General features: G+C 41.2%; 1 protein-coding gene across 3 annotated transcripts; it reads left to right on the top strand.

Annotated features, from left to right (window-relative positions):
- Window positions 1-37,623: 37,623 nt before the first annotated feature.
- On the top strand, window positions 37,624-57,629 carry LOC122527891 (homeobox protein cut-like). Of its 3 annotated transcripts, none has more exons than XM_043652465.1 (6): window positions 37,624-37,824; window positions 39,694-40,950; window positions 52,384-52,729; window positions 53,627-54,350; window positions 54,751-55,024; window positions 55,562-57,629. In XM_043652465.1, exons 1-6 carry the CDS (start codon window positions 37,758-37,760, stop codon window positions 57,256-57,258), a joined length of 4,365 nt encoding a protein of 1,454 aa, XP_043508400.1. In that variant the 5' UTR covers window positions 37,624-37,757; the 3' UTR covers window positions 57,259-57,629. The 3 variants fall into 3 exon arrangements, with proteins under 3 accessions (XP_043508400.1, XP_043508402.1, XP_043508401.1); XM_043652467.1 differs by having other exon boundaries at window positions 52,372-52,729; window positions 53,651-54,350; XM_043652466.1 differs by having other exon boundaries at window positions 52,372-52,729; window positions 54,751-55,009.
- The last annotated feature ends 14,460 nt before the right edge of the window (window positions 57,630-72,089 follow it).

The raw sequence follows: 72,089 nt of genomic DNA, 5'->3' as shown, positions 1-72,089 counted from the left end.
ACTTGCGAAATTCCGTAGGTACCGGTGGTACGTTGAACTTCTAACTCGTAAATTGCCGTTCCGACGATTCATTCGCGAGATCGTGGAAGATTTGAAGGCTGCACTTGGTTCTCAAAGTGGGGTAGTTATTTTAACTGGCGTGGTTTACTTGCTGATCTCTTTGATGATACGAACCTTTGTACTAATCACTGTGTACAAGATATTCGAGACATTCAAGTTCCTGAAAAATTTAAGCTCTTCACGAAATTCTAGCCGGCGTGGCATTAAGAAAACGTATTTCATTAAAAGCTGTCTGCGATGATCGACGAATTTTTTCCACTTACGGCGAAATTGCGCGATGTTCAATCAATGCTCGAAATCCATTAGATATTAAAAATTTTTATGAAATTGGCCATTGTTAACCATTTGCATTCCACTGGAAATGCTTGCTCGACATTTATACTGGATTAATTGTAAGTTATAAATATTGAAAATTTTCAGAATCGCAGCTCCACTATTATGCCACGGAAATTTATTTATTCATGACGTATTAATTTATTCATGACAAATTAATTTATTCATGGCACGTTAGTTGCTCTTCAATTTTTAATCAAAGTAAATGCCTTTTCTGCCCGGAGTGGTCAAGATTTTGGCTAGAGGGGATTGAAAAGCGGCTAGAGGGGATTAAAAATTTTTTAAAAATTCATATCAGAGATACAAGTATCTGGGAAAGAAGTACGGACGAATCACAACGATTTGAAAATCGTATGAAACGTAACACGCGGCCCATTCATCGCAGCCCTCTCTAAGAAGCTGCTTCATCACGGTGAACCTTCCTCTCATTTCTCCTTCCCTTTTTTTTTGGTTTCACGAGCCCAAAAGGTCGGTCGGCCGTTACCGGCTGTCTGAATGCAAAGCACAGAAATATGCATGCGGACTGAAGGAGACCATCCCTTACCATTGTGCGCGTTCTTTCTTTCCATCTTTCTTTCTTTCCTTCTTTTCCTTTTTCTTCCTTTTTTTTTTTCCACCGACTTCAGTCACAGATTACTGAATCTTTTCATGGGTAGAACTCTGTCACATTCCGGATTGTTGTGGAGCTTCTATATCCTTTTGTACGTAGAATAAACTCAATTTCACGCTGGAAGTTACTCCGGCGGTTGTTTTTGTATTCTCCGTTTTATACGAAAGATCACGCCAAATCTGTCTATTTATACGAATTTCCTTTTTGAACGTGTGTATTTGTACGGATGCGTTTAATGACATGTTTCTTTCTCAACGTAAAAATTTCAAGAAGATTACTGCAGAAAGGAGGAGTCGCTAAGAGGATTTCACAACACTGTTCCGTCTCTCGTGTTTAAGAAAATCCCACTGATCTGAGTCAAATTATACTTCAATCTCATTTCCATTCCGTCGCCGATATTTGATCAATTTTATTGGACCGTTCCTATAAACCCTATTATCGGATGATTTCTCAATCAATTACAGCGCAGAGCATAACTGAGCCAATAACCAATAGATTTCTGCCATTAACATTAAGGCGCGTTTTGCACAATTAAAATATTTTGCCAGTAAAAATAATTTTTTTTTTAGAGTGATACTTTTTATTTTTGTTTCCTCTGAGGGGAGACCGTTATATTTCAACATGTTTGAGATTCCGAAAGTAAAAGGCGTACAAAGTCAAACTCGGAATGTAGTTTGTTCCAAGTCCGTGATTATCCTCGAGAATTTCAAAATTTCTAACCATAAGAAATGTTTCACGTTGGTTTTTAATTTCACAGAGTTCCTCCTATCTTATAATCAGAATGAATTTTTGCGAAACCCACTAGTTTGACTAGTTCGATTATATTCTCCGCTGTACATCTTTCCAATTCCAGCTGTTTGCACGTGTATCCCGTTTTCAAGTTTGAAGCGTTCCCCGCTTGAAATTCATCACGTCCGAACGATTTCGCGATCCCCCTGATTCTTCCGTTTCTTCATCTTTCGCGTGTTTAAACTTCTCGCCGAAAGTTTCGCTGTTTCTCGCTTCGTTACCCTCGGCGCCGAGGCAAAAACAGATTTAAGTCTTTGTAGTTCTCGCGGTTTCCTTTCCAAGAAACTTTTTAACCCTCCATTCCAGTTTTCGTTCGCTTCTTGCCAGTCGTTCGTCGTCGTTCTCGTCGTCGTCGATCGGGCCTCTTTCCCATAGATTCGTCGACGAATGAATGAAAACACGAAGAATAGAACCGATTTACGATTCCTCGAACGCGCGCGCCTCGTCCAAGTTTTAACCGCGCAAAAATCGCCGTTTTATTGTTACGGTGAACGAGCTGCCGTACCGTTGGCATGGTAGTCTTCATGCGATATGGATTGAAACGATTTGAAACGATGTTTTTCAACCTTTATAGTACCATGTTCGTTAGCTGTGTAGTGTCACCTCATGCCCGAGAGCAAGTGAAGCGCGAGATGCTTTTGTGTAACAGGTATTTTGTTGTAAAGTGCGCCATGGACGCGCGCCTATACAAAAGAAACAATTTTTAGAAGAAAACCAAGAAGAAAACCCCCAAAAATTAGAAATTCTGTGCACTCCAATACAGTGTTTTAATACACGAGAGGAAAATAATTTTTAGAGCAGCAATTAGAAATTGAAAATTATCAATTCCGTTATCAATTATATTAAACGAGCGTTTAATTACAGGAATTAATTTTTAATATACGAGAAAGAAATCATTTTACAGCTCGATTGGAAATTAAAAATTACATCATTAATTCTGTTAATGATTATGTCAAACAAGTGTCTAATTACAGAAATTAATTATATCACGTGATAATGTATCGTCTACACATGTACAACGTGAAGATGCAGTTTTTAAAGTTCGATCTTATTATAGATTCATCTGTAATAAACTGACGAATACATATCAAGGAGGTTAATGCAATATCAAATAAACCCTGCTCTTTTATTTATCCTATGATGTATCGTTTTTTTGTAATATTCGTATTACCTATCGATGATTTCTCTTCTCAAAACGGCTTTCTGTTTAAACGGCTCTTCGATATATTAATGAATTGAAAATTGATTATTTCCGTCGTCAATTGTCGGTTTGCTCGTCAGAGTAAATGGATGGGAGAAAAAAGGGAAAGAAAAAAACGAGAACCCCAGTTTCGCATAAGTCTCGATGACAAAAGTTCTTTCGTGCTTGTTCGTACAGCCAGTTCGATTGTTTGCCTGATAAAATCCGACTCGTTTCCAAGTTATTCCACAAAGGTAGACCCTTGATTTCTCGTCAAGCTCTCGCCCCCTCCCCCGTCCCTCCATTGACATTATCCGATATTTGGTTGCTGCACAATCAATATTAACACTGTTCTCGACACTGTAATGAAAACGAAACACGGCTTCCGGTTACGCTCCCGTTTATACACAGCCGCGAGTTTCCGCGTTATCTTTGCGTACGTTCAACAACCCTGTCAAGTATTTGCTATCGGTTGCGAAACGACTGTAGACTCTACAGATTTTTTTTTTCCTCCCCCTCTCTACCCTCTTGTTGCACACACGCGTCATTTACGTTGTTCAGATATCGCCGCGAAGTCACGTATCAGCGGTGGGCTTTTCGCGCGCGTAAATTTCACCTTTCGTTCAGATTTACCATTCATTTCGCTACGTCAGATTCACCGGTGAATATACTACTTGTTCACTATTTCGCCGAATACGCGAAAATTTTTTTCTTCGAATCTGCAATTGCGAATTAAGGATAAATTCTAATATTGCTGAGTCTTTTGTATCAGAACTAATAGAGAGACAAAGCGGGTGGAAGTGAAATTTTCATAGGATAATAAAAACAACCACTTTTCGAACCATTGTAGTTCCATTTGTAATATTAAATTAATGGTTGTATTGTGTTGAAAATTTATGTTCCATCTTCTAATCAAACTTCAATTGATTTGACCCCTCGCGCTGGCAACTGGTTTCGCGGACCGTAACGAGTGACCGAGCCGTATACAATAATTGGTCGCTTTCTTTTTCTTTTCAACTCGTCCGTATGATATCACTGGACAGAAACTATCGAGTAGTCAATCAACTTGTCATTTGTTTTGCCTGGGTTACATTTAAATATACATAAAACTGAGAGAACGTTGCAATTTGGGACAAAAAATTCTCGACGTGCGTCATTCTAGCGCCAGAGGTTAATATTGATAGTCCGTTTAATAGGTTATCCCGGGGAATTTCACAAGTTTACGATGGCGCGTCCTTTGAATTTCGTTTTTTTGTTGCTCTGATGAAAAAATGTTAAAGCACGCTCGTCGATAGCTGCGGCGTTAACAGTCTGGAAACGAGAAGGGATCAATAACGCCAAGAGAATAGGTTATTATAAATTCGCAACAATTGCTCGAAGATCGATCGGTTGAAGGAGTTGTACGAAAAATAACTTGGTGGTTGTTGTACGAGGAAGAAGCTCCATTTAACTGATAGGATTATCGCGAGGACGCGTGAGCTCGAGTGGAGAAGGTGGAAATAAATGGAAAAAGTTGGTCGCTCGTCTATTAGCCAATAACCTACATACGAAGGAAGTTCAACGTCACGGCTCTGCTGGGAAGTTGGCGGTATAAATTAAAAGGGGTTTAATCGCGCGTTCGCCCGCCGTTCCTCAGACACCAAGGGGAATAATCTCGAGCGCTTCTTAATTTTGTATACAAGCTGCGAAACGTTTGCTACGTAAATCTTCCCGGCCCTTTCTGACGACGGGATCCCCCGGCGACAAAATTATTCATGGCCTCGCCGCGGTGAAATGTAATTTGAACATTTTGATAAATTTGTCGCACAATCTGTAATTATTTACTTGCACGATCTTTTTTACAGCTCGATCACAGTTTTAATAACGTGTTAATTACAGTAGTACTGTAAGGTTGAAAAAAATACTCGGATAGTATGAGTTGACCACGGTGATCAATAATTTCAGAATTTTGATGAATTTGTCTGAACAATCTGTAATTAGATTGTGTATAAAGTTAGAAAAATGCGTACAGTATGTAGGCAGACGAAAGAAAATTTAAACTTGGCATTTGTCTATTGATTTGTCTTGTCTATTGATTATCGATGTTACGCTAGACGTTCTTTCATCAACATTAGTAGATTACAATCGTCTATTCTGGGATATACTTGCATTATATCTATTTATTGCTTCTGTTAAATATAATTCCAGTTTATAAAATTATAGATTATCTTGGGTTACTTATCTTTCAAACTTTCCTCTGTCTGACGCTACAAGTTTACTAAAGTAGAATATACATTTCGAAATTTTGGTTAAATTTGTTAAATCGTATATAATTGTTCGTTGAAACGAGAAAGTCAAAATACTCTTTGCCAAGATAAACAACAAGACTACTTATAGAGCTAGAAAAATACATGAACGAAAGATACGTCGTGATAGAACGAAATTTCAAAATTTTCATAAATTTATCGAACGATTTAAAATTTATCGATATGGTACACATTATTTCGATTTTCTCGAGTGATGATTGAAACGAGAAAATTAAAGTGTTCCCTGTTAAGCTAGAAAAATACGCCGAGAGCATTGGACGAGGAGCAGTATCGTTTTTTCATCGTCGGACTGATCATTATCGTGAACGAGCAATTTCAATTCGACTCGCGTTGCGATACGGCCGAATATTGCAGTTCTGAGTGAAAGAAATGAATAACTAATTCGCCCGTCGCGTTTCCGTAATGATATTTTCGCGTGCCAGTGACCGGCATATCAGTTAAACGAATCGGAATGCGATTAATCCCAGTATCGATTTTATGACGTAGAACAGCGAACTCTGACTCGGTGGGCAGGTAACCAGCATTTCTGTAAAATGTACCATCAGACTTGCTATTGAACTTACGTGTTATCCTGATGTTATTCTGATTTTCATCGCAAAGTTCGGACTTCAATATACATACACACTAAACAATATTAAGTTTGGATCGATAACTTTGACGAGTTAATAACTTTTCAAGTTAACAAGTGTTGAATTAAAATTGATAAAACTAAAACATAAGGAGATAGCTACACTTTCGAGTAATTTTACCAAACTAGCGAAAGAGAAATTGAAAATCAAGTACAAGTTCCGAATGCGCTATAAATTTACGATGAACTAATATTCGTGTTGGTGAATTTTCATGTAGCGTATTATTTAGTAGGCTCCTTTTTACATCAAATTGAAAATTACATTTTTTTAAATGACGCTTTTTCTTAATGTTGTAATATTTTTAACATCGCAGTTATAAAATGAGATCCCTAGAGTTCGTTCAATATATTTTTCCATCGCTATACCTTCCACTTACAGCCTACAATTCTACAAATTAAGAGCAATGCAGGTATTTTTGTCGTTATGATATGTGGTAATCCCTAATGGATTAAATAACTCATATATGGACAGTCGTAATTTTTTTTACTGCTTTATTTTACGACATTAAAATACGTGGTTTTAAGGTGCACATGAAATGCAAGTTCGAGGTTCGTAACGCTGTTTCGCGTGACACGCTGTCATTGTCCCCGCTTTATCCCCTTTTGGTTTTCTGCACGCAAAGCCATAAATACGCGCATAATGGTGAGCATACTTTGCCAGGGGTCGTAATCCAATCATGTATTTTCGAGAGCTTCCATCGGATTTGTCAAACGTGAAATTAAAATATGCATAACTTTTTTTTTTTAAGTCGTTCTTCTTGTTTTATTAAAAAAATTCATAGAATGTCTTTAAACTTTTCACATAGAATTATGTTGGAGATTTCGACAAAAATTTTGTTAAAACAGAAATTCAGTACATAAAGAGTTATTTAATTAACAAACCCGTTTTCTTTTGGAATTCGGAGCGAAATTACAAATGATTCATTTATAATTTACTGTTTATTGATATTTTTGCAAAGCTTTGTCGTTATCGATTATCCAATATCGGTAAAAGCATCGTCGGTAAACGATTCCGTTAGTTTGGACTGGTGGTAAGTTCTGTGGAGCTTGCAATAGCTTTTACCGACATTATCGACTGCCAAAAAGCTTGCAGTTCTCGAGTATGCTTGCAAGCTCGATGGGAGTTCAAGAAGCGTGACTGAGGCTTCGTTGGTAAAGTAGAGAGTTTTGTTGAAGTCGTTTTCATTTGTTGTTAATGCCGATTTCTGTGTTGTAAATTTGATAGAAAGCTCTGCATACCTTTTGTCACTGCAGCTTTTTTATTAGTCGATATATTTAACTTTCATCTGATACCGAATACTTGTGTCACGTTTCAAATCTATGCCTTCCTACGTTTCTTAGTCATTAAACTTTTCTGTAAAATAATACGCTGGCATGCAAAATTAAAGAATCGCTTAATTTTAAATAAAAAATTGTTAGAGGAATTAAATGAGCACTTAATTTCCAGTCAAAAATTTATCATATTTAAACTTTTATAGGTCTCGTGAAAAAAAAGAAAAAGAAATTATAACATTCTGCTTATTTCAAATGGTGAAGTTTGTACTTTTACAATTCAGAAGTCATCTTTTCCTATGATGATACAATAATATATAATAATATATAATGAAACATTTCGTTGGCGTGCTTCTTTTCTACGTAACCAGCGTCTAATAATTTATCTATCTCCTTTCTCGGTATTCTCATACATGGTATCGAGTAGAGACATTTATTTCTAATCAAACTTTCAAAACTCCCAAACATTACGCGAAATCAACGATGCACCGATACTATTGTATAATGAATGGTGATGATATCAGTTGTAATCTAATTATTTGTTTCATAACTGATGCCCACATCGTTTAATTAATAACCAAATAGAAGCATTAATACGAGATTATGAATGAAGTTTCTGTTCATTAAGATATTTATATTAGTTACTGCGTTCGCTTCAACGTGTCGTTCTCACCGACAGGAATAATTTACAATTCGCTTCGTTATTAACTTGAGCAAAATTATAATAACGATGATTAATCACGAAACGCTGTTCTCATTTCGTCAATAATCAACGAGATGTTGTTAAAAAATTACGTGGGCAAATTTCACGAATTTCGAAGATCCGTTTGCCGAGTACGCCAGCGCTGGTGTTGGTATTCTCATCGAACGTGCAAGGGCGTTCAACCCTCCGTGAAGGAAAATTTAAGACGCGTATGGCGCTGATCCAAGTACTAGGTTTTTCTGCCTTGGACATCGGCATATTTATCGTCGTATGAAATAACGTCGGCAATGAAATCAACGAGCTTCCTACTAACAGCTTGACGTAAATCTCAAATTTTTAAATTTATTTAACTCGCTGGGAAAACAGTGTCTTCGCCCTTTTCCATTCTGTCGTCTTCAAAACGATCGAAATATTCGCAACTTTTGATTTGATACAGTCAAAGAGGAAGCATAGAAGTTACAAAGTTAGAATAACTGTTTATAATGCCGGTTTCAAAATTCGTATAATGTTAGCTGATTGCTTATTTCAAGATGCATTATTCTTGATCGCGATATTAATCGTTCAATGTGAGCAATTGGAAGAGCATGAATATTTCCCTAGGTCCACTCATTTTATTTACGGAACGGAATACTTAATTTTTATTAAATAATAATCTACATCATAATAGAAGTACGTTTCAATTTTACAGCATTGCTTAATTATTCCCACCATTTAATATTATCAATCGCTCTAAAATATTTGTGAAATGAAAATACTGATCACCGGTTGACGTTCAGTGTGTCGCAATACTTGAAAAAGTGATATAATTTATACTAAATTACGTACGTACTGGAGCCCATTACTCGATCCTCTTTCGCCATAGAACAAGGAAAGGGACATCAATTCCTTGCCGTAATCGACAACCTCGCCGCGTTATACGGCAAAAAAAAAGAGCCATGCAGTACAGAAATTGTTTTCTCACTCTCATCTTGGTGTCAATAGGTGTCGTCGGCAGCGTGATAGAAAATAGAATGAAAGTTCGATGTCGTGTCGCCTGACGATAACAAAAGACGATTCGTCCTAGCGTGTAACATAAATCCGACCAGAGAGAGAGAGAGAGAGAGAGAGAGAGAGAGAGTGGCTGATCACTTTCGCGTGTCGTCCAGCTTTTTTTTCTCCGATGTTTCTGGGTGTCGGCCGGCCGGAGGTCTATCAATTCCCTCAAACTCCGTTGATCGAACGGGGCGCAAGAGCTCGATATGGCGCACAGCGGGGGAGGGGGGAGGGAGGGGGGAGGGAGGGTGGTTGGCCGGGGCTGGAGATTGGCCGGAAAATGAACCGGTCGAAGGGAAGGGGTTGGAAGCAGTGTCCGGAGGGTGTCCATCGCGGGGATGGAACCGAGCATCAGCCGGCGGAATGGACCGGGGGGGGATAGACGCGCAGAAAGGGCGACGGTTAAAAGCCAGGCTTGAATTCCCATCGATCCTAAGTGGCGGAAAATTTTCGTGTTCGCTGTGGCACGGCGATTTTCGGGCCGGTGAATATCGCGGTCAGAGCTACGACTATAAAGAAATTCGTTGCACGACACGTATGTACGTACGTACGTACGTACGCCGCCCGACAGCTTGACCTCCCCCGGGGGGTTGGTAATCTTGCCGCGATTTATGCGTCCCGCTAGATAATGCGACGCGATGTAAAAGCCTGGCGAGAGGAAAAAATTACCTCGTCTGACGCGCCTCGGCTGGGGCCTGGACTGATGAATGGAGAACACTTGGTAATTAATAACTGGCGGGGGAAATGTCGGTGTTTGCAGGCATGAAGCACAGTGCCTTCTTTGCGCTGTTTCTTCCTCGCCCGTTTGAAAGTCGGAGATCTTTTGTTACGACTATTACGGTGTAGCGCGTAATGGAAACGAGCGAAGGGAGATCTGATGAACTGCGACGCTAGTGATTTGAAACCTAGCTCGATGTTCAATCGTCATCCTGGTAGTAGAACACATTTGAGAGTTGGAAGATCTTGTTATTACTCTGCAAGTGATTAGGTAAAAGTATCTTTGAGGTCTTTTGAAGAACTTTTGTTCGAGTTTTTTTTTTTTCTTTTTACTCGTTTGCTTTGAAAGACAATCTTGAATTAAAAGTCAATATTTTCTGTAGAAGTCGACTTCTTTGGTCTTACCGACCATAGCGGACTTTTTCTACTTGAATCATTGGGGCGTAACACTATCTTCAACGTTTTTTTTTTTTTTTCAATCAATTTATTTTTACCTAATATTTAATGTTCAAAAGAAATCCCAATAGTTTGCTTAATATTTTAGTAATTTGAATGTATTGACAATAGTACAATAAATTCTTGTTTGTTACCCTTAATGAGTGAGCAGTTTCTAAATAGCGTAAAACTTTGTTCCTGTTAATCGAGACCCAATGGTTTATGTTCCAACAGGACGCAGTCGGTCTTTCAAAGATTAATGAAGAGTGAAACGGCCAAGAGACAGCCGTTACGCTGGAATAAAAACGCATACGCTGTTGACAGTCTGTTTTATAGGAGTACGGTTATGAGGAAGGAAACGGTCGTACACGTGCCCTATTAGTTTCATAAAATTTTCACGCGCGGCTCAGTGAATATCACGGACACTGCGCAATTATAATAAAATGCCTGCAGTCGGCTGAAGGAGCGCGACAACGAGAGTGGAACGATTTTCATCCGGGGATTCATTGAACCCATTAAAAAAAATTCCACCTTTTAAGAGTATGAGAGGGAGAGCTCCTCGAGCTCCTCTTAATGAGATATCAAATTTGCGAGCTCGAACGCATGTATAATTAGACAGAAATTTTCACAGAATACGTACGCGCGGAAAGTTTCTTTTCCCTCCTTCTCATTTATTTTTACCAGTGCGTCAATGATTGAAATATAAAATATCAAGCGACTGCTTCCCGCACGTTGAAAACCGCTATTGTAGTGGAATAAACTGTGATCGATGCAATTTGTATGATAATATCACGTTGTTGTCTTCCAGTCTTCAAACGGCAGCACTTTCTTCTCTCATTTGGTAGATTCTTTTCGATTTTCCAATACCGCGGCCATTTATAAACGAAGCTCTGTACTATGTTCAATCTCATAAATGTGCCCGTGTTTATAAGAAAAGTGAACCGATATTTCGTGATGTTTAAAGTTTTCCTATGTGTAATTTTTCATTTAGGATTTTCTCTTATGAGACAAGTATTTTCTATGATTGCAAAACTTGATGTGTAACACGCGGGGAGATGCATATTCTGAAACTTGAAACGTCTCAGATTTCTACCTACAAAATTGATAATATTTTTTAAAAGTGATTTGGAAGACTGAAATATAGGAATTTTATTTACAAAATATTTATTTATATTTTTTATTTGTTACTCATTTCTGGTTTTCGTTTTCTTCCTGGAACTACAATTTTCAATTTCTGATTTTCAAGTCGTTTCGATAAACTTCTAATATATCTGATACATTTTGATTTAGGCCTCTGTGAAAATGAGTAAAAATTGAATTGTTAATTTAACGATCCAGTCTTTTGTCATTTTGTAAAGATAGTTGCACGTTATTGTGATTTAAGTCAATATAGCACAAAACAAGTAGTAAAGTCAATCATTTCAGTCATTTTCTTAACTTGGACATTTATAATCGTGGATATAAATATGTTTCGATACAATTTCGCTGGAGGCAAATGTACAACGCATACGTTGGAACATTCTGTCGAATTTCTTTTCGCTTTCCTATTACAATTGGAAATTTATCGATCCTTAATGCGAGCGCAATTAGCTGGAATACGACGACGACTACGACGAAGGCAGAAAAGTAATCGATAATTTCCTCCGTCGAACTTTTTCCTCCTGTTTTCCTCACCTCCTTTCCCCATTGTTCGATTACCTTAATTACCTCTAATTTCTGTTCCATTCGACCGGATTAATTTTTTTCTCTCTTCTTTTTCCACCTTCTCATCTCTCTCCGTCTCTTTCCCGCTAACGTTGTAACGTCTTTGAATTGAAATAATCCCTCTTTTCTTTTTTTTGCCTGAAACCTCGATATATATTTCGAATCACTTACCGCAGATTTTCACGGTAATTCGCTCAGTTTCCGCTTCCCAACGAAAGAAAGGAAAAAAAAAACAGAGAAAAATTTTAAAAATAAGAAGGAAAAGGGAAGAAACAGACGAGTTGAAAGGAATTGAAAGTTTCGAGACAGTAGCCAATCCGTGTCAATTATACAAGCAGTGATCTCTGATTGAGAAAAGGAGAATAAATTAGAATTCTAACTAAGCTAAAGAAGCGGAAGAAGCAGACGAGAGTTGAAAAGAAGAACAAAAAGTTAGGACGCCTTGGACGAACGTAGCTCGAAGTCTCCTTGTTTCGAAATGGCATAGATATCCGTGTCAAGCAGCGATCGCAGTCTGTGAGAAAAAAGGGAAGAATAAATGCTTCCTCAGCGATTCCTCAACGAATACCACGAGTGGTGGCAAGTCAGATTTATTCGCCAGGCAATATAAAGGGTCGAGAGGGTGGTGGCTGGGTTGGGCGTACGAACACTGGCAATCCTCACTCTCAATCTTTATCCAAGTATAATGAAGACTCTCAATCTATTTACCTGTCCGCTTATCTCTGTTCCGATTATTTTCCCTTGTCGTCTTTGATTTACGATTCTCCGGGCTATATTGTGTTTCCGGTGGAATGCGGCCCTTCCCTCATGCATAATGCAGCGTCGGATCAAAGAGCGTTTGGTACAAGGCACCCGCGTACATGTCTACGCCCCTACACGCTCACCTGATGCCTGCCTGGTAAATCTGTATCTATCTATCCATCGTACGTGTCGAGGCGGAAAAACAGTAGCGGCTCGATCGTCTCTCGATTTTCCCGAAAATTTCACCGCGACCCGACGATCCTCTGAACATTGCCGTCTATTACGAGGATAACGAAACGTTGCCTGGGAAGTTTTTTGAGAAAACATGGCAGGTAATTCGCCGGCGTTACGTTGAGTTTCTCTTTGGTTAACGTTGCATGGATTGGGAAATTATGGACGAGAATTGCTCCACGTTTGTGTTTCATAATGAGAATAATTTTGAATTGAAGCGAAACGATGTGTTAAAATATGTTGTTGGAAATGTGTGGGAAACGGAGACGTGTTGAATAGATATAAAGTTTAAGTAAAATTTCCCTTCGCTGGTAGTTGTGGTAGTGATGAAACATTATAATAATGGAAGATTAGCACTGTTGGCAATAATGATGTATGTTATCTCTGTGCGGAATTGAAGAGTATTCGAAAATCACCCGAGGAAGCATTAAATTCTAAAAATATCAAATTCTTCGGTGTATATTGATACACGTATCTGTGTAATTCATTATATTTGAAATCAAGAAGAACGTAACTACCGATATTTGGAGAAAGGAGCTATAACAGCAGATTACTGTAGCGGCATAAAATATTATTTGTTTCAAATCTCATTTCTGATCATTCTCTGAATCTTCAAGCCATGAATCAGAAACTGATTCGTACAGTGATACTACAGTTACATCGACGTATCGTATATACGTTTAATTATAATGTAGCCAGTCATAGTAAGCTTCTAAATAGGCAATTTGAATTATTACCGCGGTAATTCCACGCCAAGATGCATAAGTACATGCTGCGTTTGATCGTTAATTCCTCCATTCGGATACTGTTCCTGCAAATCGATCAAAATATCTGAATCATTACAAAGGCTAGTACATGCACGCAGTTTACGTGTCAGAAACGGTAATGTACACGCGTGTCGTTTGAACTATCGCGCGTACCATTATATTAAGCTCAACGATGCCGAGAACGGTCGAAGTTTGGGAATATAGCCTAAAGGCCAATCTAATTTATAGGTGCTTCGAGAGGACGTAATGGGACCCGTCGAATTTACTATCGCCAACCGTTCCGAATTACTCTTTTTACCAAATTTACACACTTGGAAGTCCGTCGTTTTATAATGTCAAACACGGTGATTTGTGAAAACATTCGAACGCTCGTTCCTAAAGCTTCAAACATTTCAAACATGTTACGCTTGATCTTTCACGATATAAACTATATGTTTACGACTGTAAAAAGATACAACTAAAAGAGATTCGATATATAAAAGTATTCGAAGAAAATACGGTGATTTAAGAAGATATTCTTATAATTGATTTATGACGATTTCAATTTTTTTTCCTTCGATTGTTCGTTTTTTTGCAAACAACTTGACTCACCGAGTGATGTGCACAAAGTGATATATGGAATTATTTTCCCCGCGCGAGATGCGTTTCGCTTTTTCGTGAACGCAATACGACAAATTGAACAGAGGACCGCGAATTAATTTGTACATCTAATAACACAGCTGAAGGCTCATCGTTCGAAATGAAATTTCGTTTAAACGTTCCACTTTATTTTCGATTTCTATTAGCCGCGACGCACGACGCGAGAAACACAATTGCAGCCGGCCAGTTTCGTGTGATCGTGTTAAAAGTCCGCCGCTTTAAATTGAATTAATTGATCGGAACGAGGGAAAATTGAAATTTGATTGGACGTTACAAGTCGCGGATGAGAAAGAGCCGGCGTGGAGAGCGGGATTTATGGATCGAAAGTAACAACGACTCTTGGGAAATTCGTGTCGCTCGTTCATTTCGAAATTTTAGATGCATAGAATTTTTTAGAAGCTTGTAACTGCGAAACTTTCGCGCGACTTTGACGCCTCTGGTTGTATTGTTGCCGGTCGTTCGTTCGTGTTACGCCACTGGCTGTTACCCTTTGTCTCTTTTTTCTCGTCCCTCTTCATCTTCTCTTCGTGTGTCGTCGGACAACCGGGATATAGATCGAAATATCGTAAAATAGCTTGGAAACTCGCGAAAAATATCGAGTTTTAATCCTCAAAGAGATTGTAATGGTTGATCTAAGATCTTATCAAAGTTCGGGATATTTAATTTTATTTTGTGTCTCGTATAACGACAAGAAATCTTATTTTAATAAAATATACAAAACTAGGACTAGGTTTTTTTTTTATTCGTTACACACGTAGAGTGATACAAAATAATTAAAATTAAAAAATGATATTTTTCAGTTACAAGTGATTGTACTAATTTACGATAGATTGTTAAAATTTCGATTATTTAATTTTACTTTGTGTTTTACAGTCCTTATAGAGGTTTAGTAATAAGCTGAATTACTATAAAAATTTCGAAATCAACTAATGTAAAGATTATGAGGAGCAATCCGTCGGAAATTAGTCCCTAACTAAACTGATTAAAACAAAACTCTCTCAGTTATTTCATTTTTTTAAAGATGGATTTCAATCTCTTCAATACTCCAATATGCGGGACACTTTTCAACCCATTGTGCTCCGAATCAATTATCCTCGATTTATGTGCTAGTATGCTGGTAGTCTTTCTCTTCCACTTTCGTTTCGTCAATTTTAATGCCAGCCTACCAGCAGATTGGAAAACAGGGAATTTCGCGTGACTCGAACGATTCTAGAGCACGAGTCAATAATTGACTCAGTTAAATCGGAAGCGAAGAAATCCACGATGCCTGGCCGGCTCGTAAATTCGTGATAAATTCACTGGAAAACGTTGGCCGCGATTTTCCTCGAATAATGCATTGTTTGCGAAATCGTTGACAAAATTGTTGTCTCACGTCCGGCGATCGTTAAATTTCGATTGAATTTCTTCCATCTCCAATTGCTCGTTATTTTACTTGCAGATTAGCATTCTATTTGATTCCTACGTGGCTACGTGATCGTTTATATTTCGAAATTATTCGTTTTTCGTCGTTTGACGGACGCGTTTGAAAAAAAACATGAAAGGAAGAGCTGCAAGCAGGATTTAGAAATCGTTGGAAAATAAAAAGAAGGAAAAAAATCAATTACAAGAGAACCTCTGGGAAAATATTTTTCCAAAGGGATCGTCGTTTCGTTCTCATAATTATTCATATTTATTCAGTTTGTTTTATTTAGATCGCTAATTTTACACGCGTTTTATATTCTACAGGTAACTCGCGATAACGTTCGTGTTTTGAGAAAAATGCAGAATAACAAAAGATTAGGTGCTCGATCGTATATAACAAACGGGTTACAAATAAATTAAAAAATACTCCGTATTATATATAAAAGTTTGAGAAATTGTTTGTACAGTGAAACACAAAATACAAAACAGAACGAAAGAGTAATTTGTTTGAAGCAGCGTATGCTCCATCAAACAAACAAACGTGAGATTTATCCACCAAGTCAAATAAGTAATATTTAAATAATCAATTTCAAATATAATAATGGAACCAAATATCATCATCATATATAATCGTTTCTCAAATACGACGTGCGGATGTTAACGACGATTGTTTCAATCTCCATGAAGTTATAGTAAAAGAATAAAATTAAGTAAAGGAATAAAATGAAACCAAACAATTTCTAAACGAACTTTTCTACCTATTTTTCGTTCGCGCCTCGTATTTCAACGCGAATTGGACAGTTGATGTTGACGAGGATCGGAGAATAAGGATCGGAGGAGATTTACGGCGATTCTTCAATCACGAATCGCGTTCCTCGCAGATACGTTTCCCTGCCAGCTGTAAAGTTTATTCGAATTTCGAGATTAGGACATCCACTGTCCGAGCAGCAATGCGAGTCGTTCGTCACGGAAGCACGTGCCACTGTGGCCGATAAAATACACGCCATTACCATTCGGATTTTATGACCCTTTCATTGTAACGAGCCTTTAATTTTCTCGAAATTCTGACTGGATTACGTCGCGATCTGACTGTCTGAAATATCGTCGCCGCAAACAAGAAATTTATTATTCCGATTGCTAATTTTCTCGTGCAATCCCGATCACGCCGCAAGGGGGCGATTCCTGCTTCAACTATTGCGTTTACATCGAAACTTTACGGGGGATTAATTGCTGGGTAACGCTTTAGACTTCGCGGGCGTGGTGAAACATATTTCTGTGGAAATATTTTACGCTGGATTAAAGTACTTAACGTACACGTCGCTGTAGACATTTTCCTTATTTTATCCATTTATCTTGAGGAATTCAGGTTATTTAAAAAGATATTTATGGACGTATTTAATTAATTAATTTAATTATTATTATTACTTCATTAATTATCTTCTAATTACACAAAGCTTGATTATTTTATTTGTGAAAGGAAAAAATGTGCTCTTTGAGGAGTTGTTCTCGATATACCTGACAGATAGAATCGAATAGTAATCGTTATATAATAATAATGCAACGAAATAATAATTATAATAGCAATAATTTAATAGTTTCGTTGAATACAATGGATAGTTTGTGGATAATTTTGTTTATTTAATCGTTTAATGAAAATTATGATTCTTTTGCACGTATTGATGAAATTTCTCTTTCAAATCACCAGCTACAAGCTCCATAGAAAATTTATTACCGTTTATTAACAAAATGCGCAGATACCTATAAATCCAAGTGACTTGCCAACTTTTAATCCTCAAATTATTTTACGATAAATCTCAGAGGACTTATCTTTTGATAAATGCTAGATATACTGCGTGTCTTGTAATAATTTACAATAATTTCAAGTTTTTTATATTTCAGTGTTAATATCTTTGGCATATAATTATTCTAAATTATTACAAATCAATATTAATTCAGTAATATAATTATTGTAAATTGTCACATGTCAGATGAATCGATGTTAAAAATATTTGCCACGTCAAGTGAATCACTCTAATTGATTAGCCTCCAATTGTACCAATTTTATCCAGAAAGTCGTTGCATCGAGTCGATCATCTTGCAAACAGCTAGTGGTTTCTTTATTCCGTGCGTTGACATCGTTTTTCGACGTGGACGCTTTACGTTCGATCCGTGGTGTTACACAGATTCGTCTTACTCTCATGCAAATCATGAATGGAGTCACGAGTGTGCACTCTCAATGGGAAATCGTACATCATCGGTGTATACGTACGCGGAGTAGCAATAAGTCGTTCCTATTCTTTGTGGTTCATCCGAGAGTAACGTCGTGCAGCCGAAACTCCTCGAGTTACTTTTGTTATGGAGTCAGCCACTCCACAATGGCCGTGTGCAACGCGAATTGATCGCGGTGAATTCCTGTAACTCCGAGCCGGAAGCACCGTCGACTCTTCCACGATTTCGAGCATCCATCTTGCTTCCTCTCGTCGAGGAGACGAGAAACTCGCGTTGGAAATTCGCAAACGGTGAGATACATCCTTTTCGTCGCGTTGACTTAACGTTTCACCATCGGTCGGGTCGATTCGATCTTGAATTTGTTTAACGCGCATTCGTTATAATTAGATTAACGGATGTTCATGCAGATTTTTATCATCACAGTGATAAGATACTGGAACTTAAGCAAGAATTTGTTACATTTGGCGTAGAATTCTATATTATGGATATTTCGTGGAATTTTCAATATGTTTGGTGTATTCTGCATCTTTGATCTTTTTACAAATACGCGAACATCTGAATCTGGTAATTGACGAATTAAGAATCACAGTGATGTAAGTTTGGAGCACTCGGGTTTAGTCACGTACGTCAATTTTCAAAAGCGTAGCGTAATTATTGGATTTGCCAGAAAGTGATAATTAAATTGTCTTCCAGTTTTAAAGTATTAAATGTCTTTTTCACTTTTTCGTCATCGTGCACTGAATGATCTTTTCTTGATCTATGATCTGTGAGCTTTTCGTTTGTTTTCAAAAATAAAGATGCGTGAGTACGAAAATGCAACTAATTTCGTAGGAGGGGACTAACTCAAAAAGTGAGAAATAAATGACATATACAATAGTACATAAAATGACTGAAGAGTTAACTGGTGACTAATTCAGCAACGGATTACTATAACGTAGTGACGTAAATTAAAATCAGACCGTGGCACAGAATCCAATATTTAACGTCTCCAGTTTGGGAGAATTTATCGGGAAATCGTCTCTCGCTCGAGATAGTCGTTCGAATTTTCACGTTTCGAACCTCACGAATGGACTAATTAACGACTTTGCTGTAATTACGCGTTGACCAGTGCAAACAATAATCCACGTGCTCCAACTTTCCAGCGACCTCGTTTCTGTAGCGACGGCTCGTACGCTTGGAAATCACCGATTGATTCGCGTTGGAACGGAGACGGCATAATTTAATTAAGCTATAAAGCGTAACCGGGTGTTTCAGTTTGCGTGCGGTATAATCGCCGGGTATAATCACAAGACTGGAGTCCTGGTTAACCGGACTATTAATTCATCGATGCTTGAGTTCTCCGGTATTTGATCGAATTCGAACGTTCTCGATACGCCAATTAATCCGCAGATTGGCTGATAGAGGTTTTTGATAATTCATCTTACGATGCCACGGTGAAATATCTACGTACTTGTTCGTTGAAAGTGAAGTGAATCGAAATTTGTTAAAGCATTCTTCTACAAACAGGAAAGTCTGTAACACGAATCAACGTTTAATTGAAAATTGTTTATTCTTGTATCTAACGTAATACAAATTTTAAAGGAATTTCTACTAGGATTTCAAAGATTAAAATGTGAGATACTAATCCGATATAATTGTTCTCAAAAAATGATTAGAAATTTATTAAAAATAATATGAAAAGTGCAAGTTTATCTCGTGACATAATGTGAAGCACAAGCGAAACTTGGATACTGAAAATTGTTTATTTACTAAAAACTCTTTTATCTGGCTTATTCCGATTTTAAAAGTTAAATATGAAATATTCATTTAGTAAGGTTGATCTCAAAAATGACTGCAGACTTTCTTGATACTTTCTTTCTATAATGTCTCTGTTTGAAATCTATGTAGAGGTATATATAAAGATCGTAAAATTTCAGAGATTGTGACAAATTTTTACGTGCTCACGTTGCATGAACTCACCTTGCAATCTATCATACATGCTTCACAAAATTGTATTCTTCTAATACTTCTAACCATAAACGCACGTATCATTGCTGAGACATTATTGCGAACGCCAAAGCTCGAGGCCTCCTAAATAACTGATTAAACTGCTCGTAAAGACGAGGATTAAGGAAAGTGATTAAGGCTAAGCGACTTAGTAGCCAGTTTGAGCAAGAGATGCGTAGGTGTGCCAAGCGGAAGAGAATAATGCTATAGTATTACAAGAAAACTACTCGAAATTAAACAGGTTTCCTCTTTCATAAAATAATGCGTTTCATAATGCCTGTTTCTCGCGTAATTATTCACAATCTTCTCCATCTTCGAATACAAAAGCGTCGTTGACGCTTCTCGAAGACAAAAGATGTCGTTCCAACGAATGGAATCACTCAGCGTTCCGTCAAACGCATTTGAATAATCACCGGTTGCGAAAAAGCCACTAGTGCCATCGGGGAAACAATTTCATGAATTCTGTCTCTATTCCGTTTCTATATGCTGGCCGATAGTGCGTTTCTGCATCTTCTCCGAAGAGAAAATTGCCGGACGAATGGAAAACAAACGCGATCGAATGGAACCGCGTGGTTTATAACGACGTTTGAATACGAAAGTAACGAATTCTATTGTATTAGAGAGTGAGGATGAAAACGCGAATCGCACGGAAATCTGTCGATATTGCGGCAAGACGAGGGCTAATATCATTTAACCCTTTTCATCGTGGCGAATGTAATGTACTCTATAGTTGTCCAAGATAATATTCGAACGTGTTGTGTAAGCTATTTTGAAATTTCATTAACGCTGTAATGAAATTTCAAAATATTGATTATATCAGTTAAGCTTGGACAAAGTTAAAAATATACATAAAGATTGCAAGACATTGGCGTAATTGCTCGTTATATTGACTATTAGTAGTTCAGTACTTAAGCTAACTATTCGTGTTGAATATTCGGTTTTTACGAAATATATATATATATATATATATATATTTACTATAAACACATTTTCAGACTAGTTTCAAAATTTATTAACATGTTAATATACATAATTATAACAATCGTGTTTTATTTCATACAGTGTTAATGAAATTTCAAGTATATAATGTACTATTAATGAAATATTCAGATGAATGCATAGACTTTCGTGTGTTTTCTTGTGCTGAACATCCAATATATAGTATATTTAATTATTGAAATATACTGACAGTTTTTCTTACCTCCATTCAGATGTGTACAAATTAGTGTCGTTCCATTATTAAAAAATTCCATTAATTAACTTTGCCTTAGTTTGAACATGGGATAGTCTACTGTTATATTAATATGGAAATTATTCTATTGTTATCAATGTCAGCGTAAAGTTCCAAAGAAATAGAAACGGGAGCAGAGAAATTAATTTGAACATCCTCTGTTTCATCCGCGACGCTCTTCGTCCGCCACCGAACAATGCTCGGGGAAAATATATTTTTGGCCACAACGGACGTCTGTCGCGTTCGACAATCCTTTGGTTTCTCTCGTTCCGTGTTATCGTCGAGTTTCGAGTGGATGAGCCGTCTCGTGGAGCAGACTATCGTCAAATAGAGCCGACACGAGTGCCTCCTAACCAGCTTTCCAGCTTCGTTCCCGCGTCCTTCTCGGCGCCCCTTGACCCATGTGAACTCGAGTGACACAGCATAAATTACAAAAGCTTCTAGACTTTGTCACCGGGCACGAAGTTTAAGATAACCTCGCGAAAAATTTGAATGCACGAAAGCCTCGACTCCTCCTCGTCGATTATCGTTGTCGCTTGAAGAGCGATTTTTAGGAACAGCGTCGAGGACTTAATGAATCGTTTGCGCGTGTAAAAAATTTCCGTCTCGTGAACAGAAGGAAGAGAACGCAAGAGGGGGAGGGATAAATCGGAGAGATAAATCGTTCGGTAAAGAAGCTGCGATATTGTCTTACGTGAGCGTGATCTTTTCACTTGTTCTCTAACATGGCTGTGAATTAGGTTATGGTTATGGCGAATGCGGGCTCTGTCGAACTATTTTCGATTACGAAAGTCTATGTACATTTGTCAAATTCCAAACGCTTGCAACAGGGAAAGAAGGGTTTTTTGGTATTTCATAGATCGCAGAACTTTTTCATACAATTATCGTGGATGTAATAAATCGAATAAAACTTATTTAAGAAAAAAAATAATAATAATAAGACGTTCCTTACACTTTAAGTTCACTTATAATTTACAGTTTATATTTTTTAATTTTTCAATTCATATTTTTAATTTATTAATTTGTAATTTATTCTTTTTTTATTTTTTATATACGTATAATTTTGATAGTATTTAGTGATAGACTTCCTGATCTCTTTCGTAAATAAATTGGCGCTCACAAGATACTAAAAATTCTTATTTTCCCTGTAAATATTTGGAATTTGCGAGACATACGTGTCTACGCTTTCGTAACTGTATGCCAGGGCAATCAAATATGTACACACTTTGACGTTTCATTCGCCAGAACACGTCTCCGTTGCAATCGCATGGCACGAAATTATACATGATTCCATGAAATCGTTTACCATGAAAATATTCCCTCTACGAACCTATATTCTCTCTATCTCATTGTCAGACCATTTGATACATGATATTTCTCAGCGTCGAATGTATCGACCAGTCGATTCGACCGAAGGCGATTTGATTAAATTATAAGAGCGTGTAATTGGTGAATCAATATTGAGAGTGGGACAAAAGAACCAGGAAGAATTCATACAGGGTTCGACGATAGGAGGATTGCTTGGGTTGACCTGATGTGCTCGACGATAACGCAGATAACGTCGACGTTCGTAATGTATCGCGTCACATATCGGTGCCACGCATTGATAGAGCCGCGAACGACGATTATTGCCAAATTTGTGCACCATGAATATTCGTGTTCCAGTAAATCGGAACGAAAAATCTAGCGATCGTTCGCGCGAAATCAAACGCCGATTTTCATTTCTTGCGGCTCATTCAGCCCTGCACGGTAATTGGTATACACTGCGTTCCGCGAATTATCATTTTCAACAAATATACAACCGTGGAATCGTGCAGTTACAAAGGTCGGTTGATTCCGAATACGACGACAGGGGATTTATGTATCGAATAATTAAAATCCATCGACGCGGAATTTACGTTTAATTTACAGGAGTACAATATACCGCGGAGATGCGGAGTTTTTACTTCCGCGCGCGCGTATGTTCGTATTTTTCGATAAATGAAGGTATTGTAAAAACTCTGGTTACATTTATTTTCTACCCGCGAACAATCGAAGTTACGAAACTGCTTGTCGTTTAAACTGCGATAAATGGGCTTCGTATTAACGAATGCTTTTTAAATTTTAAACAACATAAATCCTCTTTCTCTTTCTCTCTCTCTCTCTCTCTCCCTCTCTCTTGCACACTTTGCCAAGTCGAAAGTAAATTCCACTTTCAGTTGTGTAATGAAATGCACTCTCAATCTGAGTCTTGTATTTGACACGATAATAGTCTACCTCGAGGTTATTCAATTGTCGTGATATTACGATGAAAACGTTCGTTTACTTCATTTGCTTCAACCTGGGTACACTTCCAAGAAAATAATACTAAATGCAATAATTAGTATTATTCTTCGTATTATATTACTATTATACACAATATATGTATTAATAATACTAGAAAATCTGGCAATCATTCGCTATTAATAATATTAGTATATATGTAATATACTAATAAATCATATAGCAATATTAGTACTTGTAATATTAGCATATAATATTTTATTAGTAAGTATTATTATAATACTTTCTAGTAAAATACGAATAAAAGTAATTTTATTTTCGAATTATTAAGCAGTCTATTCACACTGTCCAACATTCTTTGGAATATCACAATAATAAAATTTTTTTAGATATTTTCTTAAAATATATTAGAGAAAAATTGATACATTTTTGAGTACGTAATTTAGTCAACTGTTACTATCTAGAAAAGATCTAAGCAGTACTATATTTTCCAAGGTTAACTTATTAATATTAATTTAATTGTTATATATTTCATACAGTAATATTATATTTAATATTAACAATATTTTATTTAATATTTCCAACATTAATACTCTTTACCACTTTCTCTATTTCCCATAAAAAATAACAACGTTTTGCAAAATTCGAAGCACACGTGGGAATTAATATTCCGAAGTTCTTTTCGTACGAATCGAAGAATCGATTGATAAGAAAAAAAGAAACGGTTGTCGATCTATCGAGGGGATCGATCGTGATGTGAACGCGGCAGTGTAGACAGATAAGAGAGATTAAACGAACGTTTCGACAGGGCAGCTCTCCTCTTCTCGTACCTCGGGGTACGCTTTTTGCCGTGCAAGGACGTACAAACTTGTAGGATATTAATAAAGTTCTGGCCGCTGCTAAAACTAGACGGTATCCTTTTTCGTCCCTAAACCGGGGACTCTTAAAACTTGCACTCCAAGGAAATGAAATTCCCACGGATTCCAGTGGCTAAAAGCGACTAAGCATCGGTAGCCGAGGCAACTCGTTAATGGCGTATCTAAAAAAGTTTTGCGGCCATACGAACACCACGAGTAAGAAGCCCGGAACGAGCTAATAAAGTGTAGGCGAACGGCCAGCGCAGTGTTCGTGCGTATGACGTGGCCACAAACATTCTCTTTCTTCTTTTCGATGTGCACGATCTTGGAATACTTTCGTCGTGTAATCATGTACCTTTTTCTCCCGAAACTACGATTGCCGCACGTTGAGAGGAAAGCACGTTGGTACGAATGGTATAGTGAACTTTGCGAATTTTGTACATCGACGCTCGAAAGTTTGGGAGCATTTTGTATCTGTTGGACGAAAATGTTTTTCGTAGATTTTTCTGAGATGAGTATGGTGTTTTGGAATTGATCGGTGTTTCAGTACTATGAAAAGAAATTGGTATTGCTGGAGATGAAACGACGAAATCAGTAATATAAATTTCTTGAACAACTTTTGCGGTCCGTTGTCCTTAGCTTTCTTAATTTCTGAAAATCTGCATTAGCGTTGCAAACAACTTTTCCTTCATTAAGTCGTTGGTATTTCATTCCGATGCATGTGTAGCTTGCCTCTATTAAAAAAAAAATTGACAAAAGATCAAGTTGAATTTGAAAACACTTGAAAGCTGTGATAAATCGACGTTTGATAAATACACCTTTAGCCACGAAATTCCGCGCGATCTTACACGCTCGCGATTTAATTAACAAAATACTCATTTACTCGATGATATCGTCGTCTATTTTAAACCCTCGACGCAGCCGAAATTTCCAAACGTAACGGAGTGTACGTAAGGAATGATCGCGTCACGGAATCCCGCGTGATCATTTAAATAATCCGCTCGATATCGAGCCCGGTGAACGTATTCGCGGCCAAGTTGCCGTAAGTATCGTTCTTCGATCTATTGACTTCCAAAGTAAGCGTTATTCCGAGGCGGCTTATTCCCCTTAAGTCACGCTCAACGGCAACGTTCACCCCGTGTTCCAAGTTTCTCGCCTATAAATACGATCGTTTACTTTCGTCGGTAGGTAAGTTCGGATCACCTCGGTTGTTTTAACGCGCGATATCATCTTTCATTTCCGAATTTCCTCGCCGAGATGCCGAGCAGGGCGTGCAGAGGGCGACCGTTCTCGGTCGAACGGGCAGAATTAACAAGGACGCGGGGATTAGCGATGAATCCACGTAGAACGGTGGAACAGCAATCGGTCCGCTCGTCACAGGGAATGTAATGCCATAAGGGATGTTTGCGGACGATAGTTTGCGGGCATCGTGGCAATTACTGATTATGCGGCCAATCGGCACGAGACAGGGGAATACCGGCTACCGGGCATAGCCGAGCCACAGCTTGAGACGAGAGAATGATCGAGCGTGGCTTGCAGTTGCGTCCGTGCAACCAACACGCCGTTGCACCTGCCAACCGTTGCATCTATTGTTGTGTCCCTATGTCCGACAAATCTCGACGCTCCGGCCCCGGCTAATGCCGGGCCATTCGCGAAAATTACCCGGGCTCGATCTGATTTTGATGGAGATCGATGACGCGGCCGAATATCGTATCGCACCGTTCGATGGCCACCCGATGGAAAAGTTTCTGGTTTCTCATTTGCTGTTTGGTGTTTTTTGTAATATTTTTTTTTTTTTTTTTTTTTTTTCGTTTTTCATGACTAGGCTGACCTGACCAGCGAGCGAATGGACGTTGTTCGTATCACACGGGAAATTGATTATCACGGCTCTCTCTTCTCACGTCGAAATTTCATTTTTGACAAATTTCTCACCAAAAACGTCCTTCTTTCTACCTGTGGTTCGTGTCATTCAATAGTTGTCTCACAGGTTTCTTAATATCTACGTACGATTTAATATACTTTATAATTGTAATACGTTCGGTGTCGAATAGCTGTGAAATATTCTAAGTGGCCTGAACATTTCACCAAATGAACTAGTCAACAAGAAATTCAAGCTCGTCGTGTTCCTAATAGCGATACTATTTAAAAAAAAAAGATAACGACACCATTGAAAGATATATATGAGGAGCACGTAGAAATTAAGCACGTCTGAATTTCACCCTGCAACTCTGACGACCTCTCCCAATTTCTGCTTGTTGATTTACACTTCTTTAACACAGTCGGCATAAATTACAAATTGCAGCTAGGAGTCGCAATGGTGGCACGGCAGCGTTCGAAATTTGCTAGCTCGTTACGAGCCAATCGCGTCGGCTCGGTGTGCAAGGCAAACAATCACAGGCATCTGCAGAATTAGAAGGGCGGTCTGAGCTCACCCGGCAAACAATTATCGTGATTATTATGTTTGCGCGTCGAGGCGAAAACTGAACAGTGCTCCGACACGTCTTAATTGCCCCGGCGGAGCCCCCGCCTAACAACATTGTAATTGAAACAGCTGTTTCAACGTGCCGAATACCCGTTCGTCGCCATCCGTATTGTTCAAAACACTTCTTCCTTCGTACGTCACGTACGTATTGAAAAGTCAAATGTACGGTAAAATGGACAGTATTTTCTCTTCCCGCGAGCGTTATCGGGAACACGCTCGCGCGGAAGCGAATATCCGGTTGATTCGCTTAGTCGCTCCATTTGTTCGTTCGTTCGTCTCCTCGTCCGTGAGACGTACCACGACAGTGGAGGAATCGGATCGTTTCGATCCGAAAGAACGTCGTCGGTGAAACGACAATTTCGTTCGTTCTCGTTCGATCTCGACGATTATTAATATTTCAGAAGCAGATCGAGGCGGGGATGGATCGCACCGATGGGTTGGGAGGTAAATTCCGGCCGGTTGACCGCGGCTCGTAGACATCCATAATGACTTTGCCCGGAGACCGATTACTTGGCGGCGTCGAGTGGATGGGGGGGGGGGGGATGAATTAGAGATGGGGAAGATCCAGAAGGGAAGAATCGGCGGTAACTAAAAGAGGCCACGGGCCGGGCTGGAACGGGGTTGAGCAGCTAATTGAAAGTCCTGCAGGGGCTTGGGGAAAGTGCAGGCGCGCAAAGAGGCGTCGATGCCGGCACTGTAATTGGCCCGGCTATTATTAACGTCGTGGTGTGCCACTTATTTTAATGGACCTGCCGCTTGTAGGCGCGGGGTCCCGCAAATCTCAGCCTCTCTCTCTCTCTCTCTCTCTCTCTCAGCCTCTCCGTTTTCCGCGATTGCTCCAGCCACTCTATCAAGAGGATTCTGAGTCGATTGTCGCCTCGATACATTCATTTGCCTAAGTGGCCTTCGATGTTGCGCCTAGGTGCGTGTATTTGCTCTGTATGACACTGTGCGCGTGCACGACGAATCGGGCGACGTGGAGAGCCTAGATATGGCGATAATGAATTATAAGATTGATTGGCTGTAGGAAGACTTGTAACGTTCGTACGTAGGTTGAAAACTGAGGATTATCCATTGTAGTCGCTAGAGGTTACAATGAATGTATTCTTGTAGTTTCTATTATAATAAATATGAACGTGTCAGTGTGCCTGTTTATTTTGGCACACCGTGCGTTAAAGACCGAATGATATACACGTATAATACGAGATTTCCAATAATCATAGACTCTGGACGTAATCATCCGTTTTTTGGAGAATCACGCGGTAAATGTTTATGTGTGATAATGTGGCTAATTCATTAGAAGAGACTCTTGTTACAATTCCAAGTTTCTTTCGCCTGGCAATTCGCGCAATTCGTTCGATTCTTCGACCATTTCTAGACAAAGGTTCGACGAAGATCGGAATTTTGGCGAATCTTGAATTTGGCAGGCGTGTCCCTCTGCCGATGGCAGGAGAGAAATCAAGGCAATCGGAAGTTTGCTCATTTCGCGAAGTAGTCGAGGCCGTTGGTCGTGGCAGGTGCGCCCGGATGCCGATATCCTTCGAACGATTCCGCGCGACCGCAAGCGATCACGCTAAGTGTGCTCGGAATTCCACTCGGCGGTCGCATTCTGAACGTCGCACGGGAAAGTCCTCGGCTGCTTGCCTGTCACCTAAATCAATTAAATATCTCGCAGTGTTAGCCTTTCTCCGCGCTCTCCTGGCATAGTTCGCGTTTACACACGAAGACGGATGCCATCGCGTAACCCTTGCCGACGAGATAAATTAAAGTGGACCTCCGTACGTTCGCTGTAATGGCGAACCGACGATACGACGAACAGGATATTAATTATTTTCCTATCGATTTCACTTGCTCGATGATCTGTTTAAATACCGACGCGACCGATCATTACTCATCCATTCATTAGGTGGCGTTGATTATTTGCGGTGGTGGACGCCGAACGAAAACGCTGGACGAGAAAAAAGAAAAAAAAAAAAATAATCAATTTATAGGGAAACGCGCGTGATCTGCGTTTCCGCGCGATTCGAAATTTATAGACGACTCGCTGATTTCGCGAACGAACCATTGTCCGATAAATTGATTCAGCCTGCTTTTATCAGCTGACTCCTTTGTTTTGTCATTAACGTTCGACGGCTGTAGATTATGGTTAATATTCATTTGTTATTTTTAATGGGAAAAAAGGAAAATACCGCAACTCGTTTTTACAGCGTTTGTACATGTAGCATCGGATGAATGGGAAAATGTACGTATAGCTATATTCTGTTATTAGCGAAATTCTTGTGTTGTTCGAAATTTGATTGCCGTGTGATAAATCAGATTATCATCTAATCTGATATTAATTATACAGCTAGATATTACATATCTATGCTATTCATCAAAGGAGTGTTATCGTATATAATCCTAGAAACCACATATGACCAATATATTAATACGTTCAATAGTAAAATTGATCTTTCGAAACGTACCGTCTCTCATTGTGTGATATTAACGTTGATTGTCTGCACGGAACAAAAACGCTCGGTAAACCAAAGCGGTTTCCATTTCGCGACGGTCGCTGTATGACGATCGAAATGTATAGACAGCTCGTTGATTTCACGATCGGACGATTTGCACAGTACGCCGATCGAGTCTGTTTCTACCTGTCCGCTTCTTCTTTGTTCTCGTCTTCGACGTTCGTCGCTGTCGGCGATTAATATTCATTTACGCGTACCGATTGAAAGAGTACTACTGCTACTCGGCCCATAGTCGCACGGCCAGGGCCAATCGCTGTACGAAATTTCGACGAACGTATCCCGCCGTTATTCACCGCGGCAGTCTCTCCGGGCCGATTTCGAAAATTTTCCCTCGGCCTCGCCAATCTGCAGATACAAATCCGTGATTTATCGGTTTCGATACTTATCCGATCGCGGAGTTAAAATTTGACGATATGGTCCGCGCGCTTGCACGAGGGGGGGGGGGGGGGGGTGGGGGGGGGGGGGAGGGGGGGGGGGGGGGGGCGGTTGAGTCGGAGGGAAAGGGTTGAGCTCGAAGCCCGATCAGTCATTAGACAAGTGGGTATTCACATATATCGAGTTGTAAAATCGATAGGGGTGTCCGTTAGCCGTGTATCCTGTAAGGAGACGTTGGTGGGGATGAGATGCGAGCCGATAGGGCGGCGGAGGGTGGCCGGGGGGAGGGAGGGAGGGATGGGGGGGACACCAAGCAGGGAAACGACGAGGCTCTTCGCCTCGACATCAGACGGACGAAGACAGAAACGCAAACCCCTTTCCCTCTTCCCGCGCGCTTCCCCTTCGACCCCTTTTGTTGCTTCGCCATCCACCACCCCCTGCCACCGCACGTATCCAGTCCTTGCATATTAATCCTGCCCATAATTCCCACTTCCCAGTTTGGGCAACCCTTCGGCTCCGGCTGCCTCGCTACCCTCTCCCTCCCTCCCTCCCGCCCCCCTGGCCCCCGCCTTCCCCCGTCGAGAGAGCGAAAGGGAATCAGAATAAGCAAGGGAAAGAGGAACCGGTGCGGTGGTGGGCTGAGAAGGGAGGAAAAGGGATAGCCGCCTCCTATCGATTGGGCTTTCTTTCCAAGCCCGGCTTTTAATTGGCATTCTCCCGTGGCGAGAAAAGGAGAGAGCCTCCGGAGATCTCCTCCAACCCCACCGGCGTCGAGGGATACGCCGCTGCGTTACCTTACGAGGGTTGGCCAGCCCCGCGATCTTTTCTGCGCTATGTGAGAAATATCCGTATTCTGGATCGCGGTCCATTCCGATTCCTATTTCGGGTCAGAGCACGTTGCGGCACTTCGATACTTTAGACTGGGACATCCTTGGATTTCTAACCAAGCGGAGGAGACACCAAGAGAGAAAGGGAGAACGTTGCGAAGAAAAATCGTCGAAGCCCTTGGTCGAGGATGAACGAAAACGACGAAAACGAGAAGAGAGCGCAGAAAGACGAAACAAAGAAAGAAAGAAAGAAAGAAAGAAAGAATTCGGTTTTTCCATCGCTTGAAAACCCTCGTGTCGCAGCCGAGCCGATATCCATCCATGTATTCGAAAAGCTGGGAAAACAAAGAAGAGCGTCGTACGGTACGAGGCATCGGTCGAAACTCGCGTCATCCCCTCCTTCTCCTGGGAAGAAAGGAGAGAGATCCGGAAGCACGCTGGCTCCTGCGGCCATAACGATCCCCTTGTGGCGCATCATTGGTGGACAGGCAACGAAAATTAATACGCGAAGCAACCGGCCTCCTTGCGCACCCCCTGCGTGCCGTCGCGCACACGTACTCGTTTCCGCGGTCACGTGTGCGCACCCCCGCGGGCACATAAGTGCGAGGAGGGCTGCGGCCGTGTGCGTGAAGATTGATTATACCGCGGGAGAAAATGTGATCAATAGCTCGACAAACAAAGACCCCTCGGACGCCTGTGTATAATGCAAATAGCAAAAATCACGGCGCGCTGGGGCTGGCCGAGGCGCACAGAGGGTTGAAGGAGATGATCGACGGTCAAGAAACAATGGCAACGCGCGCCGGCCGGCTACTTGGAGCCTCGCTCGACTCGACACCGTCCCCTTTTCTCAAACACCCTCTCTCTTTCTCTTTCTCTCTCTTTACCTACCTACCCCTATCTCTCTCTCCTTGCTCTATCTTCAAGCTCTCACTCTTTCATTTTCTCTCTGTCGTGCGACTTCTCACCCCCGACACCTCCGGCTCCGCTTTAATTTGCATACGGCCGATCATGTCTTCCGGTTCGACTCACCTTCGTCCTGTCCTCAACCCCGCCACGCTTCGCGTCCATCGATCAAGCCTCGCTTGTTTTTACCCCCTTTCTAGCAACGTCGTCCCCCTTCCACCCGGACTGGTTCTCGTGGTCACCGGTCGTGCCATGCAACACGCTGATGATGCCCCTTCGGACCGAGATCCCGTTAACGAGAATTGTTCCTTCTATCGATGACGTTACAATACGAAGGTTTCTTTGGCTGGAGGGTGAGGGTCGTGTAGTTGCCGGAAGAAATAATGGGCGGGCGGTGTGACGTGATTATACGCGCGGCTCTGTCGAGGGAAACGATCGCTTCTACAAGATCGTTTCGAGGTTTTATTTTAGTTCAGTTTCTCTTCGGTTCGTTTCACGACGGAATAAACTGCAATTTCCCATTTTTTAACCAAAAAAAAAAAAAAGAAGACGCGTTCTCGTCGATAAAATGTAAAAGCCGAAAAAGTTCCTTCGGAGAGAAACAAAAGAGAAAGAGAGAGAGAAAGCATAGGAGATACCAAAGAAGAGGGAAGCAGGGAATCCGAACGATGAATCACAACGATTATAATCTCCTCCTCTCCGATAAAAATGAGAGAAGTTGTAAAAGGGTGAGAAACAGTAGGGGTGAGAAATCACTGTTTTCATATTCCAATCTATCCCCTTCCCTGTGAAACTAGCTTCCCTATACCCACGTCAACTTCGATCAACTCTTCGCGTCTGTTCGCTTAAAGTTTCTTCGAACGACTTCTTCGAACTGATCAGAATTCTTTTGCGAACTGTTCGAGAGGCAAGCACGCGCAAGGTTGCGTATCGCGAGTTCTATTTGCGTAAGTCGAACGGATCGAAACTTTACGACGTCAAACCTGGCCCCATTTTTATTCCCTTTTCTTTTCCCCCTCGGTTTTTCAAGCACGGTTCGAACGATACACAATTCCGGTTTTTATTCGCCCCAGGAACCGTATATCCGGCCAGTGATGCTGGTCAATCTTTCATTGCCGGCGGTATATATCGGCCAGACAGATTGAATGATTGAATGATTCAAAAGAGGGGCAAAAAAAGAAAAAAAAAGAAAATTTATGATCCCCTGTCCCGCGAAATATCCCTATTCAACGGCGGATGCCACAGGCTAACCTGAGATCTGGGGCAAGATCGAAATTCAATATATGGAAGCGCAACTCGCGCTCGCCCGGGCAATCGAGAAAGTCCGCGGATTTTACGAACGACTCGGAGACATTAAATTTAACGAATCCCGCGGACGAAACTCCCGACACCCTCTCCGGCTTCCAGGCAGTCGATGTTATCGATATGCGAGGCTGGTTCTGGGGCAAACCCGGTTTCAAACTGGCTCGAATTAACCGTCCGATGGCCGGATAATCTACTAATTCCTTAGCAGCACGCCCGGGGCTAATTGAATTTCTAGAAGTATATAAGACACAGTAAATTTCTAGCGGCAGCGTTCCGTCCGTTGGATTGAGTTTCTAGTAGCGTGACGATACTCGAGAGTCGAGTCTGTGGCCGACCCAGCCGAGCCCAATTGAGTATTTAACGGCGCCAAGTTGTTAGTAACGATTTACCGCTATTCACTTCTCCCGGCGTGACAGTTCCACTACATTTTGAACAGAACCGCTTTCGGTTCTCGATCGATTGTCCCGGCGCGTATCGCCGTTCGGTTAAAACTCGATTCTCACGGTGGATTGTTCCGTTTAACGAGCCGACCGATCGTCTTCTACTGTGCCAAACGAAACGCGTAAACAAAATACGAACGAAAATCGATTAAAACCTGTTGGAATTTTTTAATAAAAAAAAAAAAAAAATCACACTTTATACGACAGATTATTCAGAAATTAACTCTTGCTTTCTCCACGCAGTTAATCGACATACGCGCTGTGCTCGTAGCTTTACGCAACGTAACAATAATTTAATAAAAGCTTTTCCACCCGGGGGCAGGATCTTCCTCTCGTTCTCCGCGCGTTATCCGCGGGGTAAGAATCCCATTTCCGATTCCTCAGCAGGAGAAAAAGATTCGCTCGCTTGATTGTCGCATTCACAAGGGGGTAAGTTCGACATCGATATCGACACGCTGTTAATTCCAGCTGTCCTTCCTCTCAGCTTCGCCCGCAAAGCGATAACCTACCCCATTGCTAATGGCGGACATTATTACGAGCAACTTCGGGAACTTACCCCCCCCCCTCCCTCCTTCATCCTCTCCCCACCCTCACATCCGCCCAGCACCCTCTCCACGTGTATAGAACATCGATGCGTACTTATCTCTAACCTGAACGCTCTATCCCCTTTCGAAGTCGTCGTATGATCGAAACGCAGGCTAAAGTAAATTATAGCTGTAGGCGTGTGTATTGATTGCAGTTGAAGCAGAGGACAATTGACAGGTAGCTGCCCCTGATAAATAAACTAAACAGGCGAGAGTAACTAAGTACCGTGTATCGAAGACCTTCGATCTCGCATAGCCGCCAGAGTGTAGAGGTCAGTGGGAGAAATAGCGGAGGTTAGGCTTTTAAAAAATATTCCTTTAGAGTAGTGGGCGGTAGCAGTACATCGATTAGTATTAATTTCAGCTATCTGGTATCGCTCTGAGTTTGAATTTCTGTATTTTTATATATTTTTCAATTTTTCACAAGTGATTGTGATCGATCGACTTTTCCCAAATCTCAAAGATTAACATAATTACTTGAATTCGTATTCTCTCTCTCTCTCTCTCTCTCTCTCTCTCTCTCTCTCTAAATCCGCAATTACATTTCCTACGCCAGAGGAACGAGAAAGGCGTGGAGAAACGGGGGAAGAAAAACGGGGTGGCGTGTTTGTTTGTTAAACACCGTCGAAAACAAGAACAGCGAGGAAAAAGAAGGGAAGCGTTGGGGCAAAAAAAAAANAAAAAAAAGAGGAGGGTGGGGGAAAAAAAAAAAAAAAAAAAAAAACAAAAAAAAAAGGAAGGACGACGTTTTTCCTTTCTCTTTTTTTTCTTTCTTTTTTTTCTTCTTCCTTTTTTCGTTTTAAATCCGCAACTCATTCTATCGGCTAGACCTGTCGATGCATGCCGGAGGCGTGAATTCCGCGAAATTGAAGCTTTGCTCCTCAATTAACCCCCGGAAAAGGGATGATGCCTCACCGGGGAAAAACAATTGATACGATCTCGTTTGCATCGCCCGTTGCACCGTGCAAAACGCATTCAGGTTTAAAATCGTCCCCCTCTCGCCTGCTGCCGGCTCTTTCCAACCCCTGGCCCTCTACCCTTTGCACACCCTCGCAACAGATATTTTCGTCGAACCATAGCCGGTCGCGTAACACGTGGATGAGTCCCGATTCGAAAGTTCCGAGCGCTCCGCGATTCATCGCAATTGATCGCGCCACGACGTGATTGCCTCTACCCTCTTCCAGGCCCCCCTTGCCCCGCTCTTGCGCTGCGCCTCGTGTTTGCCCCGTTCATTCCAAGAACCACCCTCGTTGACATCCACCTTGGCAAGAAGCAGAAAATATTGCACTAATTGAAGATCACAGGGGAAAAAACACACACGCACACGCACAGATGAGCGCGTCTTTTTTCAGATTCTTTTTCCCCGATTTTTAACGTCACTTTACGATTAAACCGCGATGAATTTGAACGCGACGTAGTCGTGATGTAAAGTCGATAAAACTTCTGAAGGTCAAAGGTACTCGTTGTCTTTTTTTTTTTTTTCAGACAACGCATTAATTAATTTAATATTATCGCGACGAGCGATATTTTCGAATGGACCTTTGATATTTTTATCAGCGATGCGTGGTTCGTTCCTCAATTTTGACGCGTCGCGATTCAAGTTTCCGTGGTGTTCGCATAATTTCACGAGTCTCAAATTGCATGTTCCGCTTCGTCGGTCCTGCCCAGACGCAATAACGACAATTCCTGCGATTTGTCGTAAACTTCGACAGAGATATGTCGCGTAGTAGCAAGATTAACATATTGTGAAACATAAGAGCGTTTCAATTTCTTTTCTACGCAATCCCCGCCTGATATCTCGCGGCGGAAACTTTGAATTTGAAGTATTATATGTCGATCGATCGCCAACTTGATGATTGGTGAGAAGATTATGAATATCGAAAGTTTCCTACAACTTTTATCTAAAAAGACGACACGCATGCACGGAGGCATGAGAATGGCGTTTCGTGACGATAGACTGGCCGATGACAACCATCGTAAATTATTAGCGACGCAGGATCGATAATATAGCGATTCTGATGATTTCAATGTTCGTGTTACAACGATTCTATGTAAATTATTTTTTGTATAAATTCTATTTTTTATACAAATTCATCGTGTCTATTTAAGTCCTTCAGGGGCTTATAGTGTCTGTGCAATCTTTATCAGAACTTATTACAACGATAATAAATTTCATAATTCTGTATATAAAGGCAATCAACGCGTGACGAAATCACGTTCAAAGCTGCAAGGATTATCATTAAATTAAACCTGGCCTAATTATTAATATTAACGCAATTTAAATCTATGGAAGTTATCAGAAAGTTTAAATCATCGACATCAGGCATCGTTATAGGTTAATTATGCGCGCGATCGCAATACGCGATTACGGATTTCTCTCGTTCTTTCAGAATATTCAGACTTCGTAATCGTCTGCTAATATCCTCCTCTCAATTTCATGAAATATTCTATTGTATCCTCTTCTCTCTATTTGTTTTTGTTTCGTTGAATTTTATCTTTTTCCTTAAATCTCTTCCATTTTAATCGTTGCTTCAATCTCCTTCTTTCTTTCTTTTTTTTCTTTAGCCAATGTGTGTCTCTAAGCCTCTCCCCCGGTTTTCCTCCCTTCTCCCCCCCTCCCTCTCTCTCTTTCTCTCTCTATCTCTCTCCCTTTGTTTCTCTACCTGATCTGCTATTCATTCTCCTTTTTGCCTGTTTGCCCCTGTCTCTCTCTCCACACCATTCTTTTTCTTCCTCTCCCTCCTCCATGCACCCTTTCTTTCCTGATCGCATTTTCCAACACGTATTCATTGTACCTATTCATACGGAGCCGAATGAAACAGCTAGATGGGACTCGAATTCTCATGCAATTGATTACTTTCCAAGGGGGCGGAATAATAATACTTTTGTTATTGATGCGCGACTCGGCTACGTGTCCGTAGATGTCCGTATTATTCTACAATTACACGGAATAAATTCTCATAGACGGGGATGTTTTATCCGGCTAACCGATACCGCAACCCCTCCTCGCTCGTGCATACCTTTTTGCAAAATTCCTCTGTTACATTAATTCTCGCTTATACACGAGTACGCAATGTGTGATACACGGTTTGACGTAACACACTGGAGATTGACCTGTTGACTCGGATCAGGTGTACAATAATTTACAAGTTGTTGACTCGTTGCCTCATTAAAAAAAAAATTCATCATTCGGAATTTCTATTTTCAGAGTGAAGTAAAATAAATTCGAACAAAGTGCATCAGGTGATTTCTTCTTTTTTCTTCTTCTTCTTTTTTTATCGAAAGTGACACGATAGGAAGAAAATAGACGCCTCGGACGTAATTTAATCCAACGATAATTATATCGAGAGACTCGACGAGATTTAAAGTTATCCCGTTCGGTAAGCGGCCGATATCGATTCGGTACAATCGATTCGATAAAATTAATAAAGAGCTCCTGCTAAGCTTCTTACTCGCTGATAAACGGGCCGCCACCCCCCGAAGCGGAGGACGCGGCGTGCCGGTTCAAGGGGTGGAAAGGAGCGACCAGCCTGGATTCCGTGAATATGATTCTATATTTGTGTCGATGGAACGTAATGTAATTACGTTCATGTTCGCTTCATGACAACTGGAAACCAGGTACACCGTTTGGCGAGCACCGCCGATACTAGCAACGCGGCAACGATGATGCTTTATACAATTAACGAGTCGCCCATTTTATCGACGCTATCGTAAATTAATTAACAAACTTTCGTTCAATTTTCCACTGACAATCGGAAATTCTCGATTTTCGAGATGATTTAGTTATATACTTTGCTTGGTTCCTGTATTGAATTAACTCTAAAGCGAAAATGTGCGCAAGTGTTCAGAAAATATCTGCCCAAAAAAAAAAAAGAAATGAAAAGAATTCTTAATTCTTTGACGGAGAAACAATGATCGATTCGGTGGAACAATCTCATCAACGAAACGAACGTTTGCTTTCAGATCAGTCAGCTGGTCGAGGAAGTGTCCAGGTTACAGCAGAGCCTGCAGCGTCTCCAAGAGACGAGCGCACAGGCGACGGCGCGGCTCGAGGAAGAACTCGAGGCGCGCAGACAGCACATCAACAGACTAGAGAGCAAACTGGAACGACAGAGGGACTATGACGACCTGAAACGCGAGATAAACGCACTAAGGTCGGTCGATCTCTCGCAGATACCAACCGGTGAACCTGGCAAGAGCTTGGAGCATCTTCTAATGGAACGCTCCAAGGCGCTTCAACAGACCGAAAGCTTGAAGCCATCCAATACTCCGGACGCGCTCGGTAAGTCTAGCCAGCGATCCACTCTCCCAAAATCGTTACCTCGATATGCATAACATTCAGGGATCCATCGACTCGCTTCACTATTTTTTTTTACTTGAAACATCACCAACAACGTTAGTAGAGTATTCTTGACGAGAAGTTTAGAAGAAAAGAAAAAGACGACATATGAAGAATCATAAACCGCGACTGCTTTAGATCAGGAATTTCTAGAGAAATGCTTTGTTTTTATCATTCGCTCGGCAGAGGCCAGATTTTAGCTGTACATAAATATATACATACGTTGAGAAATTTTCCTACAATAAAATACATACGCAATATCACCGCTACTAATTCCTGCGCTAAAGTATTCTGATCTTCGATTCCCCGACTCTCTCTCTCTTCGAGGCTACGTCGAAGGGCTCGGTATCGTGTGTAACAGTGGAAAAAGGACACGAGTCACGCAACGCGGACGCTTTTATAATGAACGAGGGATGACTGAAGGAGCTTACCGAGAGAAAAGGAACAACAAAATAACTCTTGCTTGCCATTGTGTTCGCACTTCTTTCTTAACTCTCTCTTTCTCTCTTTCTCTCTCTTCATCTATATCCACTCTTCCTGTATTTATTCTTTCTCCCCGCTCCCCCCTACTTAACTCGTTTCTCTCTTACACCAATGTTCCATCATCGTGGCTCAGTTTTATCACTTTCATCACTTTTTATTATTTTTCTCTGTCGCTGCCGCGCTTCCGTCTTTTTTCTTTTTATCCCTTTTCTTCTTCTTCTTTTCCTTCTTCGTTCTTACATCTTCGTATTCTTCTTCTTCTTCTTCGTCTTCTTCTTCTTTTCTCAAATACTATCTCTTCTCTTCCGTTCTGAAGCCTACCTTCTTTCGGGATATCCTCCACCGCTTAGATTGCACATTTTTCGAGCTACTCTCTCGCTGTGGTGCGTGAATCAACGTGCCCCGTTGTAGATGGTACTAACGTAACCGACGACACCCGCACGATATATATATATATATATATATATATAAACATACATGTGTACACCCCGAGAAATAAATCCGCGTTCCTTACCAAAACACCATCTCGGACATCTCCGACTCATGCTCCCCTTCAAGTCCAGCATACGTACGTTGCCCGGAGACTACTTTCTCCCCCTACCCCAAAACCACGAGCATCTGCACGCTGGGAAATACGCAAACCTCGTACACGCAAATTTCTGGACGCGCTCGGTACATATACGGATATCTGTCCATAGGTCAAAGCATTTGACGCTACCGCGAGACAAACTTTATCACACCGAATCGATCAAAGGCAACGAGGAAAGAACGACAGAGCGAGAGAGAAGCCGCGAAGAAAAATCGCGAATGCGTCGTTTACGGGCTTGTTTACCACCCTCTCTCCGATCTTTCGCGACTTTGGAACATCCCTTTGAAAGGACCAAGCGCATCCTTCTCTTCGAACGAGAGACAGAAGGACAATTAAAGATTAGAATTGAAAGTAAAATGTCTAGATTGCAAGATTTCACTGACACGCGACACTTTCCCTCTCGTTGGGCCACGTTGCTCGTCGTGCTTGTATGCGCCACGTGGACCACGCGACGAAGCGTCGAAAAAGAGAGTCTCGGTCCGTCGTTTATCGTTCAGGGGAGGGGGGCTTGGGATGCCAGTTGTCGCGACAAACGACACGACAAAAAAGAAAGAAAAAGAAGAAAAAAGAAACGAACGACTAGTCTGATATCAGAGTCAAAAAAGTACGAAGTTCGGGTAAGATGCTTCGAAAAATTCCGGTGTTCGCGAGACCGTTCTGTCTGACGATTGACTTGTCGCATTTAGATCGCGTGTGTGAGCTCGTGTTGACGCGGTCCCTTGTGTTTTTGGTGGTTGCAGGTGGACTGTCGTCACCCCTGCAGCGCGCCTCAACCGCCTCGCCCCACGGGGTCGGGGGTGTGCCGCCTTCGTCCCACGTGTCCTCCCAGCAACCACCGCCACCGCCCCCGACAGCAGTCTCCCTACCTCCGCGTTCCACTCCGACACCGTCTTCGGCCACCTCGACGACGTCCAGCCTCCTCTTCCCACCTCCTCTGCAAAACGTTGAAACCTTCGGCTCCTTCCTCGGCGAAGAGATCGTCGCCAACTGGAGGCGGACGTTGGAGAGGTCCATCATGAATCAACAACAGCAGCAGCAGCAGCAGCAGCAGCAACAGCAGCAACAGCAGCAGCAGCAGCAACAACAGCAGCAGCAGCAACAGTCGACTTCGTTGAGTCAATTGTCGCAACAGCAGCAGCAACAGTTACAGCAAGTCCAACCGCTGATCGGCTTACATCCACCGACAGCCAGCAGTAGTCTAAATCATCTTCCGTCGCCAACGGATCCGTCGTCCAGCTCCAACACGCCAGCCAAATCCAACACCCCGTTAGGAACCACTCCGTTGAGTTGCCTCGATGCCGAGAAGGCCCCGACGCCGGTGTCCGGCCACGAAACGCCAGCACCGCCGACACCGTCGTCTACCACCGCGTTAACGTCACCGCCGAGTTTTCAACCGCCGACCTCGATGATCGAGACGACCACCTCCTCGGCCTCCGTCAACGGCGGAAGCGTAACGCCCGCCGTTCCGACAGCCCCGCCGCCAAAGAGCCCAGCGGACCAGGAATCCTGTCACAACAACAACAACAACAGCCACCATCTGGCGAACAACAACATCGGAGGGTTAAGCGTGCTGGACACGCTGAAGAGTCCGTTTCGATTCGACGAGAGGACGCATCCGTTTCGATTCAGCGACGAGTTCGGGGCTGCCGGTATGGTCGGCAGACTCGGCGAGTCCCTCATCCCGAAAGGTGACCCGATGGAGGCCAGGCTACAGGAGATGCTACGGTACAACATCGACAAGTACGCGTCGCAGAATTTGGACACGCTGCACATAGCCAGAAGGGTCAGGGAGCTGCTGTCGATACACAACATCGGTCAAAGACTGTTTGCCAAGTACGTGCTCGGTCTCAGCCAAGGAACGGTGAGCGAGTTGCTGAGCAAACCGAAGCCGTGGGACAAGCTGACGGAAAAAGGCCGCGACAGCTACAGGAAGATGCACGGCTGGGCGTGCGACGAAAACGCTGTAATGCTGCTTAAATCTCTGATACCCAAGAAAGGTGAGTACCTGCCAACTGTACGACAGCTCTGTGTCTCTCCAGTTTTCCCCCCAATCCGACCCGTTGTTTCGTTGTTTTCTCTGAACACGCATATACATATATTTGTATCACGATCTTTATCAAGCGGTGAAGACCAGACGTCTGCCAGAAGGCGAGACAGAGTTAGATGTTACACTTGGCGTTTCGTTCTCCTCATCTTCCAGGCTATACTGTGTTTTACATGTGTGGTGTAACCAACGCTTCTGGTAACATGGCTGAGATTCTCATATTCTCCGATCAAAGAATTCCGGAAGTTGTAGGAACGATCTGCGAATGTATGCGCACACGGAGGATACGAGCGACTGCTTCCGCCTGTTCTTTGATTGTTGAGACCGGTGGTCATCAACAAGTTTGGCGACACGCGACGAGAGAAAATATGTACGAATTCGTTTTGGTTCTTTTTTTTTTCTTTTCTCTGAAGATTCTCGCGAGAACAGAGGTGTCTCGAATGCTTAACCTGTTGATGATATCACCGACCGAGATCGACTAAATGGCTCGTTTCGGCTTCGCCGCTGACAAATTGACCGTTTGACTCCTACGATATCTTTTCTGCCTCGCACTGCCAATAATCTGTTCTGCCGAACCACTAACCATCAAACTGTCAGTTAACTATTTTTTTTTTTTTTTTACTTCGGCTGTCTAATACGGGTGTTAATGGTATTTCTACTTGGTCTAACTTCACCGTGGAACAAGGACACGTATTATAACCCTCGAACCGGAGGTCGCATCCCTCTCGATGAAACATAGAGAATCAATTGTCAATGAGGTAGCACATGCGTTGGTGACGTCGTGAGCTTTCACTTCTCCATTTTTCAGGAACCTTTGAAATTTACGAAATCTCGCGTTCTTGCGTTACATTTCTGTATATCGTTCATACACAGCATTTAGCAAGGTAATACACATCTTGGATAATCGTACTGATTTCTTACAATAAATATTCATCGCTATCGATTAATATTTCGTGATTCTGCGAACGAAGAATCGAGTCTGAAATTAGTCTTGAAATTGAAAAGGATATAGATTCTTTTCTCGAGCAGGTCGACGTACGAATACTTGCATTCGATAGGTCGTGACCTTTCGTCGAGTTTAGACAAGATTAAAAATAGCGACATCCATTTACGCGGATGTCGAATTTGATGTACAAGAGTACGTACATATGTATATAGACCAGCTATTTTTATCAGGGAAAATCGCCCAAGGTTGTATGTCTTAAAACTTACAAATTTAGGTATTCCAGGCATTTCTACGTTATAGAGAACTGCGCAACAGGCTGTTTCGCCTCCACGGAGTGCCACGTGCTGAAACTCAGCTGCAATAGGCGTTTCTCACCCAAATGTTATTACAACTGCGTGATAGAACGCCGACGAAGCGAAAATTAATATTTCGTGCAAAACGTTTCTACACGTTCAAACCTATTATCGTTTCGTCGCAATTTAAAGGTCAAAGTAGAATTTCCACAACTGACAATCTTTTTCCTTTACACCTACCACTTAAAGCAACAACGACGATTAAACACCGCACAAACGAATCCGTAGACACTCTTCGACTTTCGATCACAGTGAATTTTATTTGAAAATTAACTATCAATGAAATTAAATTAGATACCTAAGTCAAGTCATCAGAAGCTGATCGACGTCAATTTCATAACGTCGATTAATTTCCACAGAACCGTTTAAAAGGAGATCGATTGTTTGCTGTTAACTGATAATCTTGGATCTGAAAAGACGATTCGAGGGGAAGAGGGTGGAGGGGGGAGGGAGCAGATTACGCAAAACAGTCGGAAGATGACGTTCGATTTCGTCTTTAATAGTCTTAATTCAATTACTATTTACTGCCAGTTGGCGTACCACGCTTCGCTATCGATTGTTCGCTGCGTTTGGCAGCCATATTGTTTAGACTAATAGCTCTTGGGAGTAGAGAAACTGGGGATGACTTCTAGGCAAGGGTTTCAGAAAGGGTTTCCGGAGAGAAAGGAGAACGAGAGAGGGGAGCGAAAGGGGAACAAGGGGTCCAAGAGAGAAAGGACAGATGCCGGTTTTAGATACCGCTGCATTTATCGCAAAAGGTAATTTACACTTTCGTTCGATCGCCAGGAGATCGCGAAGTCATTCTGCAAACGGATTCTCATCGCGTTTCGATTCGATTCGATCTATTAATTGACTCGAAATCGCGATCAAATTGCCAGATTTTGGGCCGATGCTTCCAGTTTATTATCGTTTCAAGGACGTTCAGAAACTGAGAGAAACAAAAATCCTTTAGATATTTTTGATCCATTCTGGAGAAAATCGCGAATTATTTACATTTATTCGTGTTGTTAATGTTACGTATACTGTCGTTTGTATCATTTATTTAATAAAGCTAGACACTGTCCTAATGATGTTTAATGTACCAAACTACAGTTTGACCTCTCAGTTGCTCTCTCGAGTTGATCGGCGTTAAACAAATAACTTATAAGCAGAGAATAAACGAGAGAATGACACACTATTTCCCTTATTTTACCGCGAGTTTTCCTAAAGTGGAGCAACAACGAGCAAATCTTCAAAGGATTTCTTTCCCTCTTAGTTTATCAATTTTCCAATTAACGCATCTCAAACTCCAAACACTTTACTTGACAATTATAGTTAATTTCGCACTGTCGTAAAAATTTTGTAAGAAGCGAAATTATTAATCATAATACATCTCTTGATTTTCTTTCAAAAAAAAGAAAAAAAAAAATCCCCCGTCCTATAGATCAAAAATTACAAAAAAAAAGAAAAAGGAAATGAAAGAAAACCTCCGCTAAAAGTCTCGATACGCTCGTATTAGGATGTTCTCTCTCTCGGTAGCCGTGTTACGCCGATTCTTCATATTTTTCCATTCGAAGCAACGACGAAAACCGCGAAACGTCCGCCGGGTCGGTGGGAAAACAATGCGAACATTCATTACCGGCGCGGCGGTGGTGGACGCGCGCGTCGAAATCCGTGTCCCGTCATAAAGCATTCGCGTTCCGCCGGTGGCCGATGGACATGAATCACTCTCCGGGATACGTGGTCCCTTGTTTTTTATCGTTACAAGGTCACGTTCGTCGAACCACTGTTCGGTCTCACTTATTAAACCATCCGCCGCTCCTTCCCTCGTGCCTCGCTCGGCTTGTTCGCCACCTATCATTCGGGCCGCGTCGATCGACGCCGTTCTCCCCTTTTGCTTTCTGTAAATATTATTTAATACCGATGGCGGCGGCACGGCAGAGGATGTGCGGACGCCATAATGGGACATCCGCCTCCGACGCGCGAAATATCAAACGACCGCGTATAAAACACACGGCGAACCGCACACGGTCGAAATATGCGTGTATATACGACTGGACGAGGGAAGGGGGCAAGGGAAAAGGTCGACGCAGACGTCGTGCATCAATGGATTGTCGGTTTCCGTCGAAACGCCGACAACGATAATCATGTGCATAGCGCGGCGAAAGAGAAAAAAAAAAAAGAAGGAGAAAGGGAAGCGGCGAGAGAAAGAGGATCGCGCGGGAAAAAAGTGGGAAGGATGCGGGGGGGGGGGGAGAGAAATAAAAAAGGAAAATGGCAACTCGCGAGCTGCGATGTGACTGTCTGGAAAGTTGCAGCTACGCGCGAGAACCTTCGTAACGCGTACGTAACATTCATAGCTGCCTTGAACCTTCGCGAAATATTGGTAATGCTGTTGGTGGAATTTTGGGAAAGTTAGGTCTTCATTAGGAGAACCTTCTCTCGCGGAGAGTTTAAATTAACGCAACGCAATCGTTTCGTCAAAAGTTCCTGTCGATCTGTCATTTGTTTTTAACACTAGAACTACCAAAGTGATCGAAATGATCAATTTATAATTTCTGTTAAACATTTTATAGACACGAAACAATGTATGTTTAAAAATAATTAAATAATTTTTCGTAAAAACATATGAATAGAATGCTTGTACATTCCACTGTGTCATAAAGTTTCTCTATTTTCCTCGTCTTCAATGTCTCAGTGTGTGATGAAAATTTTACGCTGTAATTTCTGGTTGGCAGTTCTAGTGTTAATCGTAATCGACAAAGTGGAGTAAACTAGAAATTAGAAGTCAGAATAAGTTGATAAATGAGTGGATCGACAAGCGCGCCAAACTTTATCGATATTACACAGCGATCATCATCAATGATATTGAGAAAAAAAATGTGATCTCGTCGTTGCTTCGACAAACATTTCAATCGCTAATTACGTATTGCACCAACATTTTGCTCACGATCACAATGAGCTCTTTGTGCCACGAACGAGTCGTCGGGCACAAGGTTTCTCGATTGAATGAAACTCGTGCATTGCGATGAATTGTTCGAAAATTCCATAATCGGTGGCGATTTATGGGTAAAAATCAATGTCTTTATCTCGGTTTGAAAGGACGACGCTTCAAACGTAATAAATATATTCTTGATGGATTTAATGCGAGGCCTGATACAAAGAATATTTCCAACGGTTAGTTGGCCCCTCTACCAGCGTTTTAATAAATAGTCGATTTGCAGGGGATTCGCAGTTAATTAATTAGTTAATTAAACGTCTGCCTTGATTGCATTCCATCCTCCATTTACAATCGTAAATCGTGTTGCAAGGGAAACGAACGATTCAAGTACGGACGACGTCAGATTGAGAAGGTTCGGGAGAAAAGAAAATTACAAGAACCAAGTGACTTCTTTTTTGTGCGTCGGTAATAATAAAGTACACCTATATATATATATCGAGAGTCATTGACGAAGAACTTTTCTATAATAACGATTTTGCAACGTGAGAAACGCTATCTGGGAACAAACATTTTAACAGTTATAAATAAATATTTGCCGAACTGTATCGCAAAAATCGCACGAACTTTGCTAATCCTGTGACAAATATACCTGGATCTTGGCCCGCTGCTCAACGAAGCGCGCTCAGATACCATTTATTATTGCCCGTGAGCGATGCAACACAATTGATCTAAGCAACGACTGGTCCAAGAGCAACGTACCACGAGATTATCGTAATAAAGATAGTTGGTACTAGTCCAACGCTGTGTATCGAGAGATTTTCTTTCTTTTACGCCTGCGTAAATTTCACATCGTCGTCTTCCGCGAGCTTAGTAACAGTCAGAGTTTTCATCATCAGATCGTTTTACGCGAATTTTGAAAGGACGCTTGAAAAGTTAATAAAAAAATCCGTGAAACGTTTCTCTGAAGCGTCGATGCATGAAGATCATTTAAAAGTTATCTGCCTTTTTATTTTCTCTTTTTCTTTTTTTCTTCTTCTTCTTCTTTTCGCAACGCAAAAAGTCCAGTCAAGCGAAAAAGAAAACGTGCAATGCTTTCCCGATACGTTTCGATCGCGATATTAATAATTTTTGCGAAAAGAAAACGAAAAAAGAGAAAAAAAGGAAAAAAAAACGATGGAATTACGTGGCGCGCCATTCATCCGTTTTTATTCCCCTCTTTGCTTTGACGTCGATTCATTATTCAGTCGGTTTTAATTCTGACAGCGTTCGTTGCTCGAACTATCTGAAATCACTGGAATTCTTTTTAATTCAGTTACCCTTTGGAGCGTGTTCCGTTTATCGAAACGCGGATATGCATCACCACGGTCATGGGACTCTAATTGTGCGATTATAATTGTAAAGTTGTTCTACTGCGCGGCTTGAAATATGCTTGTTATTTCCTCTTTGCTCTGCGAGGCCGGGTAAATAAATGGGATGTAAAGTACAGGGAACCGGAGCAACATCGACATTTTCATTTTTCAATCACCGTAGATTGAACGCGTGGGCTCGTCCCGAAGAATATTTCCAAATGAAAATTGAAATTAATCACACATCTTTCAAGCTTAAATCCAATAGTTTAGCTCGTGTTCGTTTACGCAAAAATATTGGAAGAAGAAAAAAAGAAGCTATCTCTTCTTCTTTATAAAAAAAAATTTCTAAAAAGGAGAAAAAACTAGAATATTCCAATCGTGAAATTGTTTTCTATGTAAAATCGTATCTGGTGCGAGTAATTAACGCTCGATCGCAACGTTCATTGACCCAATCCGGTAGAGATAGCGTTATCAGTGCGTGATTGCGATTTCGAAATCCGATTGCGTAGGAGTTGGACTACGAATGAAAGAGCTGAAAGATTCGAAAGAGTCATAGTTCGTCAATGAATCAAATCTTTTAATAATCGACACTGTAATTCTCGTCCCAAGTGTCCCAGTATCGAGAATCATTCGCGTTATGTGCTTTCTAATCAGTTTTTTTCAGAGCCTGGTTTAAATTTCACTCGTGCGATATGGCAGCTGTAGATTCTCTTTTTTTTTCTTCTTCTTCTTCTTTTTTTTATTATCTCTCTACTTCTTTATCTTTTTCCTATGAGCACGCTTTAATTCCTTAATTGCGCGAGAGCATCGGAACGTTACAAGATCGACTCGATCGCTGCCAGTTTACGGAATCGCGCACGATTTATCGCTGACAATAAACGATATACCTCCAGTTTTTCTCCAGTTGCCTACCTCGGGATAATGTTACGAAAAAAATGAGCTGGCTTTCTGACGATGAAACGTCATACCCTTCAAGTCAAAGTCGACGTCAGAAAGAGTCTAACAATTTTTTTAATCATAACTGATTGGAACGATTCGGTTCGTCACAGAAATATAAATTACCTCTGCTGTTGTTGCCAAAGAGACCCGTTGACGAAATGATGTTCACTGATTAATTGATTTCGTTGCTTTATCCTCGCAGAAATCGCCGAAATATTTTACAGACGGCCAGGTCGTTAGAAAATGTTTCAGACATCGACAGAACGAGAACCAGTAAGAGAATTAACGAGATTTCGAAACGCTTCTAACTTTTTGTGAGGCAGAAAAGGAAGAAAAATTTTCAGCCTGCAACGTTGACGTCGTCAAAATTCAAACGCCAGAGAAATGACATTACGCGTGCACGAAGCCTAATGTGTATTAGCGTACCAGCCACCGGGTTAAATCGAACGATGATTTTCCCTCGCGCGAGGCCGACCGTTCCGAATTTCGTTCTCGCAGGCAACGCGTTCTCGAGGTTGTTACGGAGCCGGGATTCAAAGAAGGAACCCCCATCATCCCCCTCAGCCCTCGGTCGGTTGGTGCCTCGCACTCGCGTATTTCACCGTCAATTAAACGCGCTATATGCAGCCACGCACATCTTGCGCGTGTGCGGGAGAGAGAGCGGCGCAAAACGCGAAAGAGTTACGTTCATTAGCGAGGCTACTCTGGTTCATATGGCGATTTTATCAGATTTTCTGTCCCGGTTCTGTATCCTTCCGCCTCCTGCACGACGCCCGGCGCTCAACGTGCACAAAACGTGCCAGCCCTTGTCGTCGCCCGAGCCCGCGGAAATTGCACGCGTCTTAAAGCCGCGTCTTGAAAAACAACCCGGCTGTTTCTTTACCGGTTACTAGACAAACGTTCGATACGCGTGTCGTATTTATGTCCTCTATATTTTTTCACTGTAAAACAATTTTTCTTTTTCTTTTTTTCTTTTTTTTTATTCATTTAGAGCCTAAAGTTGCTCATTCATTTAGAGTGGTAAAAGTTACGATTTTTAGAGATTAATCAAGTAAGTATCTTTCGTGCGAACTTAACGATCCCTGTTTTCCGAAATGTATCCTTCTCGACCATGTAGAAAGCGCGTTTGCCAATTTTTTCAAACGAAATCCTCCCAATTTAATCCATTCGTCTCGAAAAAGAAAGAACAATGAAACCTGAGTCGTTGAAAGAAAAAAAAAAAAACAGACGAAAGAACCTTAACCAGAGTCCCCATTGATATTCAACCTGTTCCACTCTCCCCCTTTCCCAACCCGAGTGAGAGCATTGTTCGCGATCCGAAAATACAAGGACTCGCGCACGCCAGTTCTCGCGAACCTATATTTCACCGTTCCTGATTCATATCGACTCCATAGACACGTGTACTTTCCACGGGTCAGCCAACAATCGCGGCTGGCGTAAGAATTCTCGTGTGTTGTCGAGAACACAAATCGGGAACACGGCGGATTTCTCGCGACACAATCGTCTCTCGTTTCTTAAGGCGCGTACACACTCCCCTTCCTCGCCGCCAGGACGAGGATTCTCACGAAATTGTTTCAAAATTTTGCAATCGGCCATTGTCGACGTTGTTCACGTTCAGCCTTTTGCCGGATCTGTAAAGCATAGTTGACGATATACCTTGCGCTACCTTGCCACGGCAACCGTAATTATCGCTTGAGATATACTCCCATTTCCTAAGGCCTGTCGGATAAAAAGCGTAAAGCGTAATATGGATTTCTTATCCGGTTCGGCCATTACGTCGTTACGAGAGCTCGATTGTTCTTTCTTTCGACGATTCCTATACCATACCTACCAGCCTCGGGGCTCTTTGATGCCTCGGCGCGATCCGAACGAACGAACCGTGACCGTTTCATCATCTGAGAGACTGCGTACGCAACGGAAACAACGAGGCCCGCGACACCCGGATTACTTCTCTGTCTAATTGGTCTCCACCTCCTTCGGAGGACTCTCGAAGGAAATTCGAAATGAATTCTCTAGTCTGTTCGACAGCGACGAAATTCTTCGTACTCGACTCGTGACTCAACGTCTAGCGCGTGTATGCATAGATACGTCTGTTCGAAATTCTCTCGGTCGTTAATTAATTCACGACGCGCGAATAAAAATTAAACTCGGCGGGGATAATTACGATATTCGCGTGGTTTCTTCTCGCGCGGAGCTTGTTTTTCCTCCTTCGATGCTCTTCGATTAATCGCCGCGGATTGATAAAACATCGAGTCGCGTTTCAATGAACGCTTTACATCGAATACAGTTACGACGTTAAGGAAAAAGACGTTCAAGAACAGCCTGGCGATGTAAGTAAGGACCTCGACGTATCTTTATACGTAACGACAATGTATCGTTCTTACAGCTACCGCGTTGATCAATATGCCGAGTATCGATGACGATAATGCCAATTTCATCAGCGCAAACTGCGTTCAAAAAACGTCCACGTTTACGTAGAGGAGGGGGGGGGGAGCGACGGATAATAACGACCTCGTTCCTTTTTATCCCGGCAAAGTTTTTCCGTCGGCAGGTCGGTGTGACTGAACTGAAAACACATTTTTCACCGATCTGTGTTCATCATACGACGATGATACCTGCGCGACGTAAACACAAATGTGTATCACGTTCTTCACTGGAAATAAATTTGTTTACGTCGTTGTATATTTTATACGCTCTGAGATCGAGAACACGCTCTCAATCTATCAGTTTTTAAAAAAAATTTTGCAGAAAGAGGAAAAGGAATTGTTGAACTGAAGAATTTGAGTTCTCTGCGGAAGAGGAAGTGGAAGATCGAGCCTTCAATTCGGGTTTCCGATCGCATGAATTTGGTAACGAAGCGATTCCCCCGGTTAAGAGGTTGCCGCAGTTGTCCCACGAAAATGTCGTATGGGCGCAAAGAGGAAAAGGTTGGCATAAGTCGAAGTCTGCTGGCACGAATTCAAACGTCACGGGCGCGACACAGGCGTAGCACAGTCGTGTGTACACGTCGCGTTCGATTCTTCCACAAGCATTCGAGAGACGAACCTCGACTGTCGTCATTGTCCCCGTAATGTTTCTACCCACCATGTTGTCGATTTCTTGAAACATTTCTCGTCGACCAATATTCCCGTAATAACTGCAACATCGGTTTCTTGGATCGTCGTCTACATTCCGACCTTAATGACCAATTAATCTTCCCTTTCTCGAACGCGTTCCGCATTCGACGCGGCCTCTTGCTCTTGTTAAAAATAAAAGTCCCAAGGAATTTCTTCGTTTGATCGGTGAATTTCGACGATTTACGATCAACGTTGCAAGATATACAAGTTGGAAAGTAGTGAAATATTTTTCGGTTAAAAGGTCTGGACAAGGAAGTCTGACTGTGATTCGAAAACGTGTCGTGTAAAACCATCGTGATACTCGCGTCGAGACGCAAGCTCACTTAGTTTCGTCGATGGAAGGTCTGGATAGAGAATAAAGAGTATATTTTTAAAATACAACAGACAGGCTATAGGTAACGGTCTATTTATGCAACTCGAATGTCAAAGTGAAAACGGACAAGCAACGACACCGTTTTCTAAGTTCAATCTCCTCTCGATGATTTTCTAGCCCCGTTCTCTCTTCTAAACTGACTAATATCTTCCAGCGATATCTTTTCACAGCTGATTTAGTTAAGAAAAATGGAAGAGCAGAAGAGATACGGAATTTAAAAAAAAATTACACTTCGATGATATTATTCCACCAAAGAGCGAATGGACGAAAGAATCGGAATGGCGAGAGAATATTTGGTCGAGCGAGAAGGCAGGAAAGGTAGCGAAGCAATCAAAGACATGATCGATGGCTCATTCGTCTGAATCTTGCGGCTGATTGGTCAATTAGACAGGAAACACGTAGGAGAAGTGGAGACTGTTGGTTACGTGTAAGAGGGAGGAAGGCCGCAAGGGGTGAGGCCTCGGAAAAGGATATTTTAATTATCGTCGTTGGGTTATGCTTCAGCCTTCGGCTTCGAGCCCAAGCTATTATTGATTCTGCCTTGTATTAATTGCACCCACGTTCGATCGAACGTGGAGTCAACCCTCCTCCATGGGGATCTGATTAGGTTCTTGGGGCTGGCTCTTCCTTACCGAAACGAGCGAAATTGAAAGGCACTGATCGTCGGGAAATTTGAGCTTTAACTTTGTCGCGCTCGCGTGATTCTTTCACTTCCTCCTCAGATTTTCGACGATTTCTTTTTTGTTTTTTTTTCAAATAAATAAGAACTCGATTTTTTCTTTTTTTTTTTTTAATATATAAGAATTCGGTTGCAAATCCTAGAACACGGGACGAAACATAAACTGTTAACTTTGTTGACAGCGCCATCTCGTTCATCTTCGTCTCATTTTCAAGTCCCGCACAAAGGCCAATGGCCACTGCATTATACCTTTTTTGCTGTTATTCGTCTTTTAAGAAACTAACGTCACGAAAACTTGGAGAGACACGCGGCATTTTACTTTCGATTTCTGTTTCTTCCAAAAAACAAAGTGACAAGAGTGTCGGAAGGCGAAAAGTGTCTGTAGAATCTACGCGTTGCGTTCAAGTTGTAACGTACGAAATATCTGTTTCTTTAGACAGATTTTGCAAAATTCACAGCATTTCTTATTACTTGGAGATCGCTTTGAAGAAAGGAAAGTAAACGAACTCGAAACGAGACAAAGCAAACGGATATCACAGATACGGTAGAACGTTGAGCGTAGATTCAAGCAGCGAAACTAGCCTTTCACCTTCTTCTCGCGTCTCCATAATCTAACTCTATTAATTTTCTACATTTTTTCTACATACCAATAAGATCAAACCGAGTAAGAACGCACCACAAGTTGTGCCTCACCCGTAGAGTATGTTTCAGGCAAGGAGCAGGGAATGCCAGCGTTCACGCGTGGTCCACAGGAAAGTGGTCCACCGGAAATAAGTGACGAGAGGTTGGCACATATCCTCTCGGAGTCGGGCCACCTACAGATGAGGGGTGAGCACGAGGTGTCGAACGACACCGCGGACAGCAAAAGTCCGAATAGAATCGGTTGTCCGAGCCCGTTTAACAAAGACAGGCTCGACAGTCAAAATAGGAGACTGAAGAAATACGAGAACGACGACATTCCGCAAGAGAAGGTAGTGAGGATTTACCAGGAGGAGCTGGCTAAACTCATGGGAAGAAGGGTCGAGGATCTACGCGGGCCCAGAGAGTTCTCTTCCAGGTGAGGCTCGATTAATCTCACGAGAGGCGTGATCGCCAAAGAAAGATAAGAAAAATTACAGATGGTTTTATACATGTATTTATATATAAGGGCTGATTACTCTCTCTCTCTCTCTCTCTCTCTCTCTCTCGATTTTTTTTTGTGAATTCGCGCTACATCGATAATGTTAAACCTTGTCTCGTCTTGCGTTACGTGCCCGACGAACTTTCGAGGAGAAAAAAAAAAGAGAGTTTATTAACGACGTCTGTAAATCAGAATCAATCTTCCGACAAAGAGAAAAAGAAAAAAAAAAAATTCAAAGATTCATTGGCATGCATAAATATTCATTGACGATCCTCCTCGTCGTGTACGTAAACATTCAGTCTGCCAAGAGTAGGATTCGGATCAACACCTCGCGTCACTCCTCGATTCCTTCTTCTGTCTCGCCCAAGATCGGCCCGAAAACAAAACTCCAGGACTCGAATTCGAGAAACCTGTTAAACTGAAATCCCTTCGTTTGTTCGAACGAACGAGCAAAGGTAACGGATAAGAGGCAAACGGAAGGGCGAACGTAAGGGGCTGGTTTTAAAAGAGGAGGACTCGAGACAGAGAGCTCGGTCAGTGACTATGCTATCCATCCGAACCGGTAGCGCATCCCATAGATCATGTGAGTCACGGCGGATCGCGGCCGCGCGAGAACACAGAGAGAGAGAACTATGCCGAACGGATGACGTATGCGGCTAAAATTAATATGCCTAGGCTATATCTGTTTCGTTGCTTAACACGAAAATGTCAGGTGTAAACACGAGCTTTCCTTCGTAGCCGGGGGCTCGAATTACAGGAGGCAGTGATTATTGTCGAGCGAGCCGCCACGATTGATCATTATTGAGGACAGCACGTGACCTCGATTAATTGTAGCGCGATGTTCCCGTACTTTTTCAGCGGCGCGCAGGGTGGTCTTCAGGGTATAGAGAGGACGCAGGAGGACATCAGGCTGGCGCTGGACGCGTACCATCGGGAACTTCAGAAGCTGAACGCGACGCCAGGTCAGAACCCATCGTTGACCGGACTGCCAGGACTGCCCGGTCTACCTGGCCTGCTGGCACTTCAGCAGCAGGCGCTTCAACAACATCATCTGGCTACGAACGGCGGCGGCGGCGGAGGCGGCGGTGGAGGCGGTGGAGGCGGCGGAGGCGGCGGCGGTGGCGTTCAAGATCTAAGCCTCGGCAAAGTCGATCCGAGGAGCAAGATGATAAACGGAGTGTCGGAAGAGGAAAAAGAGAAGATGGAGGAAGCGATGAGACACGCGGGAAGCGCTTTCTCGTTGGTCAGGCCGAAACAGGAGCCGACCGCTGCACCCCAATCGACCCCAGGTGGATCAAGCGCGAGTTCACCGCTCGGCAACTCGATTCTTCCGCCAGCGATGACACCCAGCGAGGAATTCTCCGGTGCAGCGGCGGCCAGTCCTCTTCAGAGGATGGCCTCTATCACGAACAGTCTGATCAGTCAACCGTCCACGCCTACCCATCACGCGGCCAACCAGAGGCCGCTCAAAGCTGTGCTTCCTCCCATCACTCAGCAACAGTTCGACATGTACAATAACTTGAACACGGAGGACATTGTTAAGAGAGTAAGTCGGATAGTAAGTTGTTCGTGTCGTTCGGTGATAGTTGAGATGAAGACTTCCTCGAGTCTGCCTGTTCGAACATTACGGATCGACGATTCGATTCGTTCCTTTTACCTTTCGCACGGATGATCGTGGTATAGTCGTTGTTGCGCTTAATTTTACGAGAGTTCTCTCGTTGGGAATTACCTTTCGAATGAACATGCATCGTCTTTTAACGATTCACGTAAATTTGACACGAATCTATTTAATACTCAAAATATCCCAGTAATCGAATTGATTTGCAATTTACATTTCAAATGGTTGATCCTTAATTTTTCTACGGCAATCGATGTACGTCGACAGATGTCAAAAGCTTAACAAAGCTTTCGAACGTCCGATTGATGAAATAAAAGATCAACTTCGTTCGTGTTCCCAGGTGAAGGAGCAGTTGTCTCAGTACTCGATCTCGCAGCGTCTGTTCGGAGAGTCTGTGTTGGGCCTGTCGCAGGGTTCCGTGTCGGACCTGTTGGCACGCCCGAAACCGTGGCACATGCTGACGCAAAAAGGCCGCGAGCCCTTCATCAGGATGAAGATGTTCCTCGAGGACGACAACGCGGTGCACAAACTGGTCGCCAGCCAGTACAAGATCGCGCCAGAGAAGCTGATGAGGACCGGCGGCTACGGTGGCCTGCCTCGTAAGTTTAACTCAGGTCAATATAGATGTTTTGTTATTTTACTAATAAAAATAAAAAAAAAAAAAAACAACATAGTTTGGGAGCTCGATATCTCTGTGTGCCGAACGCCGCTGAACGCCTTCTTGAAAAGATAACGAAAGAGAGAAAATACAGAGGACGAGGGTGAAATTGAGATACGTTCTAATTTTATCTATCCAAGAGATGGAGATTTCTTCCAAGCGTCGTGGGATATTTAATCACAGAAAGCGTTTTACGTTTCTTTATCGTTCCAACGTTTTTTCTGTCGAATACTGCGTTTGCACACAGAGACTTCCTACCGGCGAGAAACTGGCTTGCGTTGAGAAATACACTTCTAAACACACCTGATCTTTGCCTGATCTTTGTCCCGTCTCTGTACCAAACGTATGTCGAACGTGTCTGACGCTTGTTTGGGAATCCCATTTTGACGAAGCAACTGACGTCTGTCTGTCAAAGTGAGCTTTCGGACTATAACGCGTGAAACTTTCGTGAACTGCAACCTTTCAACGTCCCTTCTTGCTCGCTTTTTTACAGCCTGTGGAACGCCTATGAAGCCGATGCCCCCGACGAAACTGGTACAGGAACAACTTCAGAACGCAGCGAAGGCGCAGGCGGCGGCGCAGGCAGCGGCTCAGGCGGCGGCGGCGCAACATCAACAGGAGAACCAGATGCAGCTTGGCCCGCCTCAACAGAGTCCTCAGCAACATCCTCAGCACCCTCAGCCACCGCCGCCGATGATGCTGACACCACCTGGCCCTCATCACCCTCACTCTCAGCTCAGCATGCAGGAACTGCAGAAGAAGCAGCAACAGCAGCAGCAACAGCAGATGAACCTCCATTCCCCGCACCACCAAATGAACCCGTCGCCACTCCGTAGCCTCCACCCGCACATTTCGCCGAGCGTGTACGAGATGGCCGCGTTGACGCAAGACCTCGACACGCAAACGATCACGACGAAGATCAAGGAAGCGTTGCTGGCCAACAACATCGGTCAGAAGATCTTCGGCGAGGCTGTGCTCGGGCTGTCGCAGGGCTCGGTGAGCGAGTTGCTTAGCAAACCAAAGCCGTGGCACATGCTGAGCATAAAGGGCAGAGAGCCGTTTATAAGGATGCAGCTGTGGCTGTCCGACGCGCACAACGTGGATCGGCTACAGGCGTTGAAGAACGAACGCAGGGAGGCGAACAAGAGAAGACGTAGCAGCGGCCCTGGCCACGACAACAGTTCCGACACGTCGAGCAACGACACGGCCGAGTTCTATCACGCAGCCTCGCCTGGACCCGGGCCAGCCTCCGCCAAGAAGCAGAGGGTCCTCTTCTCCGAAGAACAAAAGGAAGCTCTGAGGCTGGCGTTCGCCCTCGATCCGTATCCGAACGTTGCGACCATCGAGTTTCTCGCCGGTGAACTCGCGTTATCCTCGCGAACGATAACCAACTGGTTTCACAATCATCGGATGAGACTGAAGCAACAGACGCCGCACGGTCAGCCGGAGCCTCAATCGCCGAGAGAGCCTGGCCAACCGTTCGACCCGGTTCAGTTCAGATTGCTGTTAAACCAAAGACTGTTGGAGATCCAGAAGGAGAGACTAGGCTTGGGCAACGTGCCACTGCCTTACACGCCGTACTTCAACCCGAACCTGGCTGCCTTAGTAGGGAACGCGCTCAAGGAACAATGTTCCGGTTTGGACCTCTCCATGAACGCGCTAAAACGAGAGCCGAATCAAGAGTTCGAGGACGAGGACGTGGAGGACGCAATGAGCAATCTCGGTAGCGAGGACTCGGAAGGATCCGCGGGTAGTATAAAGAGAGAACCAGCGGAAACGCCCACGGCGCCGGCCACTGTCAGATCGAACAGAAGAAAACCGGCAGCGCCGCAGTGGGTGAACCCCGAGTGGCAGGAACCGGCCAGAACGGGGGACGAGGTGATCATCAACGGTGTCTGCGTGATGCAAACGGACGATTACGGCGTGAAGAGAGAAGCCGAGGAAACGATCAGGGTGGAACCGACACCGGTGCAGGACAGATACGAGGAAGACGCGCAAAGCGACGTGTCCTCTGTTTCTGGGAACAACGGCCAGGACCGGGACAGCCCTCTGCCCAGTCCAAAGTCTGGACAGAACAGCCCGGTGACCTCGCCTAGGCCACCGTCGACGCAGCAAACGCAACAGTCGACCGAGGAGAGCCCCAAGGAGACCGTGGTGAAACACGAGCCCGAGGAAACGTGGGATTATTAAGGAACTCTTTGTCTCTCTTGTCGTGATATCGTTATTTTCACTGGATTCAAAGGGGGAACACTGAAATAGTGAGGTTGACGTTTGTCGAAACATGCCAAAACGATGCTGCGAATCGCTATACGGTCCGCGTGTCCGCGAGAACCACGGCCTAGTTAAGTTCTTGTAGAGAGGAAGAAAGAAGAAGAAGAAGAAGAAGAAGAAGAAGAAAAAAAAAGAAACGCAAAAACCAGTCATAGGATTCGACCAGGCCTGGTTGGTCGATTCCTGCCTACCACGAGGGCATTATCAATAGGGAGGCAAATACAAAGTAGAATACGTGAAATGGTAAATTAAAGAAACGCAAAAAAAATAAAAATAAATAAATAAATAAAAAAGATACAAAAGACGCATCAGTGTATGAGAAAACTGTCGGTCGAACTTTTTCCGAGGATTAAAACTGAACCACAGCCAGACACACAGCTGCATTATCAAAGAAGACGGAGCTCAATCAAAAAAAAATAAAAAAAAAAGTAATAAAAAAGATGAAAAAATGGAACTCTTTTTCGTAACACACGCATACACACATACAGTCACACACGCACGCGCGCGCGCGCGCGCGCACACACACACACAAAACACACACGTGGTATCTGTGCGAGACGAAGGGTTAGTGTGGTGTGCACAGTTTGCTACGTATTCGGCGAATTCGTAATTGTTAGAAGACTGTGACGCGACGGGACAGCCTGGGGGATAAAGAGATAGCAAAAGGCGTTCGTCGCACATTCGCTCGAAAAAATCCGAGGAAACCCTGGCCGCTTCCGTTCTTTCTCCGGTGGATCTCGAGAAAGAGAGAGAGAGAGAGAGAGAGAGAGAGAGAGAGAGAGATTCGGTTAGAAAAAAGAACAAAGAAAAAGATTGAAATGAAACTGAAGAAAGGCGAAAGAAGAAAAGGAGAAAAAGTGAAAACGATGATCGGCCGTTAGAACGGAAATGGTCCGGGTTCATAGAGTGCAATCTACGAGTAACCAGAGAGTTGTTAGATCAAATTATTATTAATTTTATCTAATTACGCGACGAAGATGAGCGATTAATAATTATTGCATAATTGTGATTCATGTTATATTGTTTATACACTTCTCCTATCCCAATAGTCGTTAAGCTGTTAATGTTATTACACTCCGCTCTCCGACTACGTACCTTTTTTTGTCTGTTCGGTTAGTAGGCGCGTCGTCTTTCGCGAAGAAGTGAAAAAGAAGAAAAAGAAAAAAAAAAGAAAAGAAAAGAAAAAGCAACAGTTTAGAAGGAAAGGAACACGTGTCCTCTCGCTCTTCTTCCTGCTTCTTGCTTGTCCATCAATATTACGGGAGAGTAAACGTCAATCGCCTATGTGGAATCGGTCAATCTCGTTGTTACGTCTACGTTCTTTTCTCCCTATTCGTTTCTTTTCTTTCTCTCCTTTCGTACGATAGAATTCATACGTACGTGGTTTTCGTTTGCTGTTCTCGTACGGACGAGCAATGAAAAAGGCAGAATCAAGCAGAAAAAAAAAATCTGTCCACTCGCGAGTATGTAATTTGTGTTCTCTCTTTTTTTTTTTTTTTAATTTTTCGTATTTTCGCTTGGAGAATTTGTGAGAAACAGAGAGAAAGAGAGAGAGAGAGAAAAAAAGAGATAGTTATACAAAGCGATCGGTGATCGAGGTTGTCAGTTACTATCAATATTACCGTATTATTAGGCTTACGTTATCACTGCTATTTTATTATTATTAAATAATATTATTATTACGATGATTATTATTAATATTATTATTGATTATATTGTATATTATTTTATTACCATTCGAATTCTTATCGCGATAACGACACGGCTTTTAAAGCCAATGTGATAGAGCTTATATGCGATGATAAAAGTAAATTGATGAGAAATAAAAAAAAACGAGAGAGAGAAAGAGAGAAAGAGTGTGTACGTGTGCGTGCGTGCGTGTGTGCGTATGTAAGATTGAGAAATTGGGAGATTGAAAGATTGAAAGATTGAGAGAGAAAGAGAGAGTGATATACCGGGAGGTCGGAGGCCTTCTTTCGTGCGATGAAGATGCGCCGGCATCTTTAAACCGGACGTTATAAAGTGGTGACACCGTAAAGCTCGCATCCACATGTAAATAGCTGTACAAAAAAGAAGAAGAAGAAGAAGAAAAAAAAGAAAACGACGAAAGAGAGGGAAGAGAACAAGAAGAGACTCGGAACATGCGAAACAATTACACGTACATGATCTTGTATATTATACTTAATTACCACACTTAACTCTCTAATAGCGGTATATCCACAAACACTGAACTAAGGAACGCGATTAGTGAACGTTTAACGCCCCGTTTCCAATCAAACGATCGAACAGATATAAGGATCGATCGCTCGATGGCTCGAAAAATTTTTGACCCTTTTCTTTTCTTTCTCTTTTTTTAATGGGCGAACGCAGATAGGACAGAGAGGCAGAGAGAAAGAAACAGAGAGAGAGAGAGAGAGAAAGACGCGTGGAAACGCGGTGTTAAGGTTATTGTACGCTGCGCGACAGGAGAGCATGATTACGAAAATTACCATAAACGCACTATCGATGTCTGATAGACGGATAGAGAGGAAGCCAGGGTGAATGCGTGTGCATGCATGTGAGAGAGAAGGGGTCAAAAATTACATTTGATATTGCGAATCAAACTTGTATTTACCAAATTAAATTTTAACCTTCGATTAAATTCTAGTCCGCAATTTACGAAACGAACGGTGGCTAAGGGGAGTAAAAGAGAGAGAGAGAGAGAGAGAGAGAGAGAGAGAGAGAGAGAGAGAGAGAGAGAGAGAGAGAGAGGGAGAAAAAGAAACTCGTCGAGGGAAGAAAGAAACGGATGAGACGAGGGAAAAAGATTAAAAAAAAAAAAGCGGGAAGAAAGCAAAGAGATGAAGAGAAAGAGAGAGAGAGAGAGGGAAGTCTATTGGAACGAGAGTCGATATAACTGATTTCACCGACCAATTGACAAATCGGTTAACTTGTCGAATCACCAGCTCGATCGAGAATTATTTAACTGGCACGCGTTGCCTCGTTACGGGTGGAATTGCGGCGAAACGAAATTGCGGTCCGCCCGTTGTTCCGGGTAGTACGCTCGATACGCTCGCGTTCCGTGGCTCCGCGCGGCGAACTTTCAGTGGAAAATGGGCGATAATGGTCGGACGAGTGATTTATCCTCGAATATTCCCGCCTATCGGGAGCTTCCTTCGCGAAAAGGGAAATCGTTCGCCGCTTGCTGCTCCGACGTTCTTCCGCTACTTTTCAACGACCTATTTGTCATTTAGGATGGAGTGTATATAAAATCGGTCAAGGTGTATTTACGTTTTCTGATCAAATGTTGTAATTTTACACATTCACAATACATTTTCAGATAGTCGAGTGATTTTTAATAAAATATATTAACTGAAGCTAGTCGTTCTTTGTCGTATTATTAACTCTTTCTTGTATCTTGCACTTTAATTTCTTTGCTACAAGTATTATACTCTCGTGAATTTACGTTAGCAAATTGAAAGGATCGAGAAAGAGAGAGAGAGAGAGAGAGAGAGAGAGAGAGAGAGAGAGGAAAGCAGCAGTTTAAATTACATTTTACGTTTCATTTTATTATTCCATTTATTTTATAGTTTTACATATTTTTCCACTGCACGTCGTTATTTCGTTCTATGCTATTAACTTTATAATTACCGCATCGTTATTTCCCTCTAACATTCTTGCAAGCATAATTATGCGCTTATAATTTCGAATATCGCGGGAGTGCTAATGAAATTTCAAAATGTTTCGCATAAAACGCACGATACGCTCGCGAAACTTTCGTATAGAAACGCCGGGGCGCCGCGCGTTGGATAATCTGAGAATCATCGTCGTGGCCAGCGAGCTCACTGCCTTGATCTTTTCCCGTCACGGCCCCTGGAAAATGAAGAATTCCCACTGTTCATAATCCTCGCGCTCCTTTGTCCTCCGGGGGAGCTTGTCAAATTTCTTCAAAAATTCCATTCCACAGCTACCAGGGGCGTTCAAAAGATTCCCCGGAAGTTATCCATTAGTCACGCTGAATATCCCACGCGTATCTCATAAATCCGGAGCTCTCGACTCCGGGGCTGAAATCCCCAGACGCGTTTTCCGCAAGCTTCTCTAAACACCCGCCGCGAGATTTAAAACACGCCTTGCAATTACCAGTGCTCATTCCACTTCAGTCGAACGTATTCTCCTGGCTGGAAATTACGCCGCCGGAAGTTCAGTTTCTCGTCTCGGCGAAAAGCACACGTTTTCACACCTCTAGGGTCATTAGTTTCAAACGGTCCCCGCGACGCCGTGGAAAATATTTTTCCCTCGTGAACGCGCTTTCGACGCCCATCCACGCGCGAGCGAAACGTGCACGAAAAGTGCACCATGTAATTAGCAAACGCTCGAACATGTCAACGAGTAATAGCTTAATATGAAGAACATTCCGGAGGAGTGAAACGTTCCCCTCTTTGCGTAAAAATAATTAATTCGTTAAATACGGTTATGAACGTTTCGTGATTGACGGGATCAAAATTTCGTTACATGTTCACGACTGTCGGGCTATTTTAAACGGGTTCGCGGACCATAACGAGCGACCGAAACAACAATTCGTCGTTTTCGTTTTCTCTTAAACTCCTCGGTACGATATTACTGGATAGAAATTATAAAGGAGCGACAAACTTACCATTTGTTTTGCCTGAGTTACATTTAAATATACTTAAAACTGAGAAAAAAAATGTTGCAATTTGAGACAAAATGTTCTCGATTTCTTTGCAATTCCAGTGCAAGAGATTAACTGCAACATGTTTGTCCACGTTAAAAATACAATTATTAATTTGTTACACACAATCACTATGAAACGTTTCGAAGCTGTGAAATTCAATTTTATAGATGTTCCGAGACTTCGTGTTCCATCTTGCCGTTCATTATCACGATCCATCAGGCTATTTTGTAACCTACTCGTTCATATTAAAAATACAATTACTACCATGAATCTTGAAAAATATTTAAAAGCTACGAGAGTCAGTTTTATAGACACTCTGGGAATTGAAGCTTCGATTTACGATTGAACAATTTATTACACGCTGATGCAACCGAACTCAGATTTTGTATAAATCATTCTCTGTCAGCATCGACATTGAAATATTAAAAAATATACGTCATCCAGTGGAAAAAGTGTCTTACATAACCAAAGAATATTAATTCAATAATTCTGCGTTGCGTATGATATATAATGAAAATTGCTCCGTCGACTTTCGACCACTTCGAATTCTGTCGGACAGACATGAATAAATTCAACAAACATTCGACAAGGCAAACAGCACTGAATAAATTGAAAAACTGTTCAGGTTAAAAGCTCTACGAAACACGTTCGCCCCAATCACCGTATTCGCTGTAATAAAAAGTAATCCGCCTTCTCATAACCGTAACGTCCCACTCGTTCGCAGTTAAAAATACAACTACGCCACTCCCCCCTCTTCGCCCCTAATTTCACGCGCATCACGTAACGAGCAAATGGAAACTCGCCCCTTTATCTCTCATTCGGGCGTTCGCCAGCACAGGGCGAATAAGCCTCGACAAACACAAAAAAGAAAAAAAAAAAGGAAAAAAAAAGAAAGAATGCGAAGAGAACAAAGGGACGTATCTGCGAAAATATGCGCGCACACGTGAACACGTGAACACGCGCACGTGACAGAGGCAGTCGCAGTGGATGCCCACGCATTCGTTTCGTTTCACGAAGTACGACAGTATTAACTCCCGCTGGATTAGAAACTTCGATATCACGCGATCATTAAGGATTACGCTCGCCGACGGTTTAATACCGGACACCGATATCCGTCGGGTTGAACTTCCTCGGGGGCGAAGTCGAGGAAATGAAGTTCGCGCCCTTTGGTCCCATCGAGAGAGAGAGAGAGAGAGAAAGAGAGAGAGAGATTTAGAATTTTCTCGACGCATGAGCAACGCAACATACATAAGGGCGCGAGTTAAACCGGTGGACGTCGAGAAAATATTCAAAATATTCGAAAATATTCACTTGAAATATATAAAATAATTTAAAAATAATTAATAATATAAAATTATTAATATAAAATAATTAAAAAATAATTAAATAATATAAAATAATTAAGAAATAATTAAATAATATAAAATTATTAATATAAAATAATTAAAAAATAATGTCGGATTCAATAGTCTAGAAATGAGAATTTTAGGTGATCATTTTGTTAACCACCTGCGCTGGCAACTGATTGCGGACCATAACGAGTGACCAAACTGTGTACAATAATTCGTCGTTTTACTTTTAAACTCGTTGGCATGTTATCACTGGATAGAAATTATTGATAAGTAACAAATTTTTTGCCTGGAATTGTATTTGAATATACTTAAAACTGAGGAAATATTGCAATTTTGGGACAAAAAATTCTCGACGTGCATGGCTTAAGATCAACTATTGTAAATTCGGTAAGAGGGCGTTGTGAAATTTGTTATGAAACAAAGTTAAAAAGTTAAAATAACGTCGACGTAAATATTATTTATTAGTATTTAGTATCATATAATAAGTACTCTAAAGATTATATAATACTACTTATTATAATCTTTATAATAAGTACTCTAAGTGTAGTATTATATAATTTACATAAAATCGATTAAATTCGATAGATGTACCTTACATCCCTTGGGATTCAAACAACCATCCACTGTTGTGAGAACTGAATCATTTTGGTTATTTGGATTTGCACTGTCTTTATTGTATAACAAGCCTGATAGCTTTTACTAGATTTTCAGAAAGCTTGGCTTGTCTGAATGACCAAAGTACTGACGATTGAAGTTCGACAGGTACACTTATTGTTGACAGAATATCGACTGACGACTGATGATTAGTTTCTTGGTTTAATCGTTCTTGCCTGACTGTTCTACCTAGTGTTCTTTCTTTATTTGACTGTTCTACCTTGTGCTTTCATGTTTACTGACTCTGATTCCCTCAAAGTCCTCTTTTATAACAAGCTTTGGATTTTCTAAAGGACTCTGAGGAATTATAGGAGATTTGTTAAGAGTAATTAAAAAGTATGGGGGAAAATTTCCAAAATTTCACCGTTCATGAGCGTGAACGTGGTTATCTTCTGAAAATTATCCTGCGGAATCCTTCGAATATATATACGTTTGAATACAAATTAAATTAATTAAATAAAATAATCCAGAAGAAATAAATCCATGACTAATTCTTATATAATAACTTCCAAAAGGAACCTTAATGTCGTTATTAATAATGATCTTATTAACATAATTCCTATATGAACAACTGAAGAAATAGCTACAATTAATTTTATATCTAATTTAATAATACCTCGTCGCACTTGAAACTAACTGATATTTATGAAGCGCCTAGTCGAAATTCTATACCTACATATATTTATAAATTCTAAATACAAATGTTTAATTTGACACGTTGGGTTGAAGCACACTTACGTCACAAGTGTTGGCCTTAACACGTTTAATGTATGTTACATCAGAGATTGTAAGTTAGAAATACATTAGAGATTGGGATATGAAAGAAGAATGGAAAATCGTTGGAGATTTACGGGGGGGCCGTGATTGAATATGCGGCGATGTCTGCGACTTTACTTGGAGTTTAAATCTATTGCTTGGAAGATACGTGCTTGAATTATTGAACAGCGGGGAAATGCGGAGAAACGTATCGTTTTTATCGCGTGGATGATTTATTGTATCTTATACTTTTGTTCGTATTTTCAAAATTATTCTCATAAAACACACTGGCTACAAATTAATGTCTTAAATTATACAGTATTAATACACAGTGGCCAGTTGCATTTATTATATTAATAAATTCAGTCGGAGATAAATTTAAATTTCGTAAATTTAGCTAGCAGTGCCTCTATAAAATTACAAAATTTCATGTTTATAAAAATGAAATGTAGAACATGATAAAAACACACTTCGTTGGAAAAGAATGCTGTGTACGCGTACGCATGTTAGTTTAACAAACACAACACAAAAGAAAAAATTCCACTTATCTAGAGTTTAAAGTTCACCAATGTTCCAAACCATCCATCAATTTCCCTTGATAATGGATTTTAAAGTCTCTATGTATATATACTTTGTATAATGTATCTGAAATACAATTACGCTACAAAAGAAGAAGAAGAAAAAGAAGAAAGATGGGAGATATGTATATCGAGAATTGTGTCGCAACGAACCAGCACAACAGAGCTGATCACGACTGATTAATCATGTTCGACGAAAATTCATAACAATACATCTCGCGATTATACGTTGCCAGATTCATAATCTATCAGCTCATGTAATGGGGATAAGTGGATAAGTGAATTCGACCAGCAGTTTAGTTAATCAGGCACTAACTGGGATTTCGTTTACGGTGAATGATACATTCGTGTAAACGTGGTACTAATGCGGCGTTGAATTACATTGCTGTTGCATTGTTGTGGCGTTTTAATATGCTCAGTTGTAATTGTAATTATACTTGCAATTATATTTTTCTCAGATTGTTCTTTCATTATTATTAAAATGTAATTATCTGTTTGCTATTTTTATTATATTTACATTCTTATTTTTGATTTTACTTGAGCTTCATACTTCAGAAATTATAAAAATTGTTGCAGTGGGATAGCCTCGCATAACAATGCTAATATTATATCGATGAAATCTTACAAGTTGCAAAATGATTAGAAATTATAAAAATTAAAAAATTTCCTCGCCATTTTCCTTCTTATTAAAATTAATTAATAATTAACAATGGAGGTCAAGCAAGTCGGATTTTAAAAGTAAGTATTCTTCTTGAATATTTTGACAAGATGAAAAATCATACTAACGAATAATAAATAATATAACAATACTAAATACTTCTACTATACTCCAGTAGTTACAATATACTCTACAATATATTCTACTAGTCGCAATAAAAGTAATAAAACTACACAGGCGAAATTTATAACCTACATCTCGTAACTTATCAGTTGGCCATTATTAAGTTAGAACATTATTATGCAAGAAGGCTTTGGTAAATTATTGAACACGAAGATCACGTAGGTAGATACGCGCTGAGAGGATAACTGAATTTCGACGGAGTAGTACGAAGGAACACGTTGTCGATGGTGATAAATGGAATAGAGAAGTGTAGCGAAACTCTGCGCGTGTATGTGTGTATGTGAGTGTGTGTGTCGGCAAATATTCCATGAATTTGCATGAGTTGGCAGAATTTTTGTTTCCGAAAATTCTATTTTTCCAGAGTGGCAGGGCTGAATAGAGAAGGACGAGGCAAAGTGTTTTGATTGTGAGGAAAGTTTGGGGGACGAGTTGATTCGGAATTAGAACAGAGTCCATTAACCTGTTGCGATTCGATTTTTCGTACTTCATTATTATTTTTTTTATTTTTTTTTTCACTTTGTCAACCAGTAAAATTCCTTCCCGCGTTCTTAATCTCTCGAAACTCGCGATTACGTTACGATTGATACTTGAAGCTGTCTCGCGCATTAAAAATTTACATTGTGAAACCTATAATTAAAGAGAGCCATTTAATGATTACTTTCCACCATATTGAATTGTCTATCAACAGAAAAAGAAAGAAGAAGAACAGGTATGTTCTGGTAAATGTAATAAATTCAAATCTCGTGTATTTTTGAAATTATTTTTTTTTTTTCGAAAATGTAATATAAATTAATAATAAATATACAATATCAACGATATCCATTTATATTATAGTTCGAGAATCATTGTCGATCATTTTCGCTTTCGTGCGACGATCGTTAAAAATCCGCGAAGCGAGAAAATAGAAAAAAAAATAATAATGAAGATGACTTTCGCGTGCATTGTCATGGAAAAATATTGCGGGAGCCGGGTTGAACGATGATCGGACACAGTTGCTTGTGCAAGGCGCGGCGGATAGCTGTATGTGAAAAGCCAGTATCGGCTGTGTGATCAAATTAGTTTAGACCAGAGGCAATATCCTACGTTTTATCCATCGTGTGAAATGAAATTGAAAAAAAGAAGACCCTTTATTTTGTCGTTAATTTGATTGCTAGGATTACAATCGTTTCGAATTCCATTTATGTTTTTTCACTACCGGCGCACATTTGTCGCGTAATATATCTCGCAGATTGACAATTATAAATTACACGATTTCACCCTCTGTACGCAGATTTTATTTAGAGGTTTGCGACGTCCATCGATTAAATAGCTCTGTAGGTAAATATTCCCTATTTTCTACGGTCATGTCACGTTTCTAAACACAGAATATCGACAGATCTTCGACGACAATTGGCTCAAACGACATAAAGGAACCGATACAAACGCTGCCGCGTCGATCGAGCCTCGTCAACGACAATACACCTTTTAATTGCAAAGTCAAAGAATCGGTCGATTCCATCGATGAAAGATCTGTCTTCAAGGACAATTGGTTATGCAAGCATCAGTCAATTACAGCGAACCTCGAAGCTCAAAGCGCACAATGTTTTCGAAGATTCCGGCTTCTTTCAGCCCATTCTCGATTGCAGGCTCGATGTTTAAAGGATATTTAATATTCATCGGTGAACGTTCAAGGAAAGGGAAGGGAATCGTTTGGGAACATAGTCGAAGCAGGGCGTGCATCAATTACGTCGAAGCAAGGCGAAAGAATCTATCGATTGGCTATAAGATTCGAAGCGATACAAAAGAATAAGAAATGAAGTTGCATTTCCCCGAAGGTTAACAGAATACACTGCACAGAATTAAACAACGTTCTCGTATTCTTTTGAGTACAAAGGCAACGAAACACCCTTTTCTTATCTATTCATTTTATGTTCGACACGTGAAGCGATACAACACTCCCCGGTGGAAGTACTAGAATACCTGATGGTCTCGTACAAAGTGCAAAAATACACAGATATATGAATGAACATAGTGTACGAAAATGTGTATAAAATAAAGGAAAAAATAGAGTATTTAACGAATGAAATAGTTTCGTAAGAATACATAGAATACATAGATACGTAAATATCTACTAGTTTAGTAATAACTAATCCATGTTAAAAATACCCATAATAAAAAGAAATAGTCAATAAGATCGAAATTTTGTATTCATGCAAGTTCGTGATCCAAATTATTAGTATTACAGATTATGATAAATTATAATTACAGTAAAATATCGAGTACACCCTAATTGTGTATGTACGCATTTAAACTATACATCGAGCAATGTTTATATTTTGAAACACGTATCTTTGCCTCAATGCTCTATTTTAATATCTCATTTGAATGAATTTCATTAAAAAAAGCCTTTCATTAAAAAAAGAACGGTGAAATTAAATATTATTGAAAGCTCAAGAAAAAACGAAAAAAAATATATATATATAATTTAATTATAATTTAATCAATGTTAAAAAATGTACAATTAAAAATAGTGAATCAATATTATTAGAATTTCAAAATAATTTAGACAATAAGAGAAACTTTTGTCTGTATAGAAGCTTGAAAATAGCAAAAACTATGATAATTAGATCGAGCTATGTACGTGAAGAGATAATGAAAATTCTACATTTCTACGATTATTAGATATACATTCTTTTATATATAAAAATATCCATATTTGGAAACTGTTTAACTTCTAGTTGATCTGTGACATGATCGCAAATTTGATTCTTCCAGGCCGATTATCCGAACAAATTTGTCTCCCAATTAGTTCAGATAATCGAGTATTCTGCTGCAGTGTCACGTCTCCCACAGACTTATTCTCGCTTTTGTATACTCTCTCGTTGCTGGATCTAAAACATCGTGTCAAAGTCTCGCGATGTAAAACAAATTTGATTATTCTGTACAAAGTTTCAGATTGAATTTTAAGGTTGGGTATCGAAGGTAAAATTAGGTGACTCATAGTATACCCTAGCCGTGCTCTAATAATTCTTCTGGTTTGCTTAATTCCTCCGCAAGTGTATCAATGTCCGCGAACGATTGCGCGCGTAACGAAATGAAGCTGAGAAATCCCGATAGCAGAGAAAACAAGGACGTCGCTGTTGTATTAAAGAAAGGACAGAGGACCGCGAGAATCGAGCTGGAATCGAGCTGGAATCGAGCTCCTGTATCTCCTTTCTCCTCGGCCAAGGATGAAGATCCAGAGGAACCAGATTCTTGTACTTTCTCTGCGCCGTCAGAAGGAAACTACCAGCCATTTATCGTACTTTCCGAAGATTACTACCACGGCTTGCGGCCGTTTCAGGACCGCGTGCAAGACGTCACGGGAAATTTAATCTCGAGCCAGAGATTACCTCTCCGCTGTGATGCGGGTTATCAATCAGAAAATTACGTCTGCCGGAAGCAGAACAGTCTCTCCCGCGAGAGATCGTCCGCGAAATCGGCTCAACGCGACGTGGCCGAGTATTTTCCGAGTTTCAGCGAATTAGTGCCTTCCCGAGCTGGATTTTCTTAATAATTGTAATCCGAAATTTATTATTGTTATATAGATATGTATAGATATTTATAACAATTTATATTGTTATACAGATTTATAGATACTTATAGATATTGATATACAGATTTATAGATATTTATAGATATTGTTATACAGATTTATAGATATTTACAGATATTGTTATACAGATTTATAGATATTTATAGATATTATCATACAGATTTATAGATATTTACAGATATTGTTATACAGATTTATAGATATTTATAGATATTGTTATACAGATTTATAGATATTTATAGATATTGATATACAGATTTATAGATATTTATAGATACTGTTATACAAATTTATAAATATTTATAAATTTGATATCTATAGATACTGTTATACAGATTTATAGATATTTATAGATACTGTTATACAGATTCATCTATATTTATAGACACTGTTATACAGATTCATATATATTTATAGACACTTATACAGATTTATAGATATTTATAGATATTGTTATATAGATATTTATAGATTGTGGTTTTTTTGACAACGAATATTAAATTGTCATTTTAGGCAGCTTGGGTCAAGTGCTTAATATTATCCCGTGAATGAAAGATTCATGGCCGACCGAGGCATCCAGTGGCTTATAACTGAATTTCTTTTTACGAACGGGGACAGCGAAGAAGATGAGACAAAATCGAAAGGAGAATACGAAATGATAACTTTTGTATTTCCAACTTGTGGAACTTTTGTGACATAGAATTTGATCGAAGTACTTTAATCAGAATTTTTCTTTTGGAAATGATTATTGATATGTTTTTGATCTGATCTGAATGTCTAATCTAAACGTCACGTTTTTTTCACATGCTTGAGATTTTAATTCTTAACAGACTGTTATTTGTCTATCAATCTTCTTAAAATTTACTCCTCTGAAGGATAGTAATTTAGAAAACTAAATTCGTGGTTATGCTAAGCATGTTCAGAGAACGAATTTGACAAGTTTTATTCGAAACAATGGACAGTGTGACAATATTACGAGTTTAGAGATGCTGATCATTCAACCAATAAACTCAGAATAAATTTAAATACCTATATTAGCATATTCTCTCCTTTAATTACTCATATTGTAGTCATTTAATTCATAGCTCATAACGAATGCGGATTTTTTTGATACGTAATTACTGTTTTGCATATTGCATACGTTTTGCGCATTTAAATTAAAAAGCATATGCACCGTATACATTAAATATTTCTTCACGTATCCATTTCAGCGTCTAATTCTGATCATTGATGATTATACATATCAGTCAGTTTGGAAAAATTAGATAAAATTAAACAGGTATGACAAGACTTTCTTTTTCTAAAAATTTTAAAATAAGAGAAGACTTTACTTCACAAAGTCATTCTTTCCTTTTATTTCACTCGTGCAAATAGGTATAAGTTGAAACTTTTAACGAAAATGACGATACTGCAACTGCAACTGACAAAACAATATTAATTTATGGTATATCTCGCTATAAATTAATTAAAACAAAACTAAATAAGTTAAAACAGCAATTCTTCGTATATATATATATTGTACGTATACATATTTCTCGTACACTTCACTCGTAACTCTGACGCTCATAACGAGCGTTCACTCGTTGTTGGACAACTGAACACCAACGTGATTCGATCTCGTGATCAAATTCCCTTTTACTCTACAGCCTTCAACAACATCAAGCTGAACGTTAAACCATCCGTTAAATCATTGTCTTCGAGCGTCGTCTGTTCCCAATAAAACGAGCGAGCCTGTCGCCATTTGTTTCACAGCCGTTTCCTCTCAGCGCGACGCGAAGAAAACCTTGGATAACGACCGCACTTTCCCCCGTGTTTCAATCGTGAGGTTTGATAGTAGGCTGTCGATACGTCGGCTACTCGGCGTCGACAACGAAAACATTCTTTTCGGCCGACACCGAAAGGAGCAGAACGTGAGCAGCAAAATCACGAAGGAGAGGAGGAAATACCTGGTATTGTTTCTTCCTTACCTTCGAACAAAACTCTGGAAAATATCGAGAAATGACTTTCTATCACTGTTATCTTGCTTCGATTCGTCGAACCCGGAAGTTTACACGTACATACGCCGGAGATATCAGCACGTGTACGCACGTGTAATATACGCGCGTGTATATGTACATTGAACTGCAATATTCAGTAAGATTAACGCGAATGTTTGCTTCGCCTAGCGTAAACTTTGCGTCTAGTAATAGTCAAAGCGTCTGTCAAACATTCACGCGAGGATCGAAGATTAGAAAAAATGTCGAAGCCTATCGCTCGTCCCATCGACAAATAGCCAGAGATAACGCTCGAAGGTTTTATCTGCTCGATCTTTTGGTTGCTCTCG

This window comes from Frieseomelitta varia, unplaced genomic scaffold (assembly GCF_011392965.1).
Source record: "Frieseomelitta varia isolate USP_RPSP 00005682 unplaced genomic scaffold, Fvar_1.2 scaffold_236, whole genome shotgun sequence".
NCBI lineage: Eukaryota > Metazoa > Arthropoda > Insecta > Hymenoptera > Apidae > Frieseomelitta > Frieseomelitta varia.
Note: the sequence above shows the minus strand (reverse complement) of the source record. Positions and strands in the feature narration are given on the sequence as shown.

Coding starts and splice junctions, on each gene's coding strand:
- LOC122527891 (XM_043652465.1), top strand. CDS start 37,758: ATGGAACGCTCCAAGGCGCTTCAACAGACCGAAAGCTTGAAGCCATCC. Junction 40,951..52,383: donor ATCTCTGATACCCAAGAAAG/GTGAGTACCTGC, acceptor AGTATGTTTCAG/GCAAGGAGCAGGGAATGCCA. Junction 52,730..53,626: donor CCCAGAGAGTTCTCTTCCAG/GTGAGGCTCGAT, acceptor GATTAATTGTAG/CGCGATGTTCCCGTACTTTT.